Source organism: Aquarana catesbeiana, linkage group LG04 (assembly GCF_042186555.1).
Source record: "Aquarana catesbeiana isolate 2022-GZ linkage group LG04, ASM4218655v1, whole genome shotgun sequence".
NCBI lineage: Eukaryota > Metazoa > Chordata > Amphibia > Anura > Ranidae > Aquarana > Aquarana catesbeiana.
In genome coordinates, this window is record NC_133327.1 from 287406518 (window position 1) to 287467465 (window position 60948).

A 60948-nucleotide genomic window follows, 5' to 3' on the forward strand; every position below is an offset into this window, starting at 1 on the left:
GCATTTTCTGCTCCAGGATTTCTGTCATAGCGGTTCTGCCCCAGGGTTTCTGTCATAGCGTTTTCTGCCCCAGCATTTCTGTCATAGCGGTCCTGCCCCAGGGTTTCTGTCATAGCGTTTTCTGCCCCACCATTTCTGTCATAGCGGTCCTGCCCCAGAGTTTCTGTCATAGCGTTTCTGCCCCAGTTCTGTCATAGCATTTCTGCCCCAGGGTTTCTGTCATAGCGTTTTTCTGCCCCAGGGTTTCTGTCGTAGCGTTTTTCAGCCCCTGCATTTCTGTTGTAGCGTTCTGTCCCAGCTTTCCATTGTAGCATTCAGCCTCAGCATTTCTGTCATAGTGTTCTGCCTCAGCATTTCTGTCACAGCGTTCTGGCCCAGCATTATTTCTGTCACAGTATTTCTGCCCCAGCATTTCTGTCACAGCGTTCTGCCACAGCATTTCTATCTCGGCATTCAGTCTTGGCATTTCTGTCATAGCGTTTCTGCCCCAGGGTTTTTCCACAGCATTTCTACCCCAGGATTTCTGTCATAGCGTTTCTGCCCCAGGAATTCTGTCATGGCGTTTTTCTGTCATGGCGTTCTGCCCCAGCATTTCTGTCTCGGCGTTCAGTCTCAGCATTTCTTTCATAGCGCTTCTGCCCAGGATTTCTGTCATTGCATTTCTGCCTCAGCGTTCTGTCATTGCCATTCTGCCCCAGGATTTCTGTAATGGCTTTCTGCCTCAGCGTTTAAGTCTCAGCATTTCTGTCATAACGTTTCTGCCCCAGGATTTCTGTCATTTCGTTTCTGCCTCAGCGTTCAGTTTCAGCGTTTCTGTCTTAGCGTTGCTGTCCTTGCGTTTCTGCACCAGGATTTCTGTCATGGCATTTCTGCTTCAGCGGTTAAGTCTCAGTGTTTCTGTTATAGCGTTTCTGCCCCAGGATTTCTGTCATTTTGTTTCTGCATCAGTGTTCAGTTTCAGCGTTTGTCATAGCGTTGCTGTCCATGTGTTTTCTGCCCCAGGTTTTCTGTCATAGAGTTTCTGCTTCAGCGTTTAGTCTCAGCATTTCTGTCATAAGCGTTTTCTGTCATAGCATCACTGTCCTTGCATTTCTGCCCCAGGATTTCTGTCATAGCGTTCTGCCTCAGCGTTCAGTCTCAGCATTTCTGTCATAGCGTTCTGCCTCAGCGTTCAGTCTCAGCATTTCTGTCATAGCGTTTCAGGCTCAGTGTTTCAGCCTTCGCCGTTTCTCAGAGGGGCATTGTTGTTCAGTCACAGCATACTCCAGTAGCTGTTTTTATCTCAGTTGTTTGTCATGTCTCAATGTTTGTCCTGTTTATAAAATATGTTGAAAGGACCAGGTAAATTTGCCAGTCTGAAAGTTATTCACCATTTCTGCAGTATTTTAGTGAAATTCACCATGAACATTTATAAAACATTTGCATGGTTAGCATGGCACAAAAGCAGAGGTAAATGTAATTACTTACAATTTAGGTTCTAAATAGAAGTTCAGCTGGTGTGTTGTACTTTTTTATTTAATTTTTTACAAAAAATACAGCACTAGCTCAATATACCTGGCATATGCCAGTTAGCTGTTTGATCCTTTAAAAATGTGGCAAACAAGCTGGTGTGCAGGCTCCCAATGGGATGTCTTAGGAAAAGGTGTAAACATTTTACAAATAGGCTCAAAAGTTGGGGACATCAGGGCTGATGTAAATGGTTCAATGTATTCTGGAAAGCAGCATGGAATATGCTGGTATGCTGTATATTGTTTATATTATTATAAGTGATTAGTATTCTCTCCTTGTATGTGATAATGTTGGAAATAATGGGTTAGAGTTCTACTTAAGTTGTTTTTCATTTCTCTGCATTATGTGTATGTGTCAGCATATGTTGCAAGGCTAGCTTAAGGTTTTCCAGATGTAAGTCCAGCGTGATGTATGTTGAAATATACTGCTTGTTACCTTATATGGAAATTTGCTGAAATATGTGTTTCTGTAACCAGCCTTATAAAAAGCTCCAATAAAGCAGTTCAGTTCAGACAGTACGGGACCTTTAAGGCTCGGAACTGATATACAGAAACTCCTGATTCTGTGTCTTACTTCTTTGAGAGCTAAATTTGGCAAAGCAATATAAACTAGTGGCAATTCAGTTGACAATTGCACTTAACATTTCTGGCGCCCGAACAAAGGGACTCACCGATGATACTTCAAGAGGTGGATGAATGAGTACTGACGGAACAAAAGGACAGATTGAAAACCTGCGCAGGTAAGAAAAAGCTTTATTTTTCTTATATTCTGTGCTCCCCTGATTTGTGCCTATCCGTTCTGTCAGTTACGGTTCTCCTGGTTTTAAAACACCAGCCTCTGTAGTGGTGAGTCTAGAATTACTGCATATTTTGGTTTATATTGCTGGAATTATTTGTTGTTTGTTGTCTGTCTGTCTTGTTGAGAAAGTGAATGAGCCTTGCTAAGGTTGGTATGAATTGAAAGAATATCATCCCAATGAGCAACGCAATGCGCCTTCCGGGGGGTCTGACGCTTAAGTTTTTCAATTTAATTCATAAACCATAGACGGGTTGAGAGTATAAGCCCTGTCTGCTCCATAAAGCAGGGATAAGAGTGCACGAGAGGGATCCCAGATATGGGGGGGAATAAGGTCTCCATAAGCTCGGAGATCTAGTCGGATACCTGGTCACTTAAAGGAATGCTTGTATATGTTGTAGCTGTCAGTCTGATCATAATATTTGTCAGTTGGCTAGCATATAAAGTAATTCGATTTCAGAAATCTCATTCTGGAGAGGTTTTTAGTATTCTGGCACCCTAGGAGGAAGGCAACGAGGAACTAGTGTAGCTTTTTTAGTGCTTTGTACTGTACACTAAGTGTCCCACACGCTACCTAGGCACGGACTGTCAGAATGGGCCAGCAGAACACGAACCCCGTCAGGGAATTGTGGCGCATTATACGTAGCCACAGATAATTAAAAACATCTATGGGAAAGATGAAGAGCGGGACTTAAAGGATGTCCTTCGTAAATTTAAGGTGAAAGGAGCAGCGGGTTTAGACCCGGATGTATGGAGTGAAATAAAAAGGGACAGACAAGGAGAGGTGTTAGAGAAGCAATGGATGCGTCAGGTTCAATGCTTAATTAAGGTCTCAAATAGAGCGAAAGAAGAGGGGTGGAAATATAATCCAGATTGTGATGGTTGGGATATGAAAGACAGAAGAACAAAAAATGTTGAAATTTTAAATAATCTTAGTTCAACCATCCCACCCCCATATACTGACATAGAACGTAAACCACACGAGATATATCCTGTACTTGAGGGGAGAGGATGGGTTTGTCAGGTTTGTGGAGCACAAAAACCTCATTCAGAAACTGTAGCCCCCGTACGCACTGATACACGCATTGTACAGGTAAATAATCCAGAATTTGGACAAGCAGCCCATCCACACGCCCCACCTACTATTACTCGTAGGATGCAAATAAGGACTTGGAAGCCTTGGTCAGCAGACACTCTTATGGCATTAATACAGAGCGCCCCAGACCCGGTAGCAAAGCCAGCTGCTTTCTGTAGATTTGTGACACAGTTAATGAATACACATGAAGCAACCTGGCAGGATGGGGAGGATTTATGCAGACATAAAATGACTCTGACCCTGTTTAACCAGTTTATGATCGACCTGCAGACCGAGCTGAGGGGGATGGCAATCTAGAGGCAGGACACGTCAGACACATAGACTCAAGGGCCCCTTTTATTGCTAGATTAGAAGCTTTCTGTCAGGCAAAACAACAGGAGAGGGGGTCAATATCACCCATGAAACAAATGCCAGGACAGACTGTATCGGAATTTTACTTATCTATGGAAAGTATGATGGCAGATGAGGGATTGGATTTGGCTCTGCCAGTCACGATCTGAGCCTTCAATAGACAGTTTATGGAAGGATCAATTCCACAGATAAGTGAAAGACTGAAAGCCTGCACACCACCCTTAATTTGTTGCGATTTTTGGCAGAAAAAGGTTGCAAGGTTAATAAGAAAAAGTTGCAAGTGTGTCATAAAAAAGTTATCTTTTTGGGACATTGTATATCACAGGGTACAAGACATCTCACTGAGGAGAGGGTTCAAGTGATAAAGGGAATGTTACCCCCACGGAATTTCAAACAATTGCGTATGTTTTTAGGTATTGTGTCATATTGTAGACAATGGATACCACACGCTAGCGCTTTGATGCATCCATTATACGATTGTTTGAAAATTGTACCGTATATGCTTACGTAGTGCACACCACACATGACATACATGCAATCTTGTCTCAAGTTCAGCCCAAACACATTTCAATGGCTAGGCAACTAAGGTTACAGTGTACTTTACTTTTACCTCTAAATGTCACTTTTCAGCGCTGTACAACCTTAAATTTGGCCACCTTTTTGCCTCTTCAGTCACCAGATTTGGCAAGGGGGAATAATAGTGCTAATAAGGAAGGAGATGAGGAAACTGACACCCTTCTGTTTAAAGAGATAGATGAGCACGATTGTTTTCAGCTCATGGAACAGGAGACAATGGGATTCCCACATGTTACAGATACACCAATCTTAAACGCTGCGCACACGTTGTACATAGATGGCAGCAGGTTTGCTGATGACAAGGGTAAATATCACACAGGGTATGCTGTAGTGACTGATACACAGGTGATTGAAGCACAGCCCTTACCAGCCCATATGTCAGCACAGGAAGCAGAATTAAAAGCTTTAGAACAAGCCCTAGAATACTTAAAAGGACGAGAGGGAATATTTATACTGACTCTGCCTACGCTTATGGTGTAGCGCATGATTATGGCCACATATGGAGGGCTAGAGGTTATCTGACAGCAGCAGGTACACCTGTAAAACATGGAGAAGGGATTAAGAGAGTCCTGAACAATCTTCAAAAGGTTAAACGAGTGGCCATTATGAAGATAGCGGCACACACGAGCGCAAAAACAATTGAGGCAAAAGGAAATGCATTTGCAGATTTGACTGCAAAACAGGCAGCTCTAGGGGAAGGAAGCCCTGAGACCTTAGCAGCGGTAGAGGTGAGTATCCCAGAACCAACATGGAAGCAGCTGAGTAAATTACAGGAGCAAGCAGGGGAGAGCGAGAAAGATAAGTGGGTCAGGATGGGAGCAGCACCAGACCTTGACAATGTATGGAGGGAAGGAGGCAAAGTATGCCTACCTGCCTCTCTGTACCCAGCAATGACAGCGGCAGTTCACCTACCCACACATGTCAGTTCCAATTCCATGTATAGGATTGTGAACCAAGGATGGCTCGCCCCTGGATTCAGTAGTACTGCGAAAAACTACTATGCAGCCTGCCAAATCTGTCTCCTGAATAACCCAGTTCAGAGAGTAAAAACCCCACGAAAACACCAGGTTCGGGCCCAATACCCCTTCCAGAGACTGCAAATTGACTACATACAAATGCCTAAGAGCGGCCCCTTTGAATTTGTCCTCTTGTGTATCGATTTATTCTCAGGTTGGCCCGAAAGCTATCCAGTAAAATCAGCTACAGCAAAAGCCACAGCCAAGAAACTGATCACTGAGTTAATACCTAGGTTTGGTCTTCCTGAAACCATAGAATCAGATAGGGGGACACACTTTACAAGAGAAATCATGCAGAATGTGATGACCATGTTAGGGGTTCAACAAAGTTTTCACACCCCTTACCACCCACAGAGTTCAGGATCAGTGGAAAGAGTAAATGGGACAATAAAGTTGAAAATACAAAAAGCCATGCAAGAGTTAAACAAGCCATGGCCTGAATGCCTGCCTTTGGCTTTGTTCTCCATAAGATACACTCCAGAGTATGCAATTGCAATGTGATAGTTTGACTGCATATGTAATACAATTACAACAACGTCCAACAACGTCCACAAAAGTGTGTATTCTTCTCTTCCAGACCCTAACTCAATAGCAGGTACACATACACTGCTACCAGGAGATTATGTATATGTTAAGAAACACACCAGAAAGACATTGGAACCTAGATTTGAAGGTCCTTATCAAGTGCTTTTGACCACAGCCACTTCAGTGAAATTGGAAGGAAAAGTAGTCTGGATCCACGCATCACACTGCAAAAAGAGTCTTGAAACGAGAGAAACAGAATGAAGATCCTTCTAACTATGATAATAGTGCTTGAATGTTTTCAAATGTTTGTTTATGCTTGGACTCCCGGTATCAATGTAACAGTTCATGAAAATAGTACTGATCTTAGATGGGTAAATCAGGATAAGAGTATAACGCAATATCCTTACTACGAATGGTATTTTGTACCAGTAAGGGAATGGGAATAATGAATGGGATACAGATGGAAATGATACAAAATAAGTGGAAACGTGCAGGAAGTCACATAGCTGATAGTTTAATAATCACAAGCAAATGGTTACCTACAACATTCGAAACACAAATTAGCCAGGTACAATTAACTAAATATCTCAATATTATGGTAAATCACACAGCACTAGCCAGTCTGGAGTTGTGGAAAGAAAATCAAGAGTTCATAAACATTACTCAATGTGTTTTTTCTACACTATCTTATCACATTCAAATTAATAGAGCTCGAGATGAGCTACAATTAGGGAATTATCGCACTTGGATGAACTATTTCAAGGGTTTAAATTTAGAAAGTACATGATTTGAAGTGCCAGGAAAAGAAGTTGAATGTGAGGAAAGGTGGTGTGCTGGAAGGTTTGATGTATACAAAGTGGAGGAGGTCCAGGTAATGTGTAAGTTAATAGTGATGCCACTCCTGATAGGAAAGGATCTACCTGAATTTTGGTATCCTGAGATTTATGGACACTATGTAGATACACAAAACATGACTCATGATCTAAGTCTATGTGCTAAAACTAATAATAGTCTGTGGAAGAAGTTCTCCAGTCTATGAACCTTGCTTATTGAAACATCAATCTAACATATGTAAGTTTCAGAGATTACCAGTAGGTGTAGGAAACAGATTTATGGAGATAGGACCACAACATATTTGTTTAGTCACAAATGATCAGGAAACTATGGAAAGTTTAAATAAAACGGCCCCTTTTTCAGGATACGTAAAGAATGTTAAAATGCTTAAATGGCATCAATCCCATATCTTGGAATTCATTTAACAGCATCTCATTCTGACTTATTCTCAACCAATTATCCTCCTGTATTAAGACAGATCACAAATCTAATAAAACAATGGTCGCAACTTCCTTTATCCTGGATAGGGAAGATGAATGCAATCAAAATGACTATTCTACCCAAATTGCTTTATCTATTCAGAGTCCTCCCTATTCCAATTCCTTCCTATTTTTTGAGAATAGTACAAAAAAGAGCAACTTCGTTTATATGGGGCTCTTCTAAACCACGTATACCTATACACACACTACATCTTCCCAAAAATAAAGGAGGCCTGGGATACCCTAATTTTACTAACTACTACAGAGCAGCACATTTGGCCAGTCTGTCCAAATACCATGCAAAACAGGAAATCCCATTATGGGTATTTATAGAGGGTTCAGAAAATGACCCTCTATTAATATCAAACTTATTATGGCTTGATCCTAAAGACCGCTTTAAAATTCATAATCCCATAACTAAACACTTCTTATCTCTCTGGGATAAACTAAAAACCAAATATCAGTTACAATCTCCACACAATCCTCTCCTTTCTTTTATCAGAAATCCGGCCTTTTATCCGGCATGGATCTACCCAAATTCTTTTAAAGCTTGGACAACATCAGGCATTCAGACACTAAATGACTTCATAGCATCTAAATCATTCCTTTCATTCCCATCGCTTAGAGAAAAATATGATCTACCAAACTCTGAGATATTTAGATATCTTCAAATCAAAAATTTCTATACACCATTCCTAAAGGGGGATACACCATTATCCCAATTATCCATTTTTGAATCAATCTGTACAAAAGATCCATTTGCTAAAGGTACAATTTCATCACTTTATAATCAATTATATGGAGTACCAAATCTTAATAGACCCTCTTACGTTCAGAGGTGGGAGGAGGACCTGGGACGAACTTTAGAAGACACGGACTGGTCTAACATATGGCTCACATCTAAGTCATCTTCACCCAACATCTTAGCACTGGAGACAAATTATAAAGTCCTAACTCGCTGGTACCTTGTACCCGCTAGAGTGGCAAAATATTCACCTAATACCTCAGCTCTTTGTTTTCGAGGATGCCCAGAAATAGGCACACATTTACACATATGGTGGACGTGCCCAGTAATCCAAACCTTCTGGAAGGAAGTCTTCGTGATTCCAAAATTTGAAAAACTTTGGCATCCTTGGATAAAACAACAGTTCCTGTCAAACTTCAATGACTCTGTCCTGTTGCCATGGTAGCAGATTAAATGACTTACAGAGACACCCATTCTAAGGCTTCAAAGATAACTAAAAAGAATAATAAACTGACGAGCGGGACAACCTTGTGGACCATACCTCTGCCTTTCTACCCTTTTTCTTCTTTCTCTTTCCTTTTCTCCACCTTACGATTAAAGCTCATTATCAGAATTTATTTGACCTATATACACTCTACCTGTAAACAATATGTATAGTAGGTATAAATCATTTAAATACCTACAAAAGTAACTAAGGAAATGATATATATCTTTAATTTAGGTTTACGTGAACCCAATGTTTAATATTTGAAATTTCATGATAATTACCTATATAAACCCTACTGTAAAACAATGAGCTTACTTTATAGATCCTTGTAAACTTACTTTATGTATCTTTATAATATTGTATACTCAATAAACTTCTTTTGACAAGGAAAATGCTTAAATGACAAAATGACACTTTCCTTTTTGAACCAGATGCACATAGAATATTTAATCTAGAATGGACGGTAGATAATCTTACTGATACTACTCCTTTTATAATATCATTAGAGCCCTTACGGCAAATCTTAAATGAGTCCGAAATACTTAGAAAACACATAGAGACACAAGAACATACCCTTCAAAATAATCTAATATCTGCGGTTATAGATAAAGGGAAATTAATACATTTATCCTCACAAATAAGAGATGAAACAACACATCATTGGTATGATGTATTTGCTGGATGGTCACCCACTGCTACGGCAATTCTTAATTGGATGCTCAATCCGATACTTATTCTAATTTTAGCTTTTGTACTGCTTACCGTGATAAACTGTTGCTTATATAGGAAGATTAAGGCACGAACAGACAGAATAGAAAGAGAAAGGTATTAGGAACTCTAATGACAAAAAGGGTAACTTGACATCACCCCTTTTCTATTCTCTTTGCTTATAAGATGCAGGTATGGATTTGAGGGATGAGGGTAAATAGAGAAGACTTATCCTCCTCTGACAACCCGCGGTCAGGGATAGTACTCTTTGAAGTATTGGCTGTTCACTTGTTTGCAAGGACCCAGAATCGTGGAGGGGATGATGTCAAATCAAAGGGGGAAATTGATAAGGTTGGAAATAATGGGTTAGAGTTCTACTTAAGTTGTTTTTCATTTCTCTGCATTATGTGTATGTGTCAGCATATGTTGCAAGACTAGCTTAAGGTTTTCCAGATGTAAGTCCAGCGTGATGTATGTTGAAATATACTGCTTGTTACCTTATATGGAAATTTGCTGAAATATGTGTTTCTGTAACCAGCCTTATAAAAAGCTCCAATAAAGCAGTTCAGTTCAGACAGTACGGGACCTTTAAGGCTTGCAACTGATATACAGAAACTCCTGATTCTGTGTCTTACTTCTTTGAGAGCTAAATTTGGCAAAGCAATATAAACTAGAGGCAATTCAGTTGACAATTGCACTTAACATATGCATTCAAGGTCAATTCAGGTAATGTGTTCATTCTTGCATATTGATAGTAATAATTAACAGGGTGGCTTTTCTGTGATCATAATGTAATGATAGGCTGCCAAATCTTAGATAATCAACTTATTCAGTCTTCACCCAGTCAGGGTGATGCCATTTGATGCCTAAATACTACTTGTAATTTGTATTCATTATATGCCGACACACCTCTACAATAAAAGACAATAGACCTGAAGAGGATTTGAACTCTGGAAGCTGTAAAAAAAACAGAGGACAAAGGACTAGTAACCGGTATTGCCGGTAGACTCCCTGTAACTGATCTTTCCCCCATTACTGACTTACCATGTCTTTTCCTACACCGTGTTTCCATGTAGAGGCCACCATTTTGACCCTGTATATTTCTTGCCATTACCATGACTTACCCCTAAAGAAGACCCCAAAACAAATTCTCCTACTCTTCACTGTGATACCACATACTGTATGCATATATTATTTATCCCTAGTAGGGCCCAGAAACAACAGTGCGCATTTCACTTTTTTTAATCCTACTTAACGATCTGGGGACTGCCTACTGCAGATATACTGTTGCATAGAGCCCCCCCCACCCGTGCCGGGTCACACACAAGTATAAATTCCGCTTCTTCCAAGTAGGGGGCCCTCCATCCCTGCTGTGCTGCCATTCGCTGCAGTACAAGCCAATTAGCAGGTCCTGGCCAATGACTTATGGCTGGCACCTGCTGACTGGCTGAGCGAATGACAGAAGAGAGCTCTGTGTAGGTAAGCAACACAGAGCTCTCTATAGACAGCGGTGACGTGGAGTAAACACCGGCACATTGCTTAGTGAAAACACAGCACACACAGTAGAAATTGTAGGCACACCGTTAACCCTTTGATTGCCCCTAAATGGTAACCCCTGCCCAGCCAGTGTCATTAGTACAGTGACAGTGCATATTTTTAGCACTGATCACTGTATTAGCATCAGTGGCAGTTAGTCAGTTCCGCCCAGGTGCCAGTTAGTGTTAGATTGGCAACAGCACTATCACAGTCCCACTGTAAGTCACTTATCGCCATCATTAGTAGTATAAAAAAATTCCAGTGTATACAGTGCCTTGAAAAAGTATTCATACCCCTTGACATTTTCCACATTTAGTCATGTTGCACCCAAGTATGTAAACGTATTTTATTGGGATTTTATGTGATAGACCAACACAAAGTGGCACATAATTGTAAAGTGGAAGGAAAATGGGTCAATACTTTGTAGAACCACCTTTCACTGCAATTACAGCTGCAAGTCTTTTTTGGGATGTCTCTACCAGCTTTGCACATCTAGAGAGTGACATTTTTGTCCATTCTTCTTTGAAAATAGCTCAAGGTCTGTCAGATTGGATGGAGAGCATCTGTGAACAGCAATTTTCAAGTCTTGCCACAGATTCTCAATTGGATTTAGGTCTGGACTCTGACTGGGCCATTCTAACACATGAATATGCTTTGATCTAAACCATTCCATTGTAGCTCTGGCTGTATGTTTAGGATCATTGTCCTGCTGGAAGGTGAACCTCCGCCCCAGTCTCAAGTCTTTTGCAGACTCTAACAGGTTTTCTTCTAAGATTGCCCTGTATTTGGCTCCATCCGTCTTCCCATCAACTCTGACCAGCTTCCTGCTAGGTGGTCAGTTTTGTCCTTCCGCAGTGCGAAGAATAATAGGGGAAGATATAATCCCGTTGGAGGACGAAACCGACCACAGCCCCAAGATGCGATGATGGGTTCTATTGTCATAGACCCCTACGTTAAGTGTAATATTTGCTGGGAGTAAGGTTTAGTGATGTATAAGTGAGAGTGAATAAGTGAGAATAAACATTGGCTTTGTGTGATATCAACCTCACACCTTGGGTCTTGTAACCAGGGGGCCCAGTGAGCAAAAAATGTTGGTAGGAAAAAGTGAGCTTTAGCATAGAAAAATTCCATGTGGGAATTCTGATTAAGTATACACAGGAAGTGCTCACTGCTGTGGGGATAAATGTTTTCCCAGTGGCGGGCAATGGCTAACCTTGCAGCTATGAGGAAACGTATAATCATAGGATGGAATTGAGCATGCCACGTCTGTAGCTCTAATCCCAGCAAAGTACACTGAGGGGTTACCGAAGCTTGTAGTCCTGTGAGCAGGGAAATTAGGGCATTTACATCTTTCCAGAACAGGATAATAACTGGACAGCTCCATATATGCTGGAGGGTGCCTGATAGGCCACAATTCCTCTAAAACAGATTGCATTGCGATGGGTATAAAGAAGACATCTTAATTAGGGTTTTGTACCAGAGGTGAGGAATTTTTTAGTGCTGATTCCCAGTGTGATAGACATTTGGAACATTTTAGTGGGTTAGCTCTGACTTCTTTATCAGACTCAGGATTACCCAGTTTGAATGTAGAATCAGTATGAATTGAGATGGGTTCATCGTTGTTGCAATACAATCAGAACATGAGGAAGTTTATATTGTGTTTTTGAATGATGAAACAGTGGAACATTTGCTGAATGTCAGTCATAACAGCGACTGGTTCTCTTATAAGCTTGTTGTTAAGATTAGGGAAAATCTTCATATCAAGCACTTGAGTTAAACAGCACTCTGATCTGATCTTGCTTGCAAGAATGGTACACACCAAAGCACGGGAGGTACCAACATTCCTCTCCTTTCTTGAGAGGTGGTACAGGCGCAGCATGATCCCTCGCAAATACCTTCTGCCTAAAGTCAACAAAGTGTTTTTTCATCTCAGGTCTTCTGTTCAGGGTGCATTGTAAATAAAAAAAAAATGTGTTTCTGCATGCTGAACATTATTTGGTAGTTTATTTCTTGATGCATGAAATGGTAGTTGTGCTACCTAGCTGTTAGAATTGTTCTGAACTCCTTACTCCTTGTTTTTCCACCAAACACTATGGTGCTGACATTATCATGTCTTGAAAGAAACAAACTCCTGACATTACCCAAACAGAGGTTGCTTATGATGACCCAGGTGTTGGGCATATAGTGAATCATGGGGCCCACTGATTTGTTGGTGAACCTTATGTACCCCTTTGATGTCTCTACTGAGAAGCAGGAAATTATAAGCATTTCTGTTAAAAGCTGGGATGTGATCAGCTATGTCTTTCAAGTAAGAGTGTTGCGAGGCAGCTGCAGGAGTAGGTATCTCCTCTCTCTTGGTTGGGATCTGGTTATACTTAATGAGAATGGGCAATAGTATTTCTACACTGCCATTCAGAGGAGTTACTACAAGACCAGTAGCTCTCCTGCCTGAAACTTCTGTAATGCTAGCACAGGTACCCAGGGTGTATGGCAGGGCATTTCCTGCTTTGTTTTATAGGTCAAAAAGCTTTAATTTTGCAAGAAACCTGTTACCCTGTTACCCTGTTCATCTAGAATAGTATACAGTCTTACAACTTTTTCAGGTTAACCTTTAGGGTATACATGAACAAAGCATATTTTGGCAAAGGAGTCCTTTTCCATAGACATATGTGCATGTAGAGAAAACTGGAGTAAGAGGCACTGTTTCGTTTGTGCTCTCCTCGTAATGCTTTACCTTGGAAGGATTACCTGTGGACAGAGTGGTACTGTCTTGAAATGGATGAAGAGCTTGTAAGCAGGTGCAGTTTGTCCTCCATCCCGTAAGTGAAGCCATGTTACTGCGCCGCTGTGCAGATGTAGTGGAGGCTGGGAGAAACATTGTTCCTCTGCAGACTTTGTAGGAGTCACCAGGGAAGCAGTGGTTTGATTAGACACTGTAAAAGTGTCTGACCTTTGGCAACCATCTTTGTATGGGCAGTGTAATATATACATATGCCCTGCTGCATTGGCTAGAGTAGCAAAGTGTCTAGGTTAGGGAAAAGAACCCCGCCTGCTAGGGACAGTGAATTAGCTCAGGGAAAGGTTTTGAGCAGGGACAGGTTAAGGACACTGCTGTCTGCTCTGTTATCCTTCTGGCTGTGACACAGGACTTGCACTGCTCTTCTAAGTGCTACTTGCACCGCCATCCTACCTTAACAGCCACCCCTATGCAGATGCTGCTCTGGTAATGTAAGCTATACCAAAGTGACAACCTTGCTACTAGAAACTTGCCATTGTGTCACTAACATTGCTGAAAACGTCTGCACCTGTGGTGCCAGGGTTACCGTGTCACTGATACATACTAATATGCTAAGTACTTTGCTACAGTTACTGCTAACACATTACCAGTGCTGGTTTTTGTGATTATCTGTTTTCCTTCAACTTAACGGAATAATATTTGTTCAACCTCCCTTTGGACTTTGTGTGCCGCCATTCTTCCAACTTAGGTGCCAACTACCTGGTTTGGCCCACAATCTTGAATGTGATCATTGCTGCCTTATTCTAAGTACTTATTAATACCCTTACAGTCTTTAGCCTGGTGTTCCATGTAAGCACAGTGTTTGAAGCAAACCAAAATTTCTTTAAAAGCTCTTTGCATTCTTGCAAGGGGTTCTTTCTGAAGCCAATACATTTCCTAAGTGGGTATGGTTTTGTATATATGGGACATTGGCAATCGGGGTTCTCAATTTTCTTGTTCTGATCAGTCTTTTCAGGGAGTGTAGTAGATGTAGGTAGAATATCAGTCCTTTTCACAGACACTGGATCTCTGCTGTCTGTATGTGAAATGCGTGAGCTTGCAGGCCTTGGAGAAGGTGGTGGGTTGGACTCCCCAAAGGAGAAACTTGGATCATTCTTAGTATCTGCAATTCTCCTAATGAACTCACAGAAGTAGGAAAAGAGAGGAATGGAAACTTTATTTTTTTCCTCATACCTTGATCCAAGTGATGCCCATTTTTCCTGTATACCACAAGGTAATTTAGAGACTATTGGGTTAACCCCACAAATGTTATCTAGGTAACTGAGGCTAGGTAAGTGAGTATCAACTTTGGCGAGCTGAAGTCCAAGAGAAGGTCACTGACCGCTTGAAACATTAGCTTGCCTCTGCTAGATATTTTTGGTAAGCTTTCAAACTTTTAAATAAAGCATCCTCAATGGCTTCTGGGCTGCAGAAGCTGTGCTTCAATCTGTCCCACACAGCATTAAGACCTGCAGCAGGATGGCCAATGTGAACAGCTTTGAGTCTTTTGATACATTCAGCAGATTGAGGACCTAACCACCTGATAAGCAAATCTAATTATTTTGTTGTTGTGACATCTAGTTCACTGATTGTGGCTTTGAAGGTGGGTTTTCAGCCTCTGTAGTTGAGACTTGTCTTGGTGAGCTCTTTGAGAAACATATAGTTAACAAACGGTGAAATGTCTGTGTTTATTTTGGATGCATAGCTGCATACAGAACACAATTAGTTACATTGGTTGGTGTACTGAGATTGAGCCACTTTGGGAAGTATGGTGGTGCAAAGGCGTTCATACCTGACATTGACACTGGCTTAAGTCCCGTACATACGGGCCGAATGCTGGGTGACATCGGCCGGTTCATTAAAAAACGTTCAACACGTGTGTATGGCAGCTGGTCTGACAGCAGCCGACCGGCTCCCGATCAGCACTCTCAGCCAACGGCTTAGAGCACTGATTGGAGTGTACTGGTGGTGGGGCCATCCCACTGTCAGAACACAGCAGCTCAGCGGGGGAGATCGCTGTACTAACGTAGGATCGTTAATACAGTGGCTCCAACCAGAGTTGACAGTTTTTTGTTCAACCCACTGGGTTGAATGGAAAAAACTCATAGTGTGTATCATTCTTTAGAGCTGGTAGAGTAGTTTGTAAAATTGGATTGTAACTGTGGAACACCCTCTTTTGGTTGAATATTAGGCATGGGGATTGTGTTGATGGCCTACAATTAGGTTTAGTGACTCTTTCCAGATTGATCCCCATCAAACCCATATTGGACCTCACTTGGTAGTTGCCCGTTTTCTAACACCTAGGCACCTTTGGTGCATATCACCTTTCCAACATTTAGTGTCACCTGCATAGCAGCATACTTTGTGTTAGGGACTGGGGTACTGTGGAGCTGGTTCTTTCCTGCGATTTCTGGGAGCTGCGATGCTCACAGGCACCTCCTCCATTCCCTCTCTGACCACCTGGTGTTGGTGTGGGGGTGTGGGTGGGTCTGTCCCTTTGCCCATCGGCGCTATACAGCCGCCCCGTACATCTGATGTCCTCGTGGGGCTGTCATGCCGGGGCGTGACATTCCCCCTTGGCAGACCAAGGGGGAATCACGTCTGGGTTCAAATGAGCAGCGGCCGCCACTTTGACTCAGACACTTTCTCTTTACGTCATGCCAGCGTGACGCTGGTTGGGTCTCGTCAGTAACGCTGGGAACAACGTGCCCCCTCACCTGCTGTGTGCTATTATGCCACCAGCACATGAGTGGCATAATAGCACACATCTTTGCGTACTGAGCACTATCTTTTTGATCACGTTATCTCAGATCTTCGGGTAATCACTCACCCACACCTTTTCATTTAATTTCTATTACTTATAGCACTCACCTATCCACACTTCCCGGTGTGTATGTGTATACTTACACAAATATCCCGGTTTCCATATTTCCTGTCACATTCACTTGGCCCGGGGGTTTCACCCACTTCTAGCCCACTTGGGTTTCGTTACTATTCATTATTTAACATTAGATTGGAGCCCCTGTTGCACCCTTGGCTGGACATGCATGTCTTTGGGAATCACATCCATGTTCTCTGTCCTGCCCCGGACCCCACTTCAGCTCCCAGAGCAGACAATTGTGCTAGCCCATATGCTCAAGTGTACATACCTTTACATGCTGCTAGCATGTAAGTAGTCCAGGAGATGGATTTTTTACCTTCTCTACTCAACGTCATTGCTTCCCTTAAGGCCTCTACACACGATTTGATTTGTGTTACGCAAATCTTACCATTAGTATGGTGCTTTCGACAGCCGATTTCACTTTTTCTTCAGACAAAAGCTGGATATGCAGACTATAAAATTTTTGTCGGATGTGAACCCAACGTCGGATTTTCGTTTCATTAGTATGGTTTTCATACGAAAAAAATAGTAAGAACAAGACTACACATGCTCAGAAACGAAAGAATACATACAAAACTATTCAAAGCGTTACGTCACTTCTGATGTTGTATTCTGTCAAACGAAAATTCTTGTATTGTTAATAACCTCTTCACTTTTGACATGAGACTAGCATGCCACAAAAATCAGACGTTCTGTCGTCCGAAAATCAAAGCGTGCGTACGAGGCTTTAGTTGGGTTGGACGATTAGAATTTTTATGTGATATGCTTATGTCTCCTTGCAGATCTAACTTTACCATGCATCCGCCCCTGAAGAGTGACATTATTGCCATGAAATGCGTCGGGCTTACATTGATGCATCATGTTTACTCATAGGACCATACCTTGTGTTTTAGGATTCTTTTATGGAGGAATACTTTTTTTAAAATGATATGTACAAGTTGACATTTATATGTTTATGGTTTGCAATATGCTGTTCATGTGTTTACTGTACTCCATGTATCCACTGCTGCATGTTATTGTTGTGTGCTTTAGACAATAAACACATCCATATTACTTTGTTCCACTTGCTGAGTCCCATCATACACACCTCATCTAAAGTCCCAAAACCCCTCTCTATTTAGCTGTGGAGCACTGTACGTGTTAGGATGTAATTGACTAGCCCCATGGTAAGGTGTATTGTCCATTAGCTGAATACTGGTGTCTACAGTTTCCTGTGGTGCAAAAGCCTGTTGCACTGAAAGATGAGTAGGTAGATTGTTTTGAGAAGTGGTATGTGCGATGCATTGTCCTTGGTTGAGCGATATAGCTGGGAGCTGAAGTTTTGAGAGGGAGTGTGAGGCATCTGATGCAACTGTGTGTCTGTTTTTGTTAGGTCTTTCACTTTCGCTAGCAGCTTGCTCTCAAACCTTTAATCATGCCATGGCTGTGGCGTGCTAACATTGTTTCTCCCAAGCTTCCATCTCTGCTCGCTTGCATGCAGCTGCTGCCTCCAAATCTGCTTTCTTTTGGGCAAAGGCTACCTGAATTTTAGATGCGTCAGCGCACAGACTTTAAGGCCCCTTTCACACGATCGGACTGTTCAGGTCCGCCTGTCAGTTTTGACGGCGGACCTGAACGGGCGCTCCATGTTAGCCTATGGAGCGAGGGATGTTAGCGGATGCCTCTACGTTCGGATCCGTCGCTGGTGGATCGGATGAGATCTGATGAAAACGGACATGCTGTCCGTTTTCGTCCGATCCCTCCATAGGCAGCAGCGGCGCCTGACAAGCCCCTCCCCGCTCAGTGAGCAGAGAGGGACCTGTCATCCGCTGGCTCAGCGGAGATCAACGGAGAGATTTCCCGCTGAGCCGGCGGACCGAGGCGGACTCCGTGGAAGCGGAGTCCGCCTCGTGTGAAAGGGGCCTTATAAGTTGTTGGGTGAAGATGGAAGATCTTCATTGTAGAGATTCTGATCTGGAGGAGTGTCTCGTAGATGCAGAGTGATGCTTGCAGAATGCAGAGTGATGAGATTAAAGCCCCGTACAAACAAGCTGAATTTTGGGTGGTATCAGGTGGTTCAATAGAAACCGTGTGTGTATGGCAGCCAGTTTGTCAGAAGGCAACTGAACGTCTGGCTTCTGTCAAAGGGACATGACTGAAAAAGGTTTGCCGATCAGCACTCTCAGCCAATGGCTGAGAGCGCTGACTGGTGTGTTCTGGCTGGAGAGCTGTCCCCTGGTCAGGACACAATAGCTCAGCGGGGGAGATCACTGTAAGTACAGTGATCTCCCCCATTAATAGTTAGTACAGTGGCTCCTCCCGTGCTCTTCAGTTTTTTTTTTTGTTCAGCTCGCTGGGTTTATCTAAATAACCTGCTAGGGTGTAGCAGGCTTTACTGTAGACTCATGAAGTTCTGTAATTCTCACTTTTGACTTTGTCTCTGTAGTACTAAACTGTATCTCTCTAGATTAAGCTTATCAAATCCCTTTAATTCTTCCTGTGACTCTTGTAAAGTGTTGTACTGCTAAGTTTACATAAAAAAAGCACATTTTATGCAGGTAAATGTGCATTTATTTTATTCTTTTTTTATTGAGCCTACAGAGCACTGCACCTGCGATCATGTGATGTGGCCATGTTGGCGGGGCCCCGCACAGCCATGCTGTTTAACAAATTGTGACAGCGAGTGGGGGAGAGGATCCCCCCCCACTGTCACAATGTGGGATCAGGGGATCTGCACGGACTGGAGGCACAGTAACTTGTTACACCCTGTATTCAACTGCTTAGCCCTGTGTCTGTTTAGGGAGCACAGACTGCTTTATGTCTTAATTGTTTGAGAAGGAATTATAAGCAGAAATCAGAATGGCATGTAGTAATGCAGGCAGCTTCTACTGTATACATGTACAATGCACAAAATGACTTGTGTAACACAGTCCCATTAGATAAACACTGTAATATCGCTGTCTTGTAGGCTCTAGGATTCTGTGATTAGCTTGCAGGTATGTACAGGCTTGAGTGACAATGGCTGCACTGTCCTAAGCTGCTGTATATCCAAGGGGCTATCACATTGTACAGTGCATTCCATAGCTATAGACTATTTTTTGCTGGCACTTTAAAAGATTTTTTGACTGTTATGCTTCCGCAGTCTAAGCGCTAAAAAGTGTGATCACTGTCGGGAGATTTAAATGTGTTTGGGAACCTTGGGCAAACTTCATCAATACCCCCTTGTGATCATCCCATGTATCGTAATACCACTAACCCTCCAGTGACTGTCTAATGCTTTCTCTTCCCCTTTGCGAACTTTTCTATTACTCACCTAATGACAACTCTTGGTACCTCTTCCTCATCTCCTTTTTTGTTCATTTGATTCCAAAGTGTTTTGCTCTAACATGGGTAATTTCCATTCACTACCCTCTTTAGAGCAGGACCGAGAGGGAGCTGGGAACTCTCGCCTCACCCTCCCCTGGTCTCCCTGAAAGCTGGATCATTGCGTTGTCATGTTTTGACACCTTATCCCCATCCTTTTTTGGGGATTGGCCACCCGGAGATTTCCTGGACCACCTTTCTCCTGGGTTCTGGCTCTAACTTAATACAATATGATAGAAAATATACTGTACTTAATGTGCATAAAATTCTAGTATAAAAATCTCAATCCATAAAGTGCAAAAAATGTAAACAAATTAAAAATTACATTTAAAAAAAAAATATTCAAATCTTTCAAAAAGTCCCAATTCATGAATTAAAAAAAAAAAATTAAGGCTACTTTCACACTGGGGTGGGTGGGCGTTGATGGTCAAACGCTGCTAGTTTTAGTGGCGCTGTACCGTCATTTTAGCGGTGCTATTCGGCCGCTAACAGGGTGCTTTTAACCCCTGCTAGCGGCCGAATATAGGGTTAAATGTGCCCCTGTAGCGCCATTGCCGAGGCGCTTTGGCAGAGGTGCCCATTCATTTCGATGGGCAGGAGCAGTGTACACACCGCTCCAAAGATGCTGCTTGCAGGACTTTTTTTTTTTAACGTCCGGCCAGCGCATTGCCCAGTGTGAAAGCACTCGGGCTTTCACACTGGGACTGCAGGGGAGGTGTTTTTCAGGCCCTTTACAGGCGCCATTTTTTTTAGCCCAAAAGCGCCTGAAATATGCCCCAGTGTGAAAGGGGTCTAAGTCATGTGCAACGTCCAAAAAAAAAAAATAAAAGGTGTATAATCCCATCCCAACTGCAAGTGAATGCTGCTCTTATCCAAAATTTATATATTTAGAATATTTTATATTTATAGCAATTTATAGGATTTGAATATTGTTTTTTCAACACTAATTTTATTATGTTGGTGTATTTTTGATGAAATGTAAATTTGCGTTTCACATTTTTGCACTTTGTGAATTGAGATTTTTATAATTAATTTATATTAGAGTTTTATGCACATTAATTATGGTATATTTTCTATAATGTTATATTAATTTAGTGCTATGCTATTTTAATTATGCACCAATTTGGCATTACAGATGTTTGTGCAGGCTGCTTTTAAGTGTTAAAATCTTTTCCAGCGCAGAATTATTTTTGTTTTTACATAAGAGCATACCCTAGCTATGGAGTGAGGTAGGGATAAATTATTTAAAGGCAAACAATGCATGCGAAACATGACATGAACCCCAATTTATGACTCTTGGTTCATGTACACTTGCAGTTAGGAGGCACCAAGAAACAGGTGGCTGCAGGGGCGGACTGACCATCGGGGCACTCGGGCACTGCCCGAGGGCCCCATGCCACTAAGGGGCCCCATCAGGGTTGCCAGCCTCAATAAAACCAGGGACAGTATGTAAAAATCTGTGTTTTTTTTTAAATCCCAAGATTATAGCTGCCCCGCCTCTACAGTACCTTTTCATACTGTGTGTGTATATTGTGTGTCTATGTGTGTATACTGTATGAGTGTGTGTGTGTAAACTGTGTGGCCCCATAATCTATTGCCTGGGGGCCAAATAATCTCCTATTGCCCGGGGGCCCCATAATCTCCTATTGCCCGGGGGGCCCCATAATCTCCTATTGCCCGGGGGCCCCATGAGTTGTCAGTCTGTCCCTGGGTGGCTGAGTCATGTTTTTACAACTTTCCAAATGCCCCCTCATAAGTCATGTCATAGCTGGGGTGCCTAGCTTCATAGATGCAGCAAAAATTATCCCACTTGTCGCATTTGGTGGATTGGGGCCATGCTGCATGCAGTTGAAGCATTAAAACAGGTGGTGAGAAGGCAACATATTGCCTCCTCATCAACTGTCAACCCCTCTGAAAAGCAATCTGATTGAAGATTGCTTTTCAAAGGCTCAGCAATTTTACCACACATCTAATCATAGCCATTCTCAAAAGAAAAAAAAAATTCCAAGTTTAATATGTTTAAGCCCGGGTTCACACTATAATGGGCTGCGGATCGCACAGGAGCGCTGTGCGTCCCTGTTCCCCGTTTCAGGGACGAATCAGGGCCGATTCTATGCCTGAATTTGGCCCTGAAAGGGAGCCAAAGACGCACAGCGTTTTTGTGCAGTGCGCTCCGCAGCCGCCCTGGAGATATGTGAACCGGCTCCATAGGGAGCGAGTCACATTCTCCTACTATGCAAATTAGATGTGGGGAAACGCACATCTAGTTCGCATAGGTGTGAACCTGGGCTTAAAAACAAAAAGAGTAAAGTATTCGATAAACTGTTTAATTCAAAATTCTGAAAAATATAGACTACTACAATGAAAACTTTAATTTTGTTTATGATATGTGAACAAAAACAAGATTTTATGGATATTTTTATAAAACAATTTTTTTTATTTATTATATTACCAGGACAAGGACAAAACTTTCTTTACGGTGTTTACATATGTTTCATCAGCAACAGGCTTTTTTTGACTCCCTGGCTCCAGGAACCTTTTAATTGTTGGTATTGCACTCATTCTTGCTTTGAAAGCCTAAAGAAATTGAAAGTAATACAAACAATATAAAAACCCATCGCTCGTATATTTAAAAAGTTATCATAGGATGACATCACCACAAAAAACAAAAAAAAACGAAACGAAACAACCACTTTAAAACACAAAGTTAATATTTAAAAAAAATGCCTTGGTGACCACTGGAAGCATAGAGCACAATGGTATTTTTCCATAAGGAGTTGAGATCCAGCTGTAATAGTCATGTCAGCTGTGATAGTCAGGTGGTCCCCTAGTTACAAACATCTGACTTACAAACGGAGGGAGACAACAGGAAGTGAGATGAAATCTACCCCTAGGAAGGGTAATTCACTCCTGTAATAGTTATCATGGGAAAAAGGTGTCTCCACTGAAGCTTTATCACCAATCCTTGTTTCCACAACAACCCAAAATTTTCAAAATCCTATTGTCATAGGGATAGAAAGTGAGGTGAAGTCTTCTGAAGAGGGGCACAGACGGCAAAACAAATGTTACAGGGGTGTTCCTTCCCTACGCTATCCAAAAAGCTTAAAATTATTTTTTTTTTAGCTGGAGCTACACTTATAAAAAATCTATATTCCACTTTTAGAAAGAAGTGACTCCCCATTTAAAAACCTCATCTACATTTGTTCGGATGACTGATGCATAAACTCACCAATCTGATCCTGCAAACTCAATGCATTTTACTCCCTCATGAGCTTATTCGTAAAGTCGTCTATATGTACAGTATTTAATACTGTGGGTGCCAGATGTGCCTGGGCACACCCTAATCACCCCGTGTGGCACAGATTCCCCCTATTTCTTATACTCCTGATATTTCACCAAAGCCCCCTAACAGGGCTTAAAAAATATATAAATATATATATATATATATATATATATATATATATATATTGTATTCTTTTTTTTTTTTGTAGAAAATAAAAACATTAAATAATAAATATAACTACTGACACTGTCCACTGCCCTACTGACAACAATCTCTGCCCTGCTGACACTGTCAGTATACATGCACACACATGTGTGTTTGAGATTTGGGATACACACCCTATTGCAATAGGCTGTGCATACCTATGATAAATCTATATTGTCATGCAGCCATCAGACAGTAAAATTTATCAGACCAAGTTTACCAACTGTAATAAAAATGGCATAAGCATCCAGGTAAATTATGTAGTTTGTTTACCTGTAAATTAGGAAAGTCTTGCAGGATATTAGGATGTACCTCTTCCACTGCTAAAATGGTTTCCACAAGACTCACATCTGCAAAACTTAACTTGTCTCCAACTAAATATTTCTTGTTTTCCAAAGCCTAAAAGTATAGATTAACCACATAATAAAAATGGTAAATACAATCATAGAGGTCAGCAAAACAAATTTGTCAGCTTTATATTTTAAAGGCATTGTAAAGGCAGAAGATTTTTTTCTCTGTTAATGCATTCTATACACTCTACACTGCATTCTATCTGTGTGCAGCAGCCCCCCCCCCGCCCCACTAATACTTACCCTGAGGTCCATCTAGATCCAGCGATGTTGTAGGAATGTCTCAGGTTGCCCGGGATTCCCCTCTTCATTGGCTGAGACAGCACCGTGGCACCATGGGCTCCCGCTGTAATCAAAATCAGTCAGCCAATGAGAAGAGAAAGGAGGGGGCAGGGCCAGACACAGGGAATGAACACAGGGAATGAACACACGTCAATTCGGGTACCCCATAGCAAGCTGCTTGCTGTGGGGGCACTCAACAGGAGGAGGGGCCAGGAGAGCCAGCCAGGGACCCGAGAAGAGGAAGATTGGGGCTGCTCTGTGCAAAACCACTGCAACAGAGCAGGTAAAGAATACCATACTTTATTTTTTCCATTTTTCATTTAAATTTTTAATACTGTTTTTAATTTTTAGTTTTAATCTAATTCATCCTCCAATCTTGATTAAAAAAAAGAAAACACATATACAAAGTTCCAAATGTTCTGCAATATTTATGCCCAATCCCCACCCCTAAGTTTCCCTGGTGTGTGATTACTGAAAGGGGGGCGGCCCTGTGATCTAATTGGCCCACCCGCCCTGCCAGCTCTATATACCACACCTATGATGGCAGACAACTATGCCTGACTAAGGAGCACGCATGCACTAAACATGTGCACGTCATAGCTCCCCTCCCCCCCCCACTGAGACTAGGGACTACCTGAGTAACGGCTTCCTCCTGCGCCCTGTACACTCTAGCCCGGGACACCGAAAACCACTGGCGCCGCCCAGCAAGACAGCACAGCGCTGCTTGGATGATCGTTCTGGAACCCTGTTGTCCATCTGTCATTTACCATGATGTGCCTGCTTTTATCCATTTGAGTAAGTGCATTACAACTAAATGAAATATGTTACAATATTGCTGCACTTAGATTGGCGCTGCTTCTCTGTTTTTCTTGTATTCCCCCCAAGAGGTTCTCCTACTCTTCAGCGTGCTCCCTTCCCTGTGGTAATCAACCAGGCTATGGACTTTCCTTTAAAACCCTGCACCTCTATCAGGAGTCATTCCTAACATCATTTTATTTATTGACTCTACTGCTCATTTGTCAGAACTTCGGACTACACAGTATGTTCAGGATCCTGACTTTTTATCCATTCCCTCACCACCCCAGACAACACAGCTTTGCCTGCTGGAAATACCTTAGCGCAACAATCATTGTGTGTTTTCCAAAGTTTGTTTGTTTTTTTGGTAAAAAAAATGAGAGACTTTACATTCACTTTAAACTATAAGGGTCTGTGCACACTGGGCATAAAAAAAAAGTTGCTTAATACAGGCATTGTGTTTTTTTTTTTTTCCTTCAGCCTGTATAAGGAAGTATGTTAGCCTAATATGTTCATGCACATTAGGGCGTTTAGAGGCATATATGCAGAGGAGTGTTTATAGGCTGAAAAAAAATTAAAAAATAAAAATAAAAAAAACACACACTGTGCTTTTAGGCAGAAAAAAAAATCACTTGATGTCCATAAATGCAGCACTTAGGAGCATTCAGCGTTTGCAAGTGTACATTTAAAAATGAACAGAGGGGAATGTTTTGGAAAAAAGCGCAAATAAAAGCAAATACCCATAAAACGTGCATAAACTGTAATATGAGCTACTATGAGCATTTTTTATTCTGCTTTTTCTGACAGTTTTTGGCATTGTTTCTGCCCCCAGTGTGAATGGACCCTTAACTCAACTAACTTTTAACCACTTCAGCACTCACACCTTACACCACCTATGGACCAGAGCAATTTTTATATTTCTGCCATGGGCCTGTGTGTTTAGTATCTTATGTAATGACAAAATGATTACCAAACTAATAGACTTTTTTTTTTTTTTGAACAAATATGGCTTTTGATGAATACAAATATTTTATTTTCTGCAGCCTAAAAATAATAATAATAATAATAATAATTTTAAAAAAAAAACATATAAAAAAGTACTTTATCTCTATTTTGATCAGTTTTAAAAAATAAGTTAGTGTGGATAGAAAGTATAAGGAAGAAGGGAATAAGAATTAATTTAGGGCTGAACAGAGCAAACTAAGGATTAACAAGGGCTTAAATAGGAACAATTTTATTTAATCACTTGCCGACCATCCGCCATAGTTATACGGCTGCAGGTCGGCTCTCCTGCACAAATATCCATAGTTATACGTCGGGTCGCACAGTCGTGAGTGTGCCTGCGGGTTGGGCGGACTCTATGTCCGCCGGCGACCCGCAATCGCCTATTACAGAGGCAGAAAGGGGATCTTCCTTTGTAAACAAGGCAATTCCCCATTCTGACAGGGGACATGACAGATCTTCTGTTCCCAGTCATCGGGAACAGTGATCTCTGTCATGTCCCTGGCAGCCAATCCCCCCTACAGTTAGAACACACCCAGGGAACACAGTTAACCCCCTTCTCTGCCAGTGTCATTTTTATATTGATCAGTGCATTTTTATAGTAGTGATCAATGTAATAATCATAATAATAATAATGTTGCTGGTCCTCAAAAAGTGTAATTTGGGGTCAGATTTGTTCACCGCAATCCCGCTAAAAATTGTAGATTGCCGCCATTACTAGTAAAAACAATTAAAATCCCTAAATCTATCCCATATTTTGTAGACACGATAACTTTTGTGCAAACCAATTAATATACGCCTATTGCGGGGTTTTTTTGTGATATGTATTATAGTAAAAAGTAAAAAAGTTTTCTTCAAAATTGTTGCTCTTTGTTTATAGTGCAAAAAATAAAAACCACAGAGGTGATCAAATACCACCAAAAGAAAGCTCTATTTGTGGGGAAAAAAGTAAAAATTTTGTTTGGGTACAACGTCGCACGACCGCGCAATTGTCAGTAAAAGCCACGCAGTGCCGTATTGCAAAAAAATGGCCTGGTCATTAACGGGGCAAATCCTTCCGGGGCTAAAGTGGTAAAAAAAAAAAAAAGAAAAATTATATTTATATTTTTACTTGTCAGATAGCTTCAAAGTTTTTTTTACTTTGCATAGAGCGATGAAAACTTCTGTCAGGTTTTTATTGCTACCTTTGTCCTTTTTAGGGAGTTTTGCCCTCCCCATTTGTCCCATTTACTGTAATCATCAAAAGTCAAAATGAAAAAAAAAAAAATCAAAATTTGGGTTGTCACAAGAATAGGAATAGAGGGAACATTTGTCAATGGGGACACTAGTTTCAGTGATATGGAGGACCCCAAGAGATTCACTTAAAGCGGAGTTCCACATAAAAATGGAACTTCCGCTTTTCGGAACCCTCCCCCCCTCCGGTGTCACATTTGGCACCTTTCAGGGGGGAGGGCGGTGCAGATACCTGTCAAAGACAGGTATTTGCACCCACTCCCGGCATAGACTCCCACGGGAGTCTAGACCTCTTCCTGTCCCTCCGCGCTGTCTCCTGGGAAACACACAGGTCCCGGGAGATGGCGGGGACCAGTTACGATGTGCAGCGCAGTAGGGAACCGGGAAGTGAAGCCACAACGCTTCACTTCCTGATTCCCTCACCTAGGATGGCGGCGGTAGCTGCCGAGAATCGAGCGGGTTATCGTCGTCGGCTGCCGACATCGCTGGACCCTGGGACAGGTAAGTGGCCATTTATTAAAAGTCAGCAGCTGCAGTATTTGTAGCTGCTGGCTTTTAATATTTTTTTTTAGGTGGACTCCCTCTTTAAAGAGTATGTAAACCCAACATTTCATATTCCCGATATGTGCCTGCAGTACTATGTGCTTGTATGAACAACTATCCTGTTCTCTTTGTATTCTTTCCTTTGTGTGATATCCCTGGTGTTCCTGCTAGTCCCTCTGTTTTTCTATTAAAAACTGACCACACTAAGCAGAAGAACACACAGTGGTCAGTTCTTCTTTGGCTGTGCTGGGAACTCAGCCTACTCCCCAATGATCAGACTTGTCCTGACACACACCCCCACATAGCCTTTAACTGGGAAAGTCAGTATACCGCTGTTTCTCCTCCTCCAGCTCCTATGCTGCTGAGAACAGAGAAAACATCATTATATAAAAAAAGGGAAAAATGCCTGTATAATGTGTTTATTCTTATATCTATACACAAATGTTTTGCCTTTCATTTCTATCTTAAAGGGAATTAATCGTTTTACAAGGTAATGGTTTACATATACTTGAATTTGCAGAGATTTCCTCTCACTTTCTGTTTTGGCTATGTAACAGGAAATGAAGAGAAAATTAAAAACCATCAAGAGTTATATCCCTTCCTTACTCTATCTGAAAAAATAAATAAATAAATAAATAAAAGTTTTGCTTGTAGTTCTACTTTAACTGACATCATTTGCAGATCAAAGCTTATCCTATTGATCTGTAGATGAATGGAGCAGAGTAAATACAAAAGTAACAACTATGACACTTTGTCCAAAGACATTTTTGACAGCAGCTGCTAATAACAGCTGTATTTACACAGCAACTCCTGGCTGTCACTTTGACAGCTGGAAATCACCAAACGACATGGCAGGGGAACAGCAGTGGGGGAGATGTTCGATGTGTCCTGTGTACATTTGTGAAGTTGTTTATAGGCCTGTGTAGCCAGAACCAGGACAGGTTAGTCCAGAACCCAGGGTAAGATGCAGAAGTGTGCCCTGTTCCCCAGTTGATAATGTATGCAGTAGAATGGGTCTACTGCCCTGTGCCCATTCTCTGCCTCCTTGCTCCTGCTGTCCATAGCTAGCATGGGGTGTGCATTGCACATGCATGGCCAATTGATTGCTTTCTAGCAGCTAGAATGTAGTAGTGCATGCACAGTGTGCTTTTGGTGTCAACTGTGTTACCCTGCAATACATGTCAGTTAGCAAGATGTGTTGGTGGGCCATTTAAAATGAATGGCACCACCACCTTACACAAAAAAACAAACATTTGTTATAGGGCAATGGTATAAATGGGGCCTGAAGGAGGTTCTAATGCTTTATTACTATATTGAATGTAAAAAAAAATGTTTTTTATAGAGGGTGGTTAAACTATTAAAATACAGCCTTACACCAAGGGTCATTGCACATTTATAAAGAACAGATGTGTTTTTTTTTTTTTGCTACGTACAAACATCTAGAACCAATAATTCTAGAAGGAATACATTACCAGTTAATCCTTGGTTTGAGATACCCAGATGAGATTGGTTCTTGGGTTCAGAATAGTTCCAGGTAGAGAAATGCTAAAGTTATAGTAAGGTGTCCTTCATAGAAAAGATTACCATTTCTCCAACGCAGAGATTTTATAGTGCACATGGAGCAAGGTCCAGTTAAGCTCTAGCAAATTATTTATGCCCACCTACCAGCTACTCATTGGTTCAGTAGTTTCCCAAGCAAGCAGCTTTGCTTATGTTACTGCCCAAATCAATAACTTGTATCCAGTGCTGGGCCAATTGCACTTCAAATTTAAACAATCTGTCCTACAGCAGCACCCTAGCCTCATCACATACCAGAGTCCCAGCAGCAAGAACTAGCTGCTCATCTCCCCAAGTCACACAGGGAGGACAGAGGCACACTGCTCTGTGGCCTAAAGCTGGCCATACACTTTGTACAAAATTCCATTTGCTTTTAACATTTGATTTTGGAATTAGCTGACTTTCCTGAATAAAAAACACATAATATACTGTTGTAAATTCTTCAAGAAAAAAAAAATTATATTGTGCTCCTTCAAATTATCTTTTCACTGGTCGAAAACAAATGATCTGACCCAGATAGTGATTAGAAAATCAAAGGAATGTTCTTACAAATAAAAATATCAAATTAGATACTAGTGTGTGGCCAGCTTTAGCTTTTTTGCATAGTTTTGGTTCCTTCAAAGGTCATGCAACACACTCCATCTTACTGTGGCAGGCTCCTGGGTTTGTATGATACCCAATGCCAGGCATTGAGGCAAACTGAGGCAAAATGCAGCATACCAAGAGAAACCCCTCAAATAAAAAAGGGTGGATGGTGCTTGAACCAAGATAAGCTAGGAGAACACGTTTGGGTAGGGGGACAAAACTGTCTTCAGTGTGCCAATGCTCCACCCCCAAATAAATGAAAAAAAAAGTTGAAATCATACAGCACTTTTGGCATGTTGCCCTTTATATGTTGCAGCTCTTAAAGCATTCATGATCTGGAGGTTCTGTGTTAAGATGGGAGTGTTTAGACTTGACGCCTTGAACACAGAGGGTGCTGGCAATGTGCAGCGATCAGGACATTGCAAGGTGACAGTTTTATTTAGATTTCTAATACATCATGGCCAGACATCCAATTCTACACATTAATATTAGAGAACATTGTAAAAAAAAAATAATCATACTTTTTCAAAAACTGGAAAATATCGATTCAAAGCTCTTTGTTTGATAAGATCTCTTTGCTTCTGCTTTTCCTCTTCTTTTTGGAAGGGCATTGATAGCATCAGTGTCATTAGGTCGCTGTTTCCATCAACATACATGTCAATGCTGAAAAAAAATAAAAATTATAATGATACTTAACAATTATCACTAACTAAGCCCTCTATAAAAGTAGTCCACTATTCACTACTGCCATGTGCAGTACTAAATACAAAAACTTCTCTTAAGTTAACCAGACATTTACTTTTATCAAATCTACTACATTTTCCACAAATGGTAGATAAAATGTATGTATCTTTCAAAGTTTAATTAAAAGTGAATGAAAAAAAAAAAAAAGCTGGGAGACAAATGCTACCAAATGAACCTTTCAAAGTGGAGACAGTTTTCTGTGGGCTAAACACAGAATTACAGTGCCATGTTGAACAGTGCCATGTTGAACAGTACTCTTTACAGGCGCAATTTTTAGCGCTATAGCACCTCAGTGTGAAAGCAGCATAAATGAATTAATTAAAGTGTAAAGTGTCACTAAACCCACATCATAAAAAACTATCAATAAATGGTGTATTATATGCTGTTCATACTCACTCAGTCCCTATGGGATTAGTTTTCTGTATGCTGCAAAAAAAACTGATTGATCCTGCTGTTCTCCATCTCCCTCTTCTGTTTATGTCCCCAATTCAGTTGGGGATTTTGCAGAGCAGTGTTGGCAGCTAGTGCACATGCTCAGTTTTCAGTGATTTTCTATGCTGAGCATTTCTTCCCCATCACATCTGAGCGGCCCATGTGACTACAGAGTCACATTTGTGGGTGTATACACTCTGGTAAATGACAGCCCACTCCTTCCCTCCTCCATACCAGCTAAACACAATGGAGGAGGGATATTACATCTTGATTGATGGAGGCTTCACCTCCTTGTTATTCTGAGACACAGGCTGGAGGGGCGTGACAGCTATATATCAATTAGGAACAAAAAAGGTACGTACAGTAGATGCTTTTTTTTATTAAAAAGTGCCATTGTCCACATTCAGGAATAGAAAGCACAATGTAAATTAAACAATGTGTGTTTAGTATCAATTTAATTCATCCCAAGGCGCACAAAAGCAGCACATTCTTTTGTTCTTTATAATGCTAGAATGCTAATGCTAGAAATGAAGTTGTTTTGCTGCTGATATTCACACAGAGTTATGATGAACTGATTTCTTTGTTATTTCTCGTGATCTCGTGAATAATCTTTTTTGTTTTTAAATCCAGATCTCCATAATAATGTTTAGAATTTTTTATAGTCATCTTTTTTTTATTTTTAATCAAGATCTCCTGTTTTTTGGATTATTTTGAAATTATTTTCTAGTGATGTCCATATTTTTTTTTCCACAACAACATTATTATCTTGTATTTTTATAAAGCTCAAGGAGGTTGGTTTGTGTTGGTGTCCCTTGTTAATTTGACATTGTATTTTTGAAATGTACCTGCCTACTCATAAACAATGTGTCCTTTTTGAAGAAAAACACATAGGCAAGTATTTTCATATAAAAAAAAATCTACATTTATTCTGGCTCATAACAACAAAATGAAGAGGAAGGCAACGCTGGAGAAACTGCTTGAATTTGCGAAGCCTTTGGCCCCCAGGGCACATATCAGCTCTTTGTAAATTAAAATTGGTAGCCTGAGAAGTCCATATTTAAGGGAGCACAATCTGGTCCAGGCCTCCCAGAGATCAGGAACAGCAGCAGATGACATATATGTACCCAGGCTGTACTACCACAGCCTGCGTCTACTGTCAGACCAGACTGAACCTAGGCCATCACTTTCTTGTCTTCCCTGCAGCCTTCCCTCCACATTTCCCTGCAGCCTTCCTTGGAGGCTGTGGCTCTGGAGGTGGACTTGTGGCAGGAGGAGGAGGAGGCTGGGCGAGCGCACATAAGTGCATGTTCTCACTAATTTGGCCCCTCAACCCCTTCTGAAAGGCGTGAAAAATTAGATTCTCACACATAAAGCGTTGACCCTCCTCCATTTGCTGCAATTTGTCAGCAACATAGCAGCCATAGGTCTCTTCAGCGTCGGGGGGTGTTTTCAGGGCCGCATTAGCCTCCTTATGAGGCCCAGTGCTGCCTCCTCCACGTTAATCCCCTTCCTCGCCCTTTTTGTTGTAAGGCGGAGGGGAGGCACCTGGGATTGGGTGAGGCTACAGGGCCCCGCCACCTCCTGGCTGACACTTACCCCCACCTCCTCCTGTGTGCCACATTCCAGAGCCTTGTCCTGGCTGAGGTCTTCCTGTGTATGAAAAAAGGGACATAGTTTTAGTTTTTGGTTCATCAATCACACACAATTTTCAGCTCATGACTGTTGCAAATTGAATGTTAACAAATAGAAAAGACTTATCATTCTGAGCCCAGCATTTTTCATTCTTGTCATAATCATTTTTGGTCCCTACTGTCTATTGATATGTAAAACACTTTTTGTTAAAGCATTCATTTGTTATCAATAATCACATCTAGTTAACAACAATAATTTTCGGACAATAAATATGTTAAAAATTACTATACCTGGCTCCAGCTGGGCTCCTCCACTTCTTCCAGGATGGAAGGCCCAGGTTGGTCCTCGGAAGTCTTAGCTGGTGTTGAGGGAAGGCTGGATGGAAGTGCAGAAAGTGATTCCCTGGCTTCCATCTGGTCTTCCAGAAACCACATCCTGTTGTGGTACCACAGACTGGGTACATACACATCCTCTGCTGCTGCTCCTGATCTCATGGAAGCCTGGACCTTATTAAGCTCCTTCCTATACGTGCTTCTCAAGCTACCAATTTTCTTCTCCACAAACTCGATGTCTGCGTTGGGGACCTTCTTTTTCACAAATTGCAGCAGTTTCTCCAGCGATGCCTTCATTATCAGGGTCTTTGAATTGTATTATATTTGCTGAAAGACAAAACACAAGACAAAAACACTAATAGGCTAAACTCTCCTAATCTTATCCCAATATAGGCCTCAATCTAGAATCAGTATAGGCCACTGATGTCCCAAGTTAAAATGTTACCATCATTATAACGTTCGACGCTTCCCCCGCACACAGAACGTAGGTACGACACATGCGTGTTAGCTTTATATACACTGCGCATGCATGAAACCCTGCCTGCGTCGCCCGCTCCTGATGTTCTTTCTAGAATATTCCCCACCCCTTCTCTTTCGGCGCAGTGGGAGATGAACATGGTGGAGACACAGCAGGTGCGTAATAGCAGTAACGAGGAGGAGGAAAGCCCGGAGCCCGAAACGTCCCGATCCCGGAGGAGAGGATTTAAGGCCTCAAATATGACCTTTGTAGAGATGGTGGCGATGGTCTACATCTTGAAGAGGGCCGACTATGACGGGAAGTATGGACCGTACCTAAACCCAAATGTGAGAAAGGCCAAGATCATGACTAAAGTTGTGAAGAGTCTGCACAGGAATTTTGGGGTACGATGATCCAAGGAGCAATTGAGGAAACGCTGGTCAGACCTGAAATTGAGGAAGCAGCATCAGTACAGAAGAATCGAGAAAGTGCTTCTAAAAAGTAAGTATTTGTCTTGTGTTCCAATTATTATTATTACTTGCATGCTGCTCCATGTGCTTTTCTTTACTGTTGCACAGTTTAAAATGGTAACTTTCAGGCTCGTGGGCACAGTAATCATTCTCAGTAAATATCGTTCATTCGCCAACTAAATACGATGTTTTTGGCAGATACAGGGTTAACTACATTTGGTCATGCGAATTTGTATTCAAAGAAGTTTAGGACATTGTTGTCTAGATGTGTTTGTAACTAGAATGAAATGCAAACTTGATTCAGTGTAATGTAAGGAGAGGACACTCAGCAGCTGTTTACACATCTGGACTCAGGAGCACTAGTGTGGGACACAAGAACAAACTTTTTAGGGTGTCCCACACAGGAGCTCCAGTGGATACTTGGGGTGTCTCCATGTGTGAAACTTATCCACAAAAGGTAAGTATTCCAGCTTTGTTAGGGGAATAAATCATGTCTTCAGCTTGGAACTCTGCCCAAACAGACAATTGTACCCCACTTCCAAGCAATGTTTCATATTCCTATTTCTGGCCTCAAATATCGGTATGCTAAGTATACCTTTTGTTTCATTCTCATAGTGGAGAAAAGACTTGGGACATCTGAGGACACCAGGGACCCCCCACCTACTAAAGAAGGGGAACTCAGCACACAACCTCAGAATGTAGAGGAAGGAGAGGTGGTTGAAATAGTGACCACAACAGGTGAGTGTCTGACACCACAGATTCAGGTAATAGATGTATGCCTGCATATTTATAATACATGGTGTGTATTTTTCTTTTAGGTGTTGTGCATGTTGTGGAAGAACAATCTAGTCATTTCACCACTGACAGTGCACAAAGGCTAATCCAGAAGAAAATGTTTTGTTGTCGGGATTTAGACTTCATAAAGGAAAAAAACAAGGAGATTGAATAAAGAATATGATTGATGTATTAGGGAGAATCTAAATCCAAAAAATTACACCTTTTTTTTTTTTTAAAGAAAATGTAACTAAAGTTTTAATACAGTTTAAAAGCCAAATTTGGAAGATGCACACAGTGTGTCAACATGTGCTGCCATCAGGGGATATCAATGTAAGCGTTTTGTGGGTGCAAACCCTTCCTCCCAACTCTAGTAGGTGAGAGGAAGGGGTTGCACCCACAAAACACGTCCATTGATCCCCCATGATGGGAGATAGCACATGTTGACATTAGGCATGGGATCAGGAGGGAAATCCCCATTTTGACTCCCAGTTTATGTGCATTTTCTAAATTTGGCTTTTACAGGGGTGACATCACCCCATCTGTTGAAGGCAACATCAACAGACTATAATGTCTGATATTGCCTTCATTTTTTCAATGTTGAACTTTGTAAGTTCCTGAATTGTGTATGTTATGTTTTGAAACATGACTGTTTATGTAAAACAAAAAAAAAATTCAAGGTAAAACTTTATAAAACCAAGATGTTATTTTTACACCAAAAAAGGTTTTACAACGCACATGTGCATGTGCACGGAGTAAAAGGTTTTATACTCAACAATGTGTGGCTTCTTTTTTTCAATGCTCAATACCACTTTTTGTATTGAGTTCGTGTTTACAGTGACAATGGGTGATATTTACTGTAAATAATGGAAAAACCACTTGGCACTACAAGTACACTAGGAGAACCTAGGAGACAGATAAAAGAAACACAAGCAGTAAATCAAATTCAAGATTTTATCATATCAATTTTTTTTATTATGAAAATTTTTAAAAATTTGCTGGCATAGCAATGGTCCCCCTACCCGTAAAATAATCAACATATTTTTAACACACTTCACGGGCGCAAGCCAGGACAGCCAGCTTCCAGGGCCATCAGTGTTGGTTCAGGCCCAACTGAGGCTACATAATTTGGAGCATTTCGCTTTAAAAAGTTGTGAAGTATGCAGCATGATAACACGATGTGGTTACGGTTGTACTCCGCCATAGTTGTTGCCGTTAGAAATAGGCGGAACCGGCTGGCCATTATCCCAAAGGTATTCTCCAGGACTCTTCTGGCTCTGGCCAGCCAAAAATTAAAAACCCTCTTCTCCGGGGTGAGGGTCCTCTGGGGGAATCGCCTCATCGGGTGATCACCCAGACCAAATGCTTCATCAGCGATAAAAACAAATGGGAGTCTTTCGACGTTCTCTTCCGCAGGTGCCAATCCCAAGCCACCACTCTGGAGATGTCGGTAGAACTCCGTCTCGGCAAAAACTCCACCATCCGACATCCGGCCATTCTTCCCCACGTCCACATATAAAAACTCATATGTTGCCGACACCACCACCATCAACACAATACTATTGAAACCCTTATAATTAAAATAGTATGACCCCGAATGGGATGGTGGGACGATGTGCACTTGTTTCCCATTGATTGCCCCTCCACAGTTGGGAAAGTCCCAACGCTCGGCAAACTGGGATGCCACAGTCTGCCATTCCTGTGGCGTTGAAGGAAACTGTGGAGTCAAATCAGAAAAAAACAAATTAGTACTTTTGCACATAACATTGCAAGCAGATTAGACACAAACATTCTTGGCCAACATCAGTATAACATTTATTTTAAGGAGTATTTAAAGACAAAAAGATAAGGTCCACTTATCAGATTCCTCACCCCCTCTGATGGCCCATTGGAAAAATTTTAGGGGGGGGGGTTGTTCTAAATGAGTTTGGGAGCCAAAAAAAAAAGCCTCTTGCACTCTGTCTGAATTTAAGGACAATAAAATTTGTACACATTTTAGGGGGTGTTTAGGGTAAAACACTACTATGGAGCTGACAAAATACATTGTTAAGTGACTAGGCTAGGTGTATATGGGCCCAGGATAGCATGCTGGGGAGGTTAGTAAAGGCAAATATGCATGAATGACAAAAAAGGAGCATTAAAAGCTTACAGCATGCATGAGGACAAAGAGAACATTCACAACATATTACAATCATGGTAATTAGGGAATGATGAAAGGAATACAATACATTAAATACATAGAATGTGATGTTAAAGGAAAAAACTTACCCTAATATAGTCCTTCTGCAGGACCTGAATGATGGCAGAACAGGTCTCTGGGATAATGATCCCCAGAGCCTGGGGGAGATGCCTGTAGAGAACTTGAGGTCCTGTAGACTTCTCCCCGTCGCCAAGTACCGCAACGTGGCGATTAGCCTCTGTTCAGGAGTGATGGCTTGCCGCATGCAGGTGTCCTGCTTCGTAATATAAGGGGACAGCAAAGCCAACAGACGGTGAAAAACAGGGTCTGTCATACTGAGAAAATTCATGAAATCATCAGGATTATTCTCCTGGAACTCAAGCAGCAAAGGCATATAAGAGAATTGGTCACGCTGGAGTAACCAATTCTTAGTCCATGAACTCATGCCCACCCTGTTCATGGACTGGGCTTGGGTCAAAGCAAGAACCCCAACACCAAGCCCCCGCATAGCACAAACTCTACGACTAGCACGTACCCACAACATGTCTTCAAAACAGTCGGCTGGTCAGAACGAACTAACAGAACGTACTGAAGAACAGCAAGGCCCGTGAAGAGCGAGCTGAAAATCAGAAACGAGCGGACAAGAACGCACTGAAAAACAGATACGAGCTGACTACACGCACTGAAAACCAGATACAAACCCACAAGCACAAACTGAACAGCAGCAGCGGACTGAAAAAGCACGAAAGCTGAAAAGCGCGAATCGTCTCTCAAACTTCTACTAACAGGAGATTAGCAGAAGGAGCCCAAAGGGTGGCGCAGTGGCTATTGAACTTCCTTTTCCTAGTCCCGTTGTACGTGTTGTACGTCACCGCGTTCTTGGCGGTCGGAATTTGGTGTGACCGTGTGTATGCAAGACAAGCTTGAGTGGAATCCCGTCGGAAAAAGCCATCATACCTTTTTCCGACCAAAATTCCGATCGTGTGTATGCGGCATAACAGTTTATTAAAGTTAGCATCAAGTAAAAAGTATAAAAATGTTCACAGCACCAGCACTGAGAATATGGCCCTTTGACTGAACAGGACACCATTATTTATTTATTACAGGTACTTATACAGCGCCATCAATTTACACAGTGCTTTACATATTTTATTATACATTCTAATCAGTCCCTACCCTCAAGAAACTTACAATCTAAGGTCTCTAACTCACATTCATACATACACATACTGCATGATCGAGTCGCCAGAAGAAAGTCATTACTACGTAAATGCCACAAAGTATCCCGCTTACAATACACCAAACAACACAGAGACAAGCCTCAAACCTTCTGGCGCAAAGTCATTTGGAGTGATGAGACCAAAATTGAGCTTTTTGGCCACAACCATAAATGCTACATTTGGAGAGGAGTCAACAAGGCCTATGATGAAAAAGGTACAGAGGTGGATCGCTGATGTTTTGGGGATGTGTGAGTTACAAAAGGCACAGGAAATTTGGTCAAAATTGTTGGCAAGATGAATACAGTATGTTATCAAAAAATACTGGAGGAACATTTGAATTCATCAGCCAGGAAGCTCCACATGGGACGTACTTGGACATTCCAACATAACAATGATCCAAAACACAAGGCCAAGTCAACCTGTCATGGCTACTGCAGAATAAAGTGAAGGTTCTGGAGTGGTCTCCTGACCTCAATATCATTAAGCCACTCTAGGGAGATCTCAAACGTGCAGAACTCTCCAAACATGTAAGGGACAATGTTGTTGAGAAGTACAAGTCAGGGTTAGGTTATAAAAAAATATGCAAATCTTTAATGATTCCTAGGAGCACCATCAAATCTATCATAACCAAATGGAAAGAACATGGCACAACAGCAAACCTGCCAAGAGACGGCCGCACACCAAAACTCACGGACTGGGCAAGTAGGGCAATAAATCAGAGAGGCAGCACAGAGACCTAAGGTAACCCTGGAAGAGCTGCAGAGTTCCACAGCAGAGACTGGAGTATCTGTACATAGGATGGCAATAAGCTGTACGCTCCATAGAGTTGGGTTTTATGGCAGAATGGCCAGAAGAAAGCCATTACTTTCAGCAAAAAACAAAATGGCACGTTTTGAGTTTTCGAAAAAGCATGTAGGAGACTCCCAAAATGTATGGAGGAAGGTGCTCTGGTCTGATAAGACTAAAATTGAACTTTTTGGCCATCAAAGAAAATGCTATGTCTGGCACAAACCCAACACATCACCCAGACTAATGAAATGTGGGAGTTCACCGCTCCAGGATAATCACTTCTCCTGAGGACAGCTGTCTCCGCAATTAAGCAGGGTACTGGCTCTGTTTGCAACAGAGATAGTGGAAAAATAGAATGCTGGATAGCTGCACTCCAAAAAAATTCACCTTTATTTTAAGAATTGAATATCAAGGCATCACAGGTCAATACAGACTAACTGCACAGCTTCTGACGCATTTCACACCAGATATGGTGCTTAGGTTAGCTAAAGTGCTAAAGATACATACAGCTATAACCTGTTATAGCTGTATGTATCTTTAGCACTTTCGCTATAACTAAGCACCATATCTGGTGTGAAACGCATCAACAGCTGTGCAGTTAGTCGTCTGTATTGACCTGTGATGCGTTCATATTCAATTTTTAAAATAAAAGGTGAATTTTTTGGAGTGTGGCTATCCAGCATTCTATTTTTCCACATCACCCAAAGAATACTATCCCCACGGTGAAACATGGTGGTGGCAGCATCATGCTGTGCAGTGGCGGCCCATTCCTAGGGGGCGCACGGGCGCCACCCCCCCCCCCCCCCCCCCAAGCTGTAAAAAAAAGTGCCTTTTAAGAGTGTCCAGGCACATGGCGGTCTATGGGAAGCTTCCCAGCTTGCAATCAGCTGATTGCAAGCTAATTTGCCTAATATAGGGCATGTGCAAATGATGCGCCCGCACACACTCTCACTCTACACTGATTTGTTTCTGTCCTCCCTTCCTGCATTTTAATTGGCGGGGATCGGAGGACGGTGGGCGGTGCTTTTTTCAGCACACCCGCGTCACTTCCGGTTTCCCGGCTCACTGCAGTGTGAAGTGGACACCAATGACGGACTGAGACTGCCAGCGTGGCTCCATAACGGCAGAGGTAAGCCCCTATGCAGGGCAGTAACTAGGCATGGATGGAGGAGAGGCGGCTCTGTATAGATGCAGGGACTGAGGGACGAACTTGGAGTTGGAGCAGCTCCTCCTCACAGTAAAAAGCAAATGCAGGGAAGTAAACCTTTCACTCACATGATAACAGCTCACTGCACACTAGGCTCAGCCTTATTTATTGCAGGAGAGCGCCTTGAGGCGATTCAGTTCGCATTTGCAGCGCTTTACAAATCATTCATTCATTCATTCAGGAGAGACACCGTACTTTCCATATGACAGGTTGCCCTTCTGAGTGCTGCCATCTTCAGCTATCTCACTGTTTGTTGAACTTGTCTCCAGTTACAGTTGTACTGTCCCAGCAGTAAATAAGTCTGAGCCTGAGTGTGCAGTGAATGTTCTGTTATCAGGTGAGGACAGAGGTTAACCCTTTACTTCCCTGCATTTGTTTTGTTGGTATCTCTTATTACCTATTGGAGGCAAGGTATGAGCCCAGGTTCAGACTACTGTGATCTAAGACATGGCATGTGATTTGCACCGTGCGAATCACATGCGATGTCTGTGAGATGCCAGTTCAGCCATACAGTTATATGGCTGAACTCACAGGAAGAAAAGTGCAGGGACTTGTTTTCCCCCACACTGAAATCGGATCGCATGGGTGTTCTCAGTGGTATCACTAGGGCTGGTGTCACCTGGTGCGGTAAAACATGGTGTCACCCACCATGGGGGGGAATACCATGTTTTACCGCACCACAACGGCTCTCACTTCCTAGCCTGCCACAGTGCTCTGTCCTGTCGCTGTGGAGTGACAGCAGAAGCAGGACAGAGCAGTAGACACTTGGCAGGGAAGCGCATAAGGCTCTCTCCTGTCTAACCTGCCACAATGCACTTGATGGTGTCACCCAAGGCTCAACCACGCCCCCACCACTAACCCCCCCACAGGGGGAGAGCACACCACATTAAAGGGGTAGGTGTGACCGAATTGCGCTGTCAATGGGAGGGCCATACAAAGGCATTGTTAAATACCATGAGTGCATTATGCACAGGGTTCAGAAGTACACTACATACAGTGTGCAGCGTTCGGGAATGTGATACAAACAGGGTGAAGAAGTTTGCTATGTACAGGGTGCAGGGCTCAGAAGTTTTCTATGTACAGGGTGCAGGGCCCAGAAGTTTGCTATGTACAGAGTGCAAGGATCGCTATGTACAGGGCGCAATGATCGCTATGTACAGGGTGCAATGATCGCTATGTACAGGGTGCAAGGATCGCTATGTACAGGGTGCAAGGATCGCTATGTACAGGATGCAAGGATCGCTATGTACAGGGTGCAAGGATCGCTATGTACAGGGTGCAAGGATCGCTATGTACAGGGTGCAAGGATCACTATGTACTGGGTGCAAGGATCGCTATGTACAGGGCGCAATGATCGCTATGTACAGGGTGCAAGGATCGCTATGTACAGGGTGCAAGGATCGCTATGTACAGGGTGCAAGGATCGCTATGTACAGGGTGCAAGGATCGCTATGTACAGGGTGCAAGGATCGCTATGTACAGGGTGCAAGGATCACTATGTACAGGGTGCAAGGATCGCTATGTACAGGGTGCAAGGATCACTATGTACAGGGTGCAAGGATCGCTATGTACAGGGCGCAATGATCGCTATGTACAGGGTGCAAGGATCGCTATGTACAGGGTGCAAGGATCGCTATGTACAGGGTGCAAGGATCACTATGTACAGGGTGCAAGGATCGCTATGTACAGGGCGCAATGATCGCTATGTACAGGGTGCAAGGATCGCTATGTACAGGGTGCAAGGATCGCTATGTACAGGGTGCAAGGATCGCTATGTACAGGGTGCAAGGATCGCTATGTACAGGGTGCAAGGATCGCTATGTACAGGGTGCAAGGATCACTATGTACAGGGTGCAAGGATCGCTATGTACAGGGCGCAATGATCGCTATGTACAGGGTGCAAGGATCGCTATGTACAGGGTGCAAGGATCGCTATGTACAGGGTGCAAGGATCGCTATGTACAGGGTGCAAGGATCGCTATGTACAGCCAGGGTGCAAGGATCGCTATGTACAGCCAGGGTGCAAGGATCGCTATGTACAGGGTGCAAGGCTCAAGAGTTCTCTATGTATAAGGTGCAAAGTTAAGTACCGCATACTTCACAGGACAGAAAAGAAGACAGAAGTGTGGACAGAGAGGCTGCTGCCAAAGAGCAGCTTTAACTTACAGAGGGTCAGGTGTGCAATTTGCACACATGTCCCTGGGTTGTAGAAGGAGCCGCCGCTGGTCGGGATAGTGGAGCCACTGCAGGCCGGGATAGTGGAACCGCCGCTGGCTGGGATAGTGGAGCTGCTGCAGGGATGGTAGAGCTGCCGTGCACATCATCCCCCCCACCCCCTCCCCCTTTCATAGAGATACTGCTGGGCAGGGAGGACTGTGCACACCGCCGGGGAGCTGTCACCTGTTCTGTGTGAAAGTGAAAGCAGTGAGCGCGCATGTCACGTACCTTACAGCGGAGCCCGAAATGATGAGGGTGGCCTCTTGCACGGTTCCGGTCCAAGCACCCCTGGTGGTGGGTACAGGGAGTGCGAGGGCAACGAAAGGGTGCAGGTGCCTGCAGGCAGGAGGCTGGAACTTGGAGATACAGGAACCTCTGCTGAGGAGATGTGGAAACTGATCACCAAACTTGTTCAGTGGGAGCCAGATCAGGATCAACTGCAGAATCAGGAACAGGCAGGAGTCGGCAACAGGCTGGCAGCGGGGTACCAAGTCAGAAGGCAAAACCGTAGTCAGAAACAGTCAGAGGTTGGCAACAGACGGGCAGCGGGGTACAAAATCAGGAGGCAGAGCCGTAATCATAAGTTCAAGCCAAGGTCAGTATTGCAGGTAGAGGCAGGTTCAGCGGGCAGGGGAGATCCAAGAGAATGGTGTTTTCAGGAACAAGGTCAATCAGGCAGAGTAACAACAGGAACACAGGAACAAGCTAAAGACAATCCAGCACTGATGCTAGGCAGACTCTCTGTTTATATAGGGTGCTGTGTGCCAGGATTCGCGCCAGCGTACGTGCGTGCGCGCATAGCACATTAGCACCTTAGCACATTGGCGCTTGCGCATTAGCACCTTAGCACATTTGCGCATGCGCGTTAGAACATTAGCACCTTAGCACATTGGCGCATGCGCGTTAGCACATTAGCACTTTGGCACTCGCGGGTGCGCATTAGCGCGCGCGTTCACATAGAGGTGCCATTGTGCATGCCCACCCTGGATCTCATTTGTCTCTGGCTATGGTTCCGTGCATGCACATTGGCATTAGCAGAGCGAGGATTGGCAGCTGCTGCACGGAGACGGGTGCTTGCTGTGTAAGTTCTCTGACAGCGCGTAACGGGCTATCGCCGGAGGTGGTCACCGGGCAAAAAAAAGCTCTGGTGTCACCCCTCTGCCATGCAATTTCTGTGCGAGTTCACACTGCGATCTGTGAACCGATCTGGGGGTGTCATTAACATTATAATGACACCCGCAGTGGTTTTCAGAGAGCAGTGTGAACCTCCTGCGGGAGAGATGCAATGCAGGAACCGGCACTGGAACCGCATTGGTTCTCACATCGCATCAGTGTGAACCCAGGCTAAAGGGGAAGGATCATTTCATAAAACCAGGGTTGGTGCTCCATGCTTCTAGATTAGAAGTATCCACTATTTTAGAATTCAACTGTTTGTTGAACCGATGACAGATGACTGCAAGATCACAGCGCAGACTGCTCAATGAGGTGAAGAAGAATCATAGAGTGTTAGCTAAAGACTTACAAAAGTCTCTGGCATATGCTAACATCACTGTTAGCGAATCTACGATACGTAAAACACTAACCAAGAATGGATTTCATAGGAGGATACAGCAGAGGAAGCCACTGCTGTCCAAAAAAAACATTGCTGCAAGTTTACAGTTTGCACAAGAGCACCTGGATGTTCCACAGCAGTACTGGGAAAATATTCTGTGGACAGATGAAACCAAAGTTGAGTTGTTTGGAAGAAACACACAACACTATGTGTGGAGAAAAAGAGGCACAGCACACCAACATCAAAACCTCATCCCAACTGTGAAGTATGGTGGTGGGGGCATCATGGTTTTGGGCTGCTTTGCTGCGTCAGGGCCTGGACGGATTGCTATCATCAAAGGAAAAATGAATTCCCAAGTTTATCAAGACATTTTGCAGGAGAACTTAAGGCCATCTGTCCACCAGCTGAAGCTCAACAGAAGATGGGTGTTGCAACAGGACAACAATCCAAAGCATAGAAGTAAATCAACAACAGAATGGCTTAAACAGAAGAAAATACGCCTTCTGGAGTGGCCCAGTCAGAGTCCTGACCTCAACCCGATTGAGATGCTGTGGCATGGCTTCAAGAAAGCGATTCACACCAGACATCCCAAGAATATTGCTGAACTGAAACAGTTCTGTAAAGAGGATTGGTCAAGAATTACTCCTGACCGTTGTGCACATCTGATCTGCAACTACAGGAAACATTTGGTTGAAGTTATTGCTGCCAAAGGAGGTTCAACCAGTTATTAAATCCAAGGGTTCACATACTTTTTCCACCTGCACTGTGAATGTTTACATGGTGTGTTCAATAAAAACATGGTAACATTTAATTATTTGTGTGTTATTAGTTTAAGCAGACTATGATTGTCTATTGTTGTGACTTAGATGAAGATCAGATCACATTTCATGACCAATTTGTGTAGAAATCCATATCATTCCAAAAGGGTTCACACACTTTTTATTGCAACTGTATATACCCCTGTCCTGTGATGCTAGGACTGTATACCCCTGTCCTGTGATGCTGAGCTGTAGACACTATGGGTGGATTAAAAGGGACGGAGTGGGTGGATTCTAAGGGGTGGGGCTTATGGGAAGGTTCAAAAAAGGCGGGGTCTGATGCCCCCAAATCCTAAAACTTCACCAGCCACCTCTGATGCTATGGGGATGTTTTTCAGCAGTTGGGACTGGGAAACTGGTTCAGAGTTGAGGGAAAGATGGATGGTGCTAAATACAGTGATATTCTTGAGCAAAACCTGTACCACTCTGCGTGTGATTTGAGGCTAGGATGGAGGTTCACCTTCCAGCAGGACAATGACCCCAAACACACTGCTAAAGCAACACTTGAGTGGTTTAAAGGGGAAACATGTAAATGTGTTGGAATGGCCTAGTCAAAGCCCAGACCTCAATCCAATAGAAAATCTGTGGTCAGACTTAAAGATTGCTGTTCACAAGCGCAAACCATCCAACTTGAAGGAGCTGGAGCGGTTTTGCAAGGAGGAATGGGAAAAAATCTCAGTGGTAAGATGTGGCAAGCTCATAGAGACTTAGCCACAAAAAGTGGCTCTACAAAGTATTGATTTTGGGGGGGGGGGGGTGAATAGTTATGCACATTTACTTTTTTTCTGTTATTTTGTCCTATTTGTTGTTTGCTTCACAAACAAAAAAAAACACACCACACACACCTTCATGTGGTCATGTTCTGCAAATTAAATGACGCAAATCCTCAAACAATCCGTGTTAATTCCAGGTTGTGAGGCAACAAAACACGAAAAATGCCAAGGGGTGAATACTTTTGCAAGGCTACACATATACAGTAAAATAAGTATTGAACACGTCACCATTTTTCTAGGTAAATCTATTTCTAAAAGTGCTATTGACATGACATTTTCACCACATGTCAGGAAACAACCTGTGCAATTCATACACACAAAGAAACCAAAACAAATAAAGTTGTGTAATAAAATGATATGACACAGGGAAAGAGTATTGAACATGCTAACTGATATGCATATGCATTTTTTGTACACTTCGTACAAAATCCTTTGTTGGTAATGACAGCTCCAAGATGTCTCCTGTATGGAGAAACTAGTTGCATGCGTTGCTCAGGTGTGATTTTGGCCCATTCTTCCACCCAACAGTCTTCAAATCTTGAAGGTTCTATGGGCCTCTTCTATGAACTCTGATCTTTAGTTCTTTCCATAGATTTTCTTTTGGATTCAAGTCAGGTGATTGGCTGGGCCATTCCAGCAGCTTTATTTTCCTTTCTTTGAAACCAACTGAGCGTTTCCTTGGCTTTGTGTTTGGGATCATTGTTATGCTGAAATGTCCACCCTCGTTTCATCTTCATCATCCTGGTAGATGGCAGCAGATTTTTATCAAGAATGTCTTTTTCCATTTTTCCATTTATCTTTCCTTCAATGACTTGAAGTTTGCCAGTACTGTATGCTGAAAAAAAAACAGCCCCACACCATGATGTGTCCATCACCAAATTTCACTGTTGGTATGGTATTTTTGGGGTGATGCGCAGTGCCATTTGAACCCCAAACATGGTGTGTATTATGGCATCCAAACAGTTCAATTTTGGTCTCATCTGACCAGGCTATATTCTCCCAGTATTTCACAAGCTTGTCTAAATGTTGTGCAACAAACTTTAAACGAGCGTCAACATGCTTTTTCTTCAGCAATGGAGTCTTGCATGGTGAGCTTGCATACAGGCCATGGCGGTTGAGTGCATTACGTATTGTTTTATTTGAAACATTTGTAACCGCTTTTCACTCCTGTCAGAAATCTTGCAAGGAGCACCTGGTCATGGCTGGTTTATGGTGAAATTATGTTCTTTTCACTTCCGGATTATGGCCCCAACAGTGCTCTCTGGAACATTCATAAGTTTAGGAAGCTTTCTGTAACCAATGCCATCAGTATGTTTTCCAACAATAAGGTTGAAGGTCATGAGAGAGCTCTTTGCTTTTACCCTTCACGAGATGTTCCTTGTGGGACACCTTGGTAACGAGGCACCTTTTTATAGGCCATCAGTTGAGACTGAACCACCTAATATTAATTTGCACTGACAGGGTTCAGGATTGCTTTCTAATAACTGATAGTTTTAAGCTGGTGTCTTGGCTTTCCATGTCTTTTTGCACCTCCCTTCCTTCACGTGTTCAATACTTTTTCCCTGTGCCATTCCATTTTATTACACATAACTTAAATTTCTGAACTTATTTGTTTTGTTTTTTTTGCATGTATGGATTGCATGGGTTGTTACCGAACAAGTAGTGAAAATGTCATGTCAATGGCACCTTTAGCAATATATTTACCTAGAAAAATGGTGACGTGCTCAATACTTATTATATACAGTGGGGAAATTATTTGTTTCCCTGCAGATTTGTAAGTTTGCCTACTTACAAAATAAATAAATAAATAAATCGAAGAGTCTATAATTTTTATCATAAGTGTATTTTAAATGATAGAGACAGAATATGAACCAAAAATCCTGAAAAAACACAATACAAATGTTATAATTTGAGTTGCAGTTCAGTGAGTAAAATAAGTATTTGATCCCCTACCAACTAACAATTCTGGCTCCCACAGACTGGCTATAGTATGTGCTACACAGATTAGTCCTGTCAATTTAGGAAGGTGCTCCTAACGACATCTCATTATGTGTATAAAAGACACCTGTCCACAGAATATCTTTCTTCCATTCAAACCCACCATTATGGGCAAGACCAAAGAGCGGTTAAAGGATATCATGGACAAGATTGTAGACCTGCACAAGGCTAGAATGGGCTACAAGACCATCAGCAAGAAGCTTGGTGAGAAGGAGACAACTATTGGAGAGATTATTTGCAAATGGAAGAAATACAAAATAACCATCAATCGCCGTCTGTCTGGAGCTCCATGCAAGATTTCACCTCATGGGGTTAGAATGATGAGAAAAGTGAGGGATCAGCCCAGAACTACGTGGAAGGAGCTTGTGTACTGTATGATCTCAAGGCAGTTGGGACCACAGTCACAAAAGAAACCATTGGTAACAATACACTGCCATGGATTGAAATCCTGCAGCGTCAGCAAGGTCCCCCACCTCAAGAAGGCACGTGTACAGGCCCATCTGAAGTTTGACAATGAACATCTAAATGATTCAGAGAAGGATTGGGAGGAAGTGCTGTGGTCAGATGAGAACAAAATTGAGCTCTTTAGCATTAACTCAACTAGCTATATATATATATATATATATATATATATATATATATATTTTTTTTTTTTTTTCAGAGTATAGAGCATGCAAAGGTGTTAAAAGAAGGCATACTGGTTGCCCTTGTTTCCAACTTCTGGCTTTCGCAAAGATCCTTATTGCATATAGTGTGTTATAAGTCATGGTATAAGAATGTGACACCATTTTATTTATTACTATGACTATAAACACATTCATGTTCATAGTACTACTGTGCGATTTATATGTATTTATATATATAGAGAGAACACTTTTTCACTGAATACTTACTATGCTCTTTCTTTTAGGTCCTTTCCATATAGGTTGTATTTTCCAGCTATGTAGTTCTGGATGGCTTTTGTTGATATTATTTTCATGCCATCAATTTCCATCATTGGAATTTGCTGAAACATCAAATCTCCATCTGGAGTGAAAAAAACAAAACAAATGTTGCCTGAGTAAATAAAGGTCACCTCCATGCTGCGCAAAAAGTTAATAATGAGAACAATCTTGCAGGAACTAACACAGAATACAGCTCTATGAACCTCTACAGAGGCTCATGCTTTGTATTATAGGATGTAAGGCCTATATCCAGGGCAGGTGCAAGGATTTTTGTCTAGTTAGGCGAAGGTGCATTTTGGAGAAGAATGCCATCAGCAACCCCTGCAGCACTACATTTTGTAAGATCTAATGAGCAGGGCCCTCTGATTCTAACTGTATTAAACAGTATTGGAATTGTACTGTCTGCCATGATGTGAAGCGCTGCTTAAACTGTGGGTGCTATATAAAACCCTGTATTATAATAATTTAAATAATGTAAAAAACAAATGTAGAGTACCAAGTACCAAACACATGGTACATAACAGCCCAACAAAGCCAAAGACTTGCTTGAGAAATCAGCATGGACAGGATAAATAGTAATAAATACGTACTTTTAAGCATCTGGTCATATTGCTCCTTTTTATCAATAAAATCCTCTGTAAACTGTCAAGATAAAATGAATAAATAAATAAGTGGCATCAGGCAATAAAACATTCATGTATACTAGAAATTTTCTGTTTGTATTTACTTAAAACCAGCATCTGTAAGGCAAATTGGAGACCCGAAGTCTTGGCCTAATGGTGGCCACAAACAGAGGACAGTTGCAAGGCAGGCTGCACGCATGTATGAGCGATCATCTCCTTAAATCTGTGGCCAGTTTTAGGTCAATTCCAGTCTTACACCAGGCCTTCTCATCATGAAATGTAAAAACAATAAATGAATAATCAGGTACATAATAAATTTTATTTTCTAAATTATGCTTAAATCAAGACTATAAAAAAAATAATAAATGCAAGAGGTATGTGTATTTTTACTTTAAGTGATAATTTATCACTTTTAATCGCATTTATTAGCAGCTGATTTAATCACTGAGTATGCAGCATCTTTATTTTGTAATCCCTTTCTATGTTCCAGTTTAAAAAAAAAAGAAATTCACCCTGCAAGGCAATATCATAATGTGCTTCTATGCATCGGCATGGTGTGCTGTTCCTTCAGAGCGCATGCGCCATTGACATCACAGGCTGCTGCTCCATGGAATATCTCCTGAACGGTGCATATTTAGGAGATACATTGACTCTACCTACAGGAAGGCTTTATTATAAAAACTTACCTGTAGCTAAAAGTACCAGAAATTACTTTACTACCACTTTAAGCTGGTGCCATGACTGGTGCCTGTTACCTGTTTTAGGGTAGCTCCTTTCTCTTGTAGCATCCTATAGAGCAGGGATATGCAATTAGCGGACCTCCATCTGTTGCAAAACTACACGTTCCATTATGCCTCTGCCTTTGGGTGTCATGCTTGTGGCTGTCAGAGTCTTGCTATGCCTCATGGGACTTGTAGTTCTGCAACAGTTGGAGGTCTGCTAATTGCATATCCCTGCTATAGAGACTAGTCCCTTCCATGCAGGGACTACTTTCGTGAACCTACATTGTGTGCCTCAATATAAAACACATAACCCTATAGCCTAGGTTTGCAAGGCACACTCCTGCACTCCCTCACTCCCTTGCAAGGCACACTCCCTCACTTTTCTAAACCAAAAGACTGATTCAAGACTGCACTGTCCACTCTTTCCTGTAAGTTCAAAGAAGCAGCACTGAGAGCAGGATCCAACAGCTTTAACAGCATTTAATTACATGGGAGCCCTGTTGCATCCAGGAGTACTGTCAGCTCAGCCCAGGGTGAGGATTCACTCCCAGGGGTTGAATCTTTGACAACCTGGGCTTACAGGAAGTGGGTTGGAAGAAGAAGGGTGTCATTCAACCCTCAAGAGAAACAGTGCTATGCCCCATACACACGGTCGGACTTTGTTCGGACATTCCGACAACAAAATCCTAGGATTTTTTCCGGCGGATGTTGGCTCAAACTTGTCTTGCATACACACGGTCACACAAAGTTGTCGGAAAATCCGATCGTTCTAAACGCGGTGACGTAAAACACGTACGTCGCGACTATAAACGGGGCAGTGGCCAATAGCTTTCATCTCTTTATTTATTCTGAGCATGCGTGGCACTTTGTCCGTCAGATTTGTGTACACACGATCGGAATTTCCGACAACGGATTTTGTTGTCGGAAAATTTTATATCCTGCTCTCAAACTTTGTGTGTCTGAAAATCTGATGGAAAATGTGTGATGGAGCCTACACACGGTCGGAATTTCCGACAACAAGGTCCTATCACACATTTTCCGTTGGAAAATCCGACCGTGTGTATGGGGCACTAGAGTTGTGAGTCTGTAGAGAAGAGTAGTGGAGAGGAGCAGAAAAAAAAAAGCAGCTTTCATTGTATTTCTTACACTAATGGCATATTTTTTTAAACTTTTTTTTGTTAAAAGAGGAATTGCACTTATACTAACCTCGATACCAACTGCAGCAAGAAGCCAGCGGATACACTCTGCTCTACCCCTTCCATTGAAGTAGTGAAGCACTGGTTTGTCACACATGGTTACAGGCCTAAAAAAAATAAACTTGTGAAGATTATAGGATATCCATGTGATGCAAAATCTATTTGGAATTACAGTGAATGTATAGTGTTTTCATTTGGATTAACGTGTAAAAGAGATATCTGTTAAAGTTAAAAAAAAATGATATACACATACAAACAGTCATATTTGTTAATTTAATACTCAGGTTCTGTTCACTGCTTGGCAGCATTACACAATGACTGTACTTTAATGCTCCTTCTCACAATACAAGATACATACATACAGTCAGGTCCATAAATATTGGGACATCTACACAATTCTAATCTTTTTGGCTCTATACACCACCACAATGGATTTGAAATGAAACAAACAAGATGTGCTTTAACTACAGACTTTCAGCTTTAATTTGAGGGTATTTACATCCAAATCAGGTGAACGGTGTAGGAATTACAACAGTTTGTATACGTGCCTCCAACTTTTTACGGGACGAAAAGTAATGGGACAGATTAACAATCATCCATCAAACTTTGAGCCCCACTGGGGGCTTTGGTGAAATATTAAGGGTATAAAACAGACCCCTCATGTCTCACTTTTGCAACAGAGACCACTTCCCCATTGTAGGAAGTCTATGGACCTCCTTAGGTTGAAGTGGTTATGTCAGGATGATGCCTGCAGCTACAGGCAGCATCCTGGTATCTTTTCTTTTCAGTGATTCCCTCTCATATAAAAGCCATCCTAGGGGCTGATTAGCTGTTGGATTGCTTTTACAGGCAGCGGGAGGGGACATCACCCCCATCTGCCCCAATCCAGGATCTCCCCGTGTGATTGGAGAGCCCAGGATCCCATTCGGTGCTTTTGCCGGATTATCACAGAGCCGGCCGTGGACCAGATGGTCCCCAGCCATCTCTATGCTCCTGGGGGGGTCGGAAGCGACCTGATGTCACATCCAGTTTTGGCAGAAGTAAACACTACCATTTTTTTTCTGGAAAGCAGAGATTAATGTTTTTTTTTAACCTCATGCTTTCCAGGGTAGAGGGGAGATTTGGCGTCTTGTACCCCAGATCTCTCAATAAAGAAGACCTGTCATGCCTTATTTCTATCAAAATGGATGTGCTGTCATGATGCTGTAACCTCGATGGTTTATACCAATAAAGCAATTTTCCTTATGCTTGGAGTGCGGTCAATCACTTTGTCTCCTGTATCAGTTACCCAGATCACGGACTGGACTTGCACCTGATCGTTAAAGGTATTACTATCACCTGGAGCGGTGTTATCCCATTTGTTGTTTGCTATTTAATGATACCCTAGGAAGAGCCCCACTGCAAGTTAGTTTTTTATTTTCCCCAGAATTCAACTTTAAATCTGTAGTCCAGGCAGGTAAAAAAAGACAAATAAAATAAATGCAGCTCCGTATTTCTTTATATATCTTTGCATTTTTTTTTGTTTTTTAAAGACAAATATTGTAAGTATTTGAATTTGACTCCATACCATCTTGCTGTACAGCAGAATTGAGACTGGGAGAGAGAGAAGCAGCACATTGAGAGACAATCAGTTGTGCTGCATGGCAAAAGCATGCTGATAAAGGAGAAGGCATAGTGATAGAGAGATAAACTCATTGATAGAGACAAACTCCTTAGTGTAGTTCTCCTTTCATTGTGCAGTCACAGGCTAAAGCCTGGTACACACTGAGTTTTTTTTTTTCTTTTTTGCTCAGCCCAGTGGGCTGAATGTAAAAAAAAAACCCTGAAGAGCTCAGGAGAAGCCGCTGTACTAACAATCTGATGTTGGTACAACGATCCCCCCGCCAGAACACACTGGTCAGCACTCTCAGCTAGAGTTGCCACCTCATCCCTTTAAACCCAAACACATATGAATTACACAGGTTCTGAGGCTATTTTAGTGCAGATAAGGCACCAAGTAAGTTTAATTACCACCTTAATTAGCCACAGAACCTGTGTAATTCATATGTGTTCAGTTTTAAAGGGATGAGGTGGCAACCCTACTCTCAGACATTGGCTGAGAGCACTGATTGGATGCCGATCGGCAGACCTTTTCCAGTCATGTCCCATTCGGCTGGGTTCTGTTGGACTGGCTGCCGTACAAACGGGCTGAATGACAGTCGGTTTCTATTAAACCAGCCGAAGCCGCCCAACATTCGGTGCATGTCTACTAGGCTTAAGGGAGGGACAAGACCGGTCCTTCACATGGGTGATTAAAAATCCTGCAGATTCCTGTAGCTGGAATGCACAGGTGTGTGCGAAGAGCTGAGGCTATCCACGACTGCTGGCACAACCACTAATGTGGTGAGTGGTAGAGCAGTGTAAATCACAGAACTGGATAGACAGAAATAAAATCCTTTGGTCAGGAAAACAGATCCCATATACAGTATGCATTTCATCTGTGTATTTAGCTATTTGCCAGTAGTTTAGCTTTTATTCTGGCATGCCTGCATTATATCCTGAAGCATAAGTTCTATTACTGTGAAAAATATTTCAACAACAAAGCAGGGTGCGCCCTAGATGAGCCATGTAGGATCATCCGGATAGAATTGCACGCTTATAATTTTGCTGTACCAGGGATATATTGCAAATGCTTTGTACTTTGAAAAGAAATAGATACTGTATATTAGAAGCAGTTAACATACCCATGTAGATATACAAATGCACAATATATTATTAACAATCGCTAGAAAAAGAATACACACACACATTAGTATTCCTGCTGAACACATTAATGTCTACAAGAACTGAGAAAGTAGCCCCCTAGATAACAATCTGTTTGGCAAAAAAGTGTGTAAAGCTCTTTTGTTCACTGGTAACCTAGCAATCTGGAATTTGAAATATTTTATATATGCTTGAATTATAAATTCGATCCTACCTCCAGACAAAGGAATGCACAGCAATTCAATGTGAAGTCTTCTGATCAAACACTGACTACACAGTGACAGTTATAGCAAGTGCACTGTATTAGTATATGGAGGGTGGGGTCCAGCCAACCAAACCTGTTTTTCAGATTTGAGTGTTTAAGGAAAGCAGAAAGATATTTGACTTTTAAAAGTTTCAAAGTAATATAAGTAAAACCAGTCATGGCATAGTAGAGATAAAACCAGTTAAGGAATAGTAGATATAAAACCAGTTATGGTATAGTAGGGATAAAACCAGCTATGGTATAGTAGAGATAAAACCAGTTAAGGAATTGTAGATATAAAACCAGTTATGGTATAGTTGGGATAAAACCAGTTATGGTATAGTAGAGATAAAACCAGTTAAGGAATTGTAGATATAAAACCAGTTATGGTATAGTTGGGATAAAACCAGTTATGGTATAGTAGAGATAAAACCAGTTAAGAAATTGTAGATATAAAACCAGTTATGGTATAGTTGGGATAAAACCAGTTATGGTATAGTAGGGTGAAGTACAGTTTACTATGCTTCAGTTATGCATGAACGCATACATCGATCACTCACTGTGTTCATTCAGAAAAGGGGCCAGTAAATGACTTATTTACCCTCCCTTTTCCCCTGTTCTTCATCCTAGAAAGATCCCTGCAGCAGCCAGCGGGAGAGGAGGGAGGGGGGGCAGGAGAGTACACAGGGGGGACAAAGCAGTAGTCCAATAATTACCAACCCGTCACCCCTCCTGTCCAGGTCCTGGGAGTTGGCAAGCAAGGATCACGATCTACTCGTCACCTGCCTGCGATCAACAGGTAGATCATGATTGCTGCCCCCCACCCAATTGTCACTATAGTACAGGCAATATATGTTACTTGCAGGATCACCAGGTGAAACTAAATGCAAGGAAAAACCCTGTAGACAAAAATAGAATGCATCCACCATGTTTGTGGTCTACATAGGCTTGAATTTTTTTAAAAGATGCAGTGATCTGTATAGATACAGTAGGGGTATTGTACAGCTCAGGTGTGAATCTTTGCATACATTCCCACATGTTTGAGCATCAGTCAGCTAAGGTTTTTTTTTTTCTTTATGCGTGTACTATGGTGGTCCTTTGAGAAGCAAGATGCATTAAAGGAACATTATTTGGATGTTGAATGTGGCAAACTAGGACTCGGCTGCATGCACTGAGCATTAGTGTACAATCCGCTAGATATGTACTTGGGTTAAAAACATTCAGTCGCATATGCAGGCACAGGATCCAGTCATATTCTCGTGTTTTATCCCTGTTCTTAAATGTATATAAAGGCATTTTTTAGGTTTGGATGGAATGGGGAGGAGTTGAGCCCTGTCATGTTTTTAATGCTGTGTGTGCTCCTGCTGGGGAGATTTACCCCTATTACGAAATGAAACTGTTGGCACAGGTCATTTTAAAAGATGAAGTTGTTGGCAGAGTTTAATTTATGATATAGAATTGTTGGTAAGGATCACTTTAAAAGGATGAATCTGTAGGCATAGTTCACTTTAGGCTACTTTCACACTGAGGCGCTTTACAGGCGTTACAGCGCTGAAAATAGCACCTGTAAAGAGCCTCTCCTGTGTCTCCAGTGTGAAAGACCAAATGTCCCTAAATTTCTCTTGCTGGTCTCTATGTGTGTCCATCGTTCCGCCTTCATGATGGCATCCACCTCCTTTTTCCAATCTAAAAGCATAGGACAGGATGCCTGTTTCCAAAATCTGGGGATCAGGGATTTGGCTGCGTTTAGCAAGTGGGGAGTAATGCTATTTTTATATAATTTAATGGCAGAAGGAACCCCATGGAAAAGAAAGTGCATAGGTTAATTTTTTCTATGGGTATAAGTCATTTTTTAATCCATGGGGTAATGGCGCCCCAGAAGGTCTTAATCTTGGGACAGGACCACCATAGATTGAGAAATGTGCCCTGTTGATCGCAACCCCGCCAACATCTGCCGTTGGAAACATTTAGGCCTAAACGTGAAGGGGTCCTATACCATCTGCTTAGGCATTTATAAGATGACTCCTGAATTTAGGAGCTAATGGAGGTTGTATGTGTTAGTTTGATCATCCTGAGAACCTGCGAAGGGGTAAGATCATGTCCTAGCTCCCTCTCCCATTCCCTAATATAGTAGGGGACAGAGGCAGACTGTATGCTAAGCACCAGCTTGTACATCTGTGACAAGAGATGTTTGGATTCCAGGAGATTTACACATAAGTATTCAAAGGAGGTAAGTGTATTAAGAGGCCTTAATTGGGGTTTGAATTTATTTTAAAAGTCTGCAATTTGGTGGTATATCCAGGTTACAAAGGGAATAACACCATAGGATGATTGTAAAACAGAGAGGGGTGATAAGGTACCCTGTGGGTTAAATTTGGCACAGGCAGTTTTCCATCAGATCCCCAGGAGCTAAAGAATCCAGGTTCTGTTCCTGGGGGAAACCAAGGATAGCCTCCTAGAGGCACTAGAGGAGATGTCTGAGGGGCGTATTGACCCGATACATTAAATCGGTCACCCAGTCCTTTTGCAACAATCAGAGAAGCGGTGGGTGTCCTGCGGTGGGGTCTTCCTTTAACTAAAGATGCGTCAGTGGTGGCTGCGATTCACGCCCTCCTGCAGCTTAAAAGTCTACCCGTAGCAGACCTTTCCATATGATGTTCGGCTTAACAGTCTTCTTCTCCGCTTCCCCAGCTACTCTGTACACTCCAGCCCAATCCGGTCGGGTCCGAAACAGCACAGCTTGGTAAGAACTCTCACACACTCCTTCCACTTGCAAAGTCTCTCTCCAACTCACCTTGTGTCTTCCCAGGCTTTTCATTTTATATCCCCCTGCCCCTCTGTTATTGTTCATGGGCTCTGTAGTTTAACTTCAGCTTTACTGTGAGAAAAGTTCTGCTTTCAGCCTACAATTCCCAGAAGTCTCTGTATTAAGGCTATGGTAAGTAAAAGTGCTGAATGCTCCCAGTTTGTGGAAGAATAAAGTTCTGCATTCTCAGTAACAATGCATAGTGTTATATTAGGTTTTGAAGTTGAAGCCTGGTTTGAGTGTGGAGATGCTCTGGATTTAGAGGAGTTAGGAGCTCCTGAGAAGGGGGGGTTGTCACCGTCCTCTGAGGAATAAAACTTTCCCACCTTTGAGCTCTTTGATAAATTGCTCCAGTGCATCACTAAACAAATATCTTCCTTGAAATTGCATACATGTGAGGTAACTTTTACAGGCAGCTGCTGCTGTCCAAGCCTTTAGCCATAAGATTCTGCTCAGGAATGGAGGTTAGAGCCATTCTGGATATTTGTTTTATGACATGTTCTAAGGCATCTACAAAAGAGAAAAGCAGAAGGCAGTTGTAATTGCTCTGCAACAGCACAATCATGAAATACATGGTCATGTTGGTTATTCATAGTCCCAGTCAAGTTAGCTGTAGTTTGATATACAGAAATTGCAGCAAGAGCTGGTCGCAGGGCTGGGCCTGATAGATTGAAGAGATCTTTTAAGAACATGTGACATTTTCTGTCAGCAGAATCTTTAAAAGATGGAACAATTTCAATACGTACAGTGAGATGTTAGAGTTCAGCAAAGATTTTTTGTGGGTGTAAAACCCCATTTAGGAGTGACCCAGTTGTTATAGTGTGCACATTCTATCTGTTCATGAACGGAATATTTTGCAAATTTTAAACATATATACCGGGATGGAAGCAATTGTATATGTGGGATTGGCAGTGTATATGTATATGTGTATACGTGGTATATGTGGGATTGGCAGTGTTCCCCTGCCATCCCTGTGTGAGGTCTGCCCTCATTTATAGGGTACCTCATGTTAAGGTTTACATATTGACAATATTAATATTCATTTACACCGTTTCTCTATGTTTATGCCTTTGAGTTTTGCACATGGTATTCCTGTACATGCAATATTCCCTGTACTGGTCAGATGTTCCTACATGGCTTGTTTTTGTCTTTATTCAGATATCCGACACATTCTCCCCATCTGGCCAGTTTTGTGCTTGTGTGGATGGTTTGGCACTTGGGTGACGCTGTGGCCCTCCTTCATCGTGGGAGCTGCGATGCGCTCAGCGGCCCCTCCCCCTCCTCCCTCGGTGTTCAGGAAGATCGGGCGGGTGCCCCTCTATGCATTGCCGCCACGCTTGTCACACTGTGTGTGACGGTTGCCGCGCTGTGCGTGTGACATCAGCCATGACGTCATTGCGCCTGCGCTCGGCCACAATATCTCGTGTATCCATATGGGGGAGTCCCCGCGCCTGTTGCTGAGTGCTCACTCGGTTCAGGTGCTGTACTCTCTCCCCCCCATTGGCTCACCTGCGTGGCGTTGGTGGCATATATTCATCTCCCCATTGAAGCGAGCTGCTCTTATTGACCAGTCTCCCTCTGGGGCTATTGCACACCAGCTACACTGGTTTGCTGGTGGTGCTCTGATGCAGCGATGGGGTTAGTTTTTTTCTTTTTCTTTTCCTTTGCTTTGCCTTCGGTTCAAACTCCCCCCTTCTTTCTGTCCCTTTTGGTGGTGCAGCTCTCCACTTCAATATTCCGCCTATGTTTCCCACTTGGCTATTTTTTTAGTCCTCTATACCTTTGTAGACCTATGTAATTATCCATCATTCACAGACATAGGCTTTTCAATAATCCTTGGCACCACGCAATCTTGTTATCACTTCCTATGGAACTATACTGGGTTCACCATTAATTAATACTATTATCACTCATAATATATTATTGCTATAACTATACATACAATTAATATTCTGTTCCCAGGTACTCCTGCTTTATGGAATACACACACTATTATTTTTTGTTATATGGACACTCCAGCTATACCCTACACGCCCCTACATTACCTGACGTTGCACCTCTGTATTATGCCACCTCAGCTCCCGTGGTGAAGTTATGTCCTCAGCTAACCCTGTGCCGGCTGCCCCGCATTGCTTTTACTGTCTGAGTGGGTGAGTGCGGTTGGCCAACCATCTTTACACATCAATATTGTAATATAGTAGTTTTTTCTAGAGTACGGTTCACTACATCTTTATATATACTCCATAGGTATATTTATCGCATCCGCTCCTGACGAGTGGGATAACCCACGAAACGCGTCGAGCTCTGAAATACATGGTCATGTTGGTTATTCATAGTCCCAGTCCAGTTAGCTGCAGTTTGATATACAGAAATTGCAGCAAGAGCTGGTCACAGGGCTGGGCCTGCTAGGTTGAAGAGATCTTTTAAGAACATGTGACATTTTCTGTCAGCAGAATCTTTAAAAGATGGAACACTTTCAATAGGTACAGTGAGATGTTAGAGTTCAGCAAAGATTTTTTGTGGGTGTAAAAACCCATTTAGGAGTGACCCAGTTGTTATAGTGTGCACATTCTATCTGTTCATGAACAGGGAATGTTTTGCAAATTTTTGTAGGCCTCTTTGTGCTCAAAGGAAATTGACAAGATGGAGTAAAGTTAATTTGCACTATGCAGAGGGTTTAAGCTCCCTAACATTTGCAAACATGTTGCTTAAAGCTCCCTCTTCAATATAGTGACAATGTGGTGGACAGAAATCTTCTGCAGCTTCCTCAAACAGTGCTTCAACATCCTCTTCATTCCCCTCCACTGGGACCGGCATATCAGGGTCTGACTCCAGTTGTTGGCTGAATTAAGACCGTAATCTGTCCGAGGAATTATGACATGGATGCAGAGAATTCTGCTTTGTTCAAGTAGAACACTTGTTGCGTGCCTGAAGTAGAGCTAGAATCAGATGCTAAGACCTGTGTTAAAACTGGATTCAGCTCTGGTGCAAGGGACAAATCGCCATCCAGTTTGAGTGTTGTGTAGGCCTTCAGCAAAGTGAATGTTCCCCTGTGGTTTAAAATTGGCTCCCTTTTGCCTCGTCTCCACCATAGCTACAAGTTAGGCTATTCCCCTGTGGGATACTCATGAGTGGGAGGTAGGGTAAGTATGTCTGAAAGGAGTATGAGATAACCCAGGTGTAGACTGTCCTGCAAAGAATCCTCATGATGAAAGGGTGGGAGGAAGCACCCAACTATCATATCCAGCAGGGCAGCAGGGGTCTCAAAGTACTGGCCCACGGGCCATTTACAGCCCGCAGACCGGTTACAAATGGCCTGCAGGCAGGGCAGATCCTAGGCGGGTGCATCGCACCCAGGCGCCGTGGGGGGGCGCTGAAGTGCCTGTAATGTCAGGTACATTGTGCCCCCCCCCACTGGGGGTCGCGGGCTCACACTTGGCAGTGCACAACGGCTGGGAGCTTTCTTTCTCTGTCTCCTGTGTCCTGCCACGCATGCTGCTGCAGCCCAGCGCGCACAGCAAAGGAAAACAGACACAACACAAGAGAGCAGTTAGAGAACAGAACGGAGAGAGGATCTGCCCATCGCCCCGCCCACCTAAGCACTGATGATCAACCAGAGCTGGGCTCTCTCGGAGACTGTACCCAGCCCTGGATCCAGGGTCCTGCTGCCACCTCAGAGCGGGAGATTGTGGTGTTCTCGGTATGCCCTACCACTAGGCCTGTGTTGAAGCCAGGACCTGACAGGAGGAGAGGACTCAGGAGGCAGAAGATCAGACCACCAGCTGACTGCCAGGAGAGGTAAGTGAGCCATCACACCGAGGCTGAGCAAAGTCCTTAGTGGGGTGACTGGGGTTGAAATTTGTGAAGAGGGGTATTTGTGAAGTGTGGGGGTGTATTTGTGAAGTGTTGGGGGGGATTTTTGTGAAGTGTTTGTGGTGTGAGGGGGTATTTGTAAAGTATTGGGGGGTATTTGTGGAATGTGGGGGTATTTGTGAAGTGTTGGGGGGTATATGTGAAGTGTTGGGGGGTAATGCTGGGGTTTAATAATGTGTCTGCTGACACCAGTGCCGGGGTTAATAGTGCGTCTGCTGACACCAGTGCTGGGGGTTAATAATGTATCTGCTGACACCAGTGCTGGGAGTTAATAATGTGTCTGCTGACACCAGTGCTTGGGTTATTCTCAACTATGAGCTTTAATAAATCTAGAACTAGGTCTAGGCCATACCACCCAACTTTCTGAGATGGGAATGAGGGACACCTTTTAGCAAAAGTATGTAGGCATAGGACACACCCCTTGTCACGGCACCTTTAAAGGAGAATTGTACAAAAAAACGATTGGTTAAACTCACAAGTGCTTTTTTTACCACTACTATTCCTTTATACTGGCTTGTGGAATTTACAAATGCAGCATATTAGAAATTGGATGAAAGATTTAGCACTGGGAAACACTATTTGACAAGTAGTGCATTTTATATACAACTACATAGATCAGACCACAATGAGGAGACAAATGAGCAGAAAAGAGAGACAGAGGGACTTTGTTCTAAATCAGGGACAGTCCCTTGAAATCAGGGACAGTTGGGAGGT

The 60948-nt window shown here is 42.5% G+C and overlaps 1 protein-coding gene across 1 annotated transcript; it reads right to left on the reverse strand.

The window, feature by feature from the left end:
- Window positions 1–22070: 22070 nt before the first annotated feature.
- On the reverse strand, window positions 22071–53666 carry LOC141139982 (glutathione S-transferase 3-like). Its single transcript, XM_073626655.1, has 7 exons — window positions 53526–53666; window positions 50580–50676; window positions 48619–48670; window positions 47978–48110; window positions 30012–30153; window positions 23417–23542; window positions 22071–22233 (listed from the first exon to the last, which is right to left on the reverse strand). The coding sequence occupies exons 2-7, from the start codon at window positions 50664–50666 to the stop codon at window positions 22105–22107; spliced, it is 669 nt and encodes a 222-aa protein (XP_073482756.1). The 5' UTR covers window positions 50667–50676; window positions 53526–53666; the 3' UTR covers window positions 22071–22104.
- Window positions 53667–60948: the final 7282 nt, after the last annotated feature.

Excerpts from the sequence above, each read along its gene's own strand:
- LOC141139982 (XM_073626655.1), bottom strand. The coding sequence starts at position 50,666 with ATGTGTGACAAACCAGTGCTTCACTACTTCAATGGAAGGGGTAGAGCA. Across the intron at positions 48,111-48,618 it reads ATATGACCAGATGCTTAAAA|ATGGAGATTTGATGTTTCAG; the intron begins GTACGTATTTAT and ends TTTTCACTCCAG. Across the intron at positions 23,543-30,011 it reads ATTTTCCAGTTTTTGAAAAA|GCTTTGGAAAACAAGAAATA; the intron begins GTATGATTATTT and ends CTATACTTTTAG.